Below are 72,089 nucleotides of genomic sequence, written 5' to 3'. Positions count from 1 at the left end.
CCATAGAATCTGCCTTATTACTCTGACATGGAAATTGTCACCATTTTTCTTCTCGAGAACAGCTTGAGTAATCTGCATGTGGCGAAGTGTGTTCGGCACAGAATCATCATTTTCATTTGTTAAGTCAACTGGCAAGTATGTTTCAGCAGCTATTACAAGTGGAAAAACATCTTCTTCAGGTGATGATTTTGAGAGATCATCCAACTCAAAGAAGCCTAAATCAATGCCTGTTCCTGAAGGCTGATGAAATTTCTGGCCAAGACCTTTCTGGAAGGAGATTTTCACAGGCAAATGGGCTTCAGGAAATGCAGGAACGAACCTACAATCCTGCTCTTCCTTGGCAAAGTAGAAAATCGTAATGCTGTTATTAAAAACAAAACAAAAGAAGCTGTATTAGATTTAAGAAAAAAAATCCTTGCAAGGTCTCTTGTGTGTGTGATTAGAAAACTCAGAGAATCAAGCTGGCACACAGCTTCTTGTTAATTGCTGGCGTTTCTAGTGTTCTGAAGGGATCCAGTGCTTTGGTTCTCGTATGAAATAACCCCAATGAGATTCTCATGTTGTAACATTTGGATTTTCTTTTTAAACATGCAGAGTTTGAAGTTGCTACTTTAGAAGTGCAAACTTCTCACCCAATTCCATAATTCAGACTGATGCTATTGAGATTTTAATAGAACAAAATTCACTTCAGAAAATTAACATTGCAGCAGTAATACATCGGTATTGTCCAAGTATAAATGCTTTCCTAGAAAAGATCTGGGAAAATCAAAATAAATGTAGCTGACATTTTCACTTATTAGAATATGTGAATGTCTTCCTAGAATAAACGAGTGCCTGTGCTTACATCCAAGGTCAACTGGATTGAGACAGAACATTATAATTAAGGTCTATGACAAGCTCGAGCCTAAGTGGTAGGATTATGATCTCTAACTCTTCTGTCCTAGGTTCACTATATAGCTAATTGCCATAGAATACATTTAAAATTACCAGAAAAAAAATATCGCTATTGTCTATCATGCATGGAGAATAAACTACTAAAGAGAATCACCATATAGAAATTGCATACATACAGAATGATAAGGTTCTTCCGGTCAGCACAACAATCCAGTCATGCCCACCAGAAAAAGGAAGATACTCCTTTCAAAAGGTAAAAAATGAGAGGGGAGAGAGAAGAACAAAATCCACCTAATATCCAGCTAATTCACTAATCAATGCGTGAATATTTTCGGTCATCCTAAATATTACAACTGATACACAATGCGATTTAATTCATATCGACCTTGTATAATCGTTTGGCATGAGTTAATTCTGATATCATAAAGCCAAGATGGTGAAACTTTTACTATATTAACTCTGCCGGTCTTTCTAAAATGAGAAAAAACTGTGTAGTTCCATACGCTGTATTTAATACAGATCAAGCAAACCTTGATTACAATTGTAGTACATTACGCTGTATTTAATACAACTGTAAACACAGAATGATGCTGAAACCTAAGGGTAAACTAAAACATTTGCTACTGAGCTTATATAATGAAAAATCAAGGCATCATATGGCGCTTTTGAACAGTATTCGAGTCAGTATACAGACCAAGAAAGCCTTGATTACAATTGTAGTGCATTATGATGTATTTAATACAACCATAAACACAAAGAATGATGCTGAAACCAAAGGGTAAATCAAGCAGTTTAGCCAGGCTAAACTATCTTTCCTCGCTAATCACCTCTCAACAAGGACTATTCACCTAAGTTTACTAATTTATATCTCAAAACATACGAAAAAAATGGGCAGCTTTTGTAGCGTATAAGCAACCACAGTCCACGATCTCCAAGTATCTCTAGAGCTATATATTTGCAACGAGAACATCATTAACGGGAAAAAAAACTCAGGCTTTGGTTATGGTCTTGTCAGTCTACGTTTCATCCCTTCAAATTCCCTGTTTGGCTCGTTCTTGCAAATTTCTTTTCTGAAACCCTTCACTACTCTCATTTCCACCGTCAAAACCACTCTGGACAGTCAACAATTAAGAGATAAAATGCACTAGGTCTATGTTGTATATCAAGGCCGCCCAACCCACACTATCACTTGAGATATCATCCTAAGCCCCAATTACCATCAAAATCACACTGTGAAAACTCAGTAAGATTTTGCACAACTCAATGTTTTCAACATAAAAAGGTCACCTGATAATCTAAATTGAGATCATTCCTTATCGGAGATGGCACTCATAATCTTGTTTCAATTCATTCAGTCACTCAAAACACTAGAAAATCTCACCCTCAGATTTTACTATAGGGATTCATTATAGTCAATCACCGAGCTCGAAGCTAATAAAAATTACAAGATAGAATCTTGACTTATTTTCTTAAGCAAACAAATCATCCATGTTAATTTAGCAACAGAAGCAAAACCCTCAATCAAGAATCATGTAACCAACAACCAATGTATCAGAAACCTCTCCTTTAACAAAGCAAAATCAAGAATTCAACAATAAAACCAAGAATCTAACACTAGCAAATCAAACACTAACCTCCCATCAAATAATGCATCGAAAACGAAAGAAACCAAGTGATGATCAGGGTTTGAAACATCAATTTCAACCTTTAAAGTATCTTTATTAACATTGACATCATTTCTAACCCTCTTTGCGTTCTGATGATCCACAAAAGGAGCTGGCTCCGGCAGAATTGGTTGTGCAGTAGCAGCATTAATAGTAGAAGCAAAACCCACGTGAGGACTGATTACAGGAGACCACCCACTAGTTGGCTGATGATGACAGGTATAATAAAAAGGTTGGTGATTTGCATAGTTGCTTGAGTGGTAATGGTGGGAATTGCAGTAGTGGTGAACTGGAGGTGGAATGTGGGTAGGATAAGGGTTGTTGGGTGGAGGATAAGATTGTGAGGGTGGTGGTTGGTGCATGGTGGCGTAGTGACTTTGATGTGGTGGTGGGGGAGGAGGAAGGAGAGAGATGGGTTCCGCGTGATGATGATAACAGCAAGGTGGTGGCGGTGGCGGGGGGTGATAAAAAGTGGTGGTTCTTCTTCTAGTATTGCTCCATGAAAGGCCCATTTTTCGGTGGGTGTTTTATTATTTTTTCGCAAATTGAAGGATGCGAGGAGCGTTGAAAATTGGAAAGCAAAGATTCGAGTGATGTTGAAGAAATGGGTGAAGAGTATAGCAAGAGAAACGAAACACATTTATACTTAAAAATTTTGTTTGATATAATGACCAAAATACTCTTATAAACAAGCTCAACCATCAGAACTTGACCTTCAAGAATCCATGGTTGAAAGGATGCGATGATCCAAGGAGATCCAGACCATGCATGGTCTTTATTTTCTTTTCACAAGTTCTGAACGGTCACAACATTTGTTAAGAATAGAACCCTGAGTTGAGGTCAGATAAATTATAAAAGCATACGTTCTAACACAAACACTGTTTCGGGAAATAGAGTGGAACAGAAAGGACATGTCCTAAGTCCTTCGTGTTGCTTTGAAATAACAAGATTCACTCCAAAATTGTTCCAAATGCGGCAAATCGCATTGAAGACTATTATATCATTCATTCTTCGGTATTTATAGCCTCACTTCAACAAATGCCAATCAACCACTTACATCCAAACCTACATTTTTATTTGTTTTTTTAACTTTTTTGCAAAAGATTTCTACTGTACAAATAAGCAGAATAACAAATAACAGGCACTAAATGGCAAACTAAAATAAAGAGTATTGCCTTTAAATGAGGTAGGAAAAGAATTTACACAAAATAAGAATCTCATTGTTCATGGTTCTCTTCAGACGGGTCTATCTTGATAATGAGAGGCTGGTTCAGATTAACAGAAGTATCTGCCACAATGGGTAATTGAGGTGATGCCAAAATGACATCTAGATCCTCATTTTCAGCCAAAGCTTTATCCAAAGCAGACTTGGCGACTTTAGTAACACAAAACATAAGAACCACTGCAAAGAAAAGAAACAGAAGTGAAAATTGTAACCATAGGCAGAGTTCACACAAGATATCAGGTCAAACAAAAGTTGTCATTAGACTTCAATTTGAGGTAATGTATGATACTAAAGCCACAATGCAACTCTCCAACATTCATAAATCTAAGAGCCACTTTTCAAAAGTTAAAAGAAAATTACTGGTCAGTTTCTAAGTTTCACTTCCTTCTGCAATTTTGTTACTTTTTTTCTCCTTTAGTTTCACATGTCATTTTCTTTATCAGTTCATCATAGCACTGAGTTATATCCCACCCAACTATCACTTAATCGGTGAAAAGACTCTGACATGGACACGACCACACAACACATACATTGAGTTCATTTGGCTCCTTGACATAGGTTGACAATCGCCAGCTACTTTATAATACCATTATTTCCCTATTGTCCTAAAAGCTCAAAGCCTTGAACCACGTGGCTGTAGGATCCAACTTGATAAACAAATCCTAAGTAGTTATATTTGGCACCAAACAATGTTGACATTTTCAGTAAACAAGACTCAACAAAACATGGAAACATTCTCCGAGTTCACTTCTATTTTAACTCATTTCATATATAATGAAAGCCGCCAACTCCTGTGAGTACCATCATCTCCTCATTGTTCTCAAATCTTGAACAAAATGGCAAAAATGATCAGAATTGATAAGTGATCCTGAGTAATTATAATTGGCACTTGACAATTGGTGGTGACTTTTTCACTAAACAGGGCATTAATATTTTGTGACCATTATGATTAAAAAATTATGACCACTCAAAACTCTCCAATTGGGGATTCAAAAAAATAAAAACAGAAAGGCAAAGCAAAATAAAGAAGCATGCTGGCGGATCATTGCAACTTACCAGATACAACAAGGCCCAATACAATAAGAACCTACATCCACAGTAAAAGAGTCACAAATATATCAGACTACAGATGAACTGGGTGGTTAAAAACAGGGAGAGAAATAAACAATGGAGACCTATATATCAGAAAATGACTCAAAACTGAACTCGAGCATGTAAGAAAAGGATAGGGTCCTTACCCAACGAGTAGTTGAAAACTCACTCCACCCATGAGTCACGTCAGAAAGATCCTTGAGTGTCGTTCCAATGTACACTAAAGCAAGGGTTATTGGCTGTAAGAAATACCATGTTAGATACGGTGAAGTGATTCAAACCAGCACTACCTTCTCAATTATGTTCTTCCATGCATATCTCATGAGCTAACATAATTAGAAGGTCATAACTATTTTGGAAAAGAATTGAAAACAAAAGAAAACCTAGAATTTCAAATTTTTTAAACACCAATTTAATTTCTCTCTTTGTTTTCTGGATATACACAGACAAACTAGCCAGCAATTGAAATGTTTGATCCATAAACTTAACATTGCTTAAGCTTAATGAAAGCACTAAGCATAACAACTGATTACACAAATCATCAAGTACCACCCATAATAATAACAAGTTAGCTGTTCTTCTATGGGGTGAGGACTCCCTCCCTTTGGTCAGTAATCCTCGCACTAAAAAATTTTAATCAGTGCACAACATGCCAGTAAAAATCATGTCAGAACATGTTTTAATGTTTATATCACATAAGGGCAATCAAAGTGGAGACCACATCACATCAACAACATGATTAAACAGGCCCATCAAGCAGCACCAATGCTATCCTTCAATTGATCCACATGAAAATAAATCTCTTTTGAATGCATATTTGGCATTTCATAAGGCTTTTGTATCTCGATACAGCATTAAAATTAATTCACCAAGTACAGTTGGATGAGTGAACATACCATCATTCCTATCCAGGAAGCCAGCATGTATTCCCCTATTGGAACAGGAGTGATGGACAGCAGGTAATTCAGCATGTTGAAAGGCAGTAAAGGAACAAGTCGAAGCAGCAGAACAATCTGCACAACAAAATAAGAAACTTCAGAGATTTCAGAGAAGAGTAAGCCATGTTAGAAATAATGGACAAGAGAGGAATAACAAGGAACTTGCAAATATATGTAGCAACAAAACCACTGAAGTTTTGAGGATCAAATATGAAGCACACAAACCTTGAAGCCAGACTTCTGAATAGCAATTGCAACTGAACTAAACTTTGGGTAATCCTTCAACTTGGAGACAACGAAAGATCTACCAATCTGAAGGCACCAGAATAAGACATAAACTAAACACTCACTTGCAGTATCAAACATAGAAACTACAAATCCTCTAGCTAGTTAGAGAAAACCAAAAGGAAATGAAAATACATAAAACAAATGTATGTTTCCTTTTTTTCCCAAGCCTTTAATAGTAAAAAACAAATGCAAGCTCAGGTGAGTGATTAAGCATAAGTAACAAAAGGATGCGCCTTTTCTCCTTCTATGCATATTATGCTGCTGGAACTAGTAAGTATATACCATTGCAAGAGTCTAATAACTTACTGTTCTTCCTAGAAGAAATGCTGCCCCAGCACCAACTGTGGCGCCAATAGAATCGGCAACAAAGCCCACGGGCAACCCGAAAAGATATCCACCACCAAGCTGAAATATGGAGACCAAGTTACAAGAGAAATAGAGCTTACACAGTATAAGTTTTCTTCCACAACTACTTGAAGATATGCAAGTGGAGAGAGATCCAAATCAAAGAATTGGGAGTGCATGGTCTTGATAGCAGAAGTGGGAGAACAAACAAAGGGCGGATAAGCAAAATTGAAGCCAATAAGATGAAAGGATTGATTATTTAAATTATTAAGGAAAGATAACCAAGCAGGAAAAGGCACCAGAAATGGTATAAATCCTTACAGTAAGCACTGAAGCTGGAACAGCCAAGATTGTTAGAGGAATATATGCAATGGCCCTGCAAGTGGCAAAATAAAAGTGAGCTGCAAGATCAATTGATTTCAATGTGCTGTGTGACTGGTGTGTCTGACTAAATTAAAGAAACAACAACAAAAAAGGGTTTGCAAACATAAATACACAAGTGATTGATTACAATCTGAGAAATCATAAGGCAAAAGGTTTCCCAATGAAAAGGAATTGGAACTATTTAAGGCCATACACAGCGTGGAAAGGAAATCAAGAACAAAACAATTTAATATCAAGAAAATTAAAAAATACAAGGAACATGGGTGCACAAAATTGACTTACAGTACGAGGGGACCCCAAGGCCCAAGATCCTGCTCAACCCATAACAAGAAATCCTTCAAAATCTGCAAGGAAAAGCTCTCCGGTAAATAAACAAATGCAAGCATAATCAATCATCATCAGCAAAATTTAACAAAACCAATGAGATGATCACAGGCCAAAGACACTCAATGTGAGACTTGGGAAAAACACACAAAATATCCACTAGAGCAAGACAATGAATCTACTTGTTCAAAACAAAGTCCAGTTCCTGCAATCGAACCTCGCCACATTTCCCCACATCAAAATAAACAGCCAAAATGAGATCATAGCAGAGAGAATAAAGATCATTACAGTTAAATACTAAGTAAGAACTAATCTGAATCAATACCGAACCCTATCCAAAACAACAGAACACATATTTATAAACCTCGGACAAAGCAACCATCTTTTGTCTCTGATCAGCCCGCAAAAAAACCGGTTAGTGTCCCATCAGTTCAAGCATTGAACGAAGAATCAAATTCAGTTCAAAATAGCATATGCCTACATAAAAATGAATCTGGGACACAATCACATTGCACAGAAACACACCCTAATAACCTCAATTTCCAAGAAATTCCACAAACAGACACGAAAGACCACAACTTTCCCTAAAATTAAAACCCCCCACAATTGCATCACCACTAAAAGAAACCAATACGCCATGTATCAAAGAAACTCCACAAATCCAACGCAAAAACAAAGAAACCCACATCAAAAGACGCGCCATCGGACACAGAAAAGAAAAGAGAAAGCTTAAAGAGAGAAAGGGGAGAAGAAAAATCGAAACCTTTTCAACAGGGAGAGTGAAGAAGGCAAAAACAGCAGCGGCAACAAGGAGAAGAAAGATGGTGATCCTGAGAAGAGAAGCCCATGAAAAAGAAGCCATAGAAGAGGAAAGCCTATGACGCCAAGGGCGACAGTCTTCGTCGTCGTCTTGGCAATCCGATATAGCTTGCTTCAAAGACAAGCGGGCTCTCAAGCCTCCAAGATTTGCCAGGTTTCTTGTCGTTTTGGAGAAAATGATAAGAGGATTGGGACTTGGGAAGGTGCATTCTTTGTTTTATTCTAGGATAAGGATTTTATTTTTATATTATTATTAAGTTAAACGACATCATCATTACCATTATATAGATAATAATAATAGTAATAGTATAATGAAAATAATAATAGTATTAACGATCAAACATTAACAAAACTCTAGAATTAAGTATAATTATAAAAGTGCGTGGTTTTTTTTTCATTCAATCACTGTTTATCATCTCACTTGGTATAAAATACAATAATGCGTTTTTTAAAAAAATTATTTTGATCATGAATATTATTTTTATATAATTAAGTCTTTTTATATTTATTTTTAAGATAAAGTTGAATTGAAAGATAAAAAAACTAAAGTGAAAAAATCGAGTAAATTAGGTGGTAGGCTTGCAAATGATTTAAAAAGTTTATTTGCGTCCTTCATGTTTTTAAGCTATTTGTTTAATTGATCCCTATAATTTTTTAAAAATACATTTTGACACCAAACTTTATCTTTTTTATTTTTTAGGTTTTTTTTTTTTTGTATGGATGTGAGAGGGGTTTCCAAAATCTAGTTTAGAGAAAGAAAGTTGATGTTGGAGAAAATTTAGGTCACCAAAATTATATATTGTTGTGTCAAATGATTCCATATAATGAAGGGGATTATGATTAAGTGTTTTTTTACTTTGAAAACACATAAAAAAACAGATTTAAGCTCAGGAAGATTTTTGATTTCGGGTTTTGGATCAGTTTTTTATGTTTTTGAAGGTTATGGATTGGTTTAACAAGGTTCTTAGGGTGCTTTCCAGGTTTTTTAGATCAAAAATAAATTAAAAATGAGTTTTTGCTTAAAAAACAAATAACCCCATTTTCCAACCGCATTAATAGCCAAATTTTGAGATTTTGAGATGGTGCATTGTCTAGTGAGATAGATAACACGTTGTCTATTTTTCTCAAAAAAATTGAGGCGAATGATGTATTGTCTGCTCCATTAAAAAAAATTTAAAAATAAAGGCCCGCTTTAATAGGCCTGGCTTGCACAAGCATTTTCTTGATTGGGGTGTTGGGCCTGGCTTACCAGGCCCAAACATAGTCTGGCCTCATATTTTTTTTTTTTTTTTTATATTAGTGGTTTTTTTATATGTGTTTTCCAAATAATTTTTAAATTTTAATTACTATCCTTTCTCTATGATTTGTTTTTGGATTTTTAGCCTTTCTTGAATAGCGATTATTTTTTAATTATATTTGGTGTGTTTAGTTTTTTTAAATGCTAGTATGATTTATTTGTATTATTGTTTTTGTATATTTTATATAGATTAAATATTTTTATAATATTTTTAATATGTGAAACCTTGCATAATATTTTTTTTTTACTTTTGTTTCGTTCAACCAATTTTATATGCATTTCAATTTCTATTACAAATTGATTTTCATAAACAAATTCATTAGACACAACCAGGTAAATAAGTCGTATTACGATTTGGTATCTTAAATTTTCCAATTATGTTTATATTTATCATTGATTACTTTTCTTTTCATTTATTTACACAATGGTTAGTGGTTTATTTAATTTGATGTGTACATAAATTTTTCAATTTACGTTTATGATTTTTTTTATGTAAAAAACCATGTTGAAAAATTCAATATGTTCAAGTTCTTTTTATCATGTATTGGTGTTTTCAATTTTTATTATCATCCTTATGATTTTTTTTCCTTAACTCTTTTATAAAAAAAAAATTTATATATATATAATTTCACCCTTCAATCCAAGTTGGTAGTATATTGTTTTTATTTTGTCCTCATTGACCAATTTTCTTTATATCTATGTTTTCTCGTTTGCTATCATTGCCTCTTTTTTTTTTTTTTTTTCTAATATGATTCAAATAAAACCTACTTATTTAGTTGGTTGGGACTAAAACATGCTAGCAATGCCAAAATATTTTTCTAAAAAAATAATACAAAATTGTAGCATAATGTATGCATCAACAACTAGTATGTAGAGAAAACATGTAGCGTTGATTATGTATGATTATAAATATAACTATAACTAAATGTACTAAAATACAAGGGTGTTTAGAATAATATCAAACACTGTTCAAGCATTCATAAAACAATGTGGACTAAAACATGCCATTTTATTTTATTTTTGCTTTGGTCCGTTAACTTTGTTTTTTCAATTGTGTCTTTTAGTTGCAAAATTAGCACCCAATTGCATCAATTTTATTGGCTATTGACAAAATTAAAAGAAAAGGGATCAATTTAGAAAAGGCATAAAAAATAGGTGGTGTGTTTAAAGTTGGTATAAAAAATACACTTTAATCCATTAATTTATAAAATTAGACCTTTTTCGGTCCTGTATGTTTTCTAAGTTAATTTTGGTACACAATTTTATTTTTTTTGTTTTTAAGTCCTTGGTTTTCTAAGGAGATATAAATTTTTGCTAGATTCTAGCATAAGGGAGAGAAAATTATCCTTTTTTGCATATTCTGACCATCAAATTAGTTGATGTTAGTGTCCACAAGTTCTATTTGATGAAAGAAGTTGAATGGTAATTGTTTCAAACCTTAATATTACCTAATAAAGTAGATCAAGATCGAGAAAGAAAAATATAATTTGGTTTGATTTCATGTTTTGGGGTTGTTTTTGGAGTTTCTTAGGTTGATAAACGAGTCTCTAGGTGTTTATAAGGTGTTTCTTAGTTAAAATGGGTTGAAAAAAAATGTATTTTTAGGCAAAAACATTGCTGCCCTAATTTTCTAGCCATCACTGTGGTAACCGGATTCTAGGGAGACAGGCGATACGTTGTTTGCTTTAGCAAATGACATGTCACCTAATTTATTATTATTATTATTTCAAAACCCTTTTATTTTATTTTTTTTTAAATAGAGTCCAGGCACTCAACATTGGTCTCTTTTTTTTTTTTTTTTTCTCCATATGCCCAGACATGCTAGAATGATAGATTTATTTTTTTAACGAAACCATCAAGTTAGGCAGCTAATTTGTTGTTTGTCAGCTTAGCTGAACAAGTCACATCAACATTTTTTTTTCATTTATTAAAGATTCTGGTCGTCAATTAATTTATTCTTATACACTAATTGAATTTTTAATCATTGTTTCAAATATTTCATGAAAAAACACCATTTATATATTTTTAATGTAATATTACTTATTGATACAAAGTAATGATTTTTGTGCTATCCCGAAATAAACAAGAGGAATATAAGTTGAGTTGAGGTAGTTTATTCTTTTTGATTAATTCATTAATCATTTATCATTTGTCTAGGAATATGTGACTTTTTTATTGTTTTTATAAATTGTAATAATTCCTTTTTTAACTTCCATTAAGGATATTTATAGCTTTTCATGATTATAAAAACATGTTCAAAACGGCTGGTCATCTAGGCTAATTTTTTTTTTTAAATAGTTAATTTAAAATTGATTTTATCAATTTTTGATAACACATTATTTAATTTTTTTTTTTAAAATAAACAAATTAACTCGTACAGCCATGACTGGGATTTTAATAATAACTATGCTATCAAACCTCACTTGATAGTCAAATATCTAAGAGAGTAAATTTTGTAATTTTCTGAAGATTGTTTTTGTTTTGTGCTGATGATAATACTTACAAGGGAAGGAAAGGGGGAGGGTTTTGATAAAGCAAAGGACTTTTTTGTTTGATTTCTAATCTTTATCTAATCAATCCTTATTCTTTATCTAATTACTGGAATGGCTAACTTATGGCAAATGGACAATGCATGTGGATATTGCATTTATTATTATTATTATTATTATGAGATGTATTTTATATTAATGTAAGCATTTATATCATCACAATAAAACAAAGTAAACCAGAAAAAAAAAATTATTTTATGAAAGTGTTTTAAAGACAGTGAATGGTTCAATACGATAGTTTATTTAAGAGTGTGGTTATCGTTGTTTTTCATGCCGAAATATATTAAAATAATATATTTTTTAAAAAAATTAATTTTGAAATTAGCGCATCAAAACAATTCAAAATATAAAATAATATTAATTTTTAGCAAAAAAAATAATAATTGAAAACACAAATTAACTCCCATTTCCAAACGATGTCTTAAAATTAAACTAACCATGATGATGGTATGATAGTTTAATCATGGCATTTTTATTTCCTTAAGTATTTTTTATTAAAAATTATATTTAATATATTTTTTAAGATAATTTTTATTTTTTATGATATAATCCTTAAAATAAAACTAAGCATGATGATGGTGATGATGATATTTTTTATGCCTTAAAAAACACTAGGCTTCATTAACTAAATTAAAAATACAATCATAAAAATGAATAATTGATACAATCATAAAGCTAAATTTAGAGTACTTGTTTTAATTAAATAAATTTAATAGATATTTTTTTTTTCTAACAAGAGATCTTGAAGCCTATAATATACGTCTCAAGCCACTTATGTGTTTTTCTAAAATCGAATTAAGTTTATTATCATGTAAAGGAGTTTCTTTAGTGCAAAGCTTTCTAGGAGCTTAAACTTTAAATTGTTTGCTTTGCGATTTGCTTTTGCCCTTTATGAGCAAATTATATGTACGGGTTTGTTAAAAAAAGAGGAGTCTGTTTAATAGGGTGGGTGGTGAAGTGTATTTTTTAAAAAATATTATTTAATTAAAAAAATGTTAATATAAATTTTTTTTTTAATTAACATATGTGTACGGCAGCTTTCACGTTCCTTGACTGATCTACGAACTCTGAAATTAATGATTATATACGTTTCCAGCAGCTCTAAGACTTGTGAGACTCGAGCTGATAACCTGTAGGAAGCAAGCCCAGGGCTGACCAATAAATTATATCATTCAGAATTATTAATATAATATTTTAAATTTTTGATATAGCACATTAAAATTATCGAAAAATATTTAAAAAGTATTAATGTAATAATTTTTAGATAAAATATAGTTTAAAAAATATTTTGAAAAATAAAAAAAATATTAGATAAAAAAACAAAAAACAAAAATCATCTTTGTTGCTGAAACAAATAAATTCTATGCACCACTAGAATCTCTAGCAATGTCACCTGCCCTTGAATTGTCCAAGTTCCTTGTCCATGATGATGTCGTTTCCAAGTGACCAACCTAGGAGAGCGACTTTTGTGTGGTTCAAATTGAAAATAAGGTGATGTTTGTCTTTGCAGCGATATTGTATTTTTTTAAAATTTAAAAATATTTTTATTTTTAATTATTTTTTTCATGTTTTAAAATTATTTTGGTATATTAATATCAAAAATAAATTTTTAAAAATAAAAATATTATTTTAACATATTTTTAAATAAAAAATATTTTATTATATATCAGTCAACAATACTATAATCTAACGGTCTAAAATTAGTGTATTGTTGGATACCATATCAGTTGTTGGTCATCATTTTACTTTTGACCCTAATTCAAACCTTGCGTTGTAATTGGTTAGTGTACGTGGATATATAAGATAAATATAGAAAAAGTAGAAACATGTTTGATAAAAACAAAATGACAATAAAATTATAAAATATACATGTTTTTATAATAATTTTTAGATATTTATTTTTTTATCATTTCAAGACAAAATAATAATAATAATAAAATTATGTGTTTTCATGGACATGGGCTAATTTTTATTTTTTTAAAAAATTATTTTTTATACAATAAAATAATTATTTTTATATGTTTTGATGTTTTGATTTTAAAAATAATTTTTTAAAAAATAAAAATAATATATTTTAACATAAAAAACACTTTAAAAAACAACCACAGTTCTATACACATTTTAAAAACAGTAACGAAACACAGTCCTAGCAAATTCTTATCTTACAAAAACGGTATGTAAATAATTCCTCCCGACACGTACAAGAATGATCTCCACAGCATTAATTTCTCTTCACACCCAACTTTTATGATTATAAATCTGCCCGAGTGAAGAAGTTAGTTTAAGTCGGTTTATTTTTTTATTTTAAAAGTAATTTTTAAAATATTTGAACATTTTTTATTTTTTTTATTTTAAATTAATATATTTTTAGTATCTTTAAATTATTTTTATATGCTAATATCAAAAATAATTTTTAAAAAATAATAAAAATATTATTTTAATATATTTCTAATTAAAAATTACTTTACAAAACAATCATTATTATATTTTCTAACAGGCTATCGAAATTTAATTCCTTTCATGTTTAGCGAGGCAAACAAATTAAGGATCCATCTGGGCATGCATTTGGAATAATGTTTCCTAAAATTTATTTTCTTTTTTTTACTTTGAATTTTGTTTTTGTTTTTGGATGCTGATGACCGACCCACCTCCAAATGAACATTACCTCTCTCATGTGTCATTATGTTCTAAATAAACTTTCACTTGTATCTATAAAGGAGAAAAGGCAAAAGAAGGCACCTTTGCCAGATAAGAAGCACTCATCAAATGTATGCCACAGTGGTTGGAAATCCAGTCCTTTGAATTTGAATTCGTTTTTCATTGCCAAAAACATCTTTAACAAGAGAGAAGAAAGATGTTAAACAAAGGACATGCCATTTTTATTTTTTGAGAATGGATTCAGATTCCTAAAGTCTTTTTTTCTCGACAAAGAAGAGACTCAGGGGAAATGGATGCTAATTGAGCTGTAAGGAACATCCTTAATCACTTCATATGTTAGCCTCTAAAAAGTCAAAACCTCAACATGCATCCAGAACTTCATGGTAGCATGCTCAAAACAAATGTACATTCCCTGAATGTATTGAATAAGCATGAACAGAAACATACAAAACTCTTACATTACCTGTCTTTGATAGCTACTTCCATTAACAAAAACATGCAAAAGCACACACTCGCACATTCAAAATACCATTCTGAAAGTGAGAATTCTTTGAAGATTTCACTCGTGAATTTTTGTTGCAGAGAGAGCTGGGAATGAAATATGTGTTCATATCTGTAATGTTTGAGAAATCAATGAAACGATGTTTAACAACCGAAATGAAATGCGTAGCTAAGAATTTGTAATTAAACAAGCATTTGACCTTCATTGCCTAGATACTTTATGCCTATAGAGCAACTGCTATAAAGTGGCATCCAGAGCACAAAACAATTGCTTAATCAAGTAAGAACATTGCGCACAAGTCACTTGCAGAAAAATGCTAAATCAATTGAAATTCACTTAAAAATACATTTCGTTACATGCATATAATGAGATAATATCATTCCAGGCAGTTCAGATGCCTGTACTTCAGATTTCAACAATGCAATTTGATTGAACTTCATAAACGAACGCTGAACTCCCACCATATCTATCTAATAATTAGAATAGAACATGATAATAGATGCTGTAGTTATTGTCTTCCGAAAATTTTATGGCCTCTCATAATATACCCTTGTAAACATTGCATCTACAAATAAATAAAGAATGCTAATCCTAACCAAGAAAGAGCAGTGTGAGCCACCATGATGTCCATGTGCTAGTTCCGCAAAGAGAATAACTCAACCGCCTCCTTCACTTGCTACCTTGAACACAGAGCATTGAGCAGCACATGAGCCAGCATGAGGTCCACAAAATACTGGTGGCCGATTTCACCATCCCTCCACTTCATCTTAGCCGGAGCTCTGCCATAATGTACCCCATCACTGCACCGATTGTCAAAATGCCATGGAAAAGTCATATCAAAGTTATCTATCACACCAGAAACCAACCCAGCTCGCCTGAATTTATCTAATGCAACCCAATTAAATACCTCCATCTTGTTCGGATTAAATGCTAGTGATCTTGCGTACCCACCAGTGGCTATTGTTGTCCGGTAAAAGATCTGTGGAACTGCCAACCCTCTCTGCTTCACCGAGTCCATGACTTCTTTCCAGAATGATGCTGCATACGCTGCTCCCTCTGAATATGCTCTAAGACTATGCCAATGCACGCCATCATGTAAACCTGAATTCATGATTATAGTGTCTGGCACGGTGTCCTCTGAGAAGTACTTCTTCAACAGATTCCTAAATCCTTCATCCATCAAGGAGTTAAATCCTTCATAATTCATTGTCTCATTCCAATGACCATTGAAAATGCTAGTAATTCTAACACTTTGAGATACATCTTTCGGGTTTGAAAAGTTCATATCAAACCGTCTAGGAACTGATGGTATTTGAGGCAAATCCAACACAAAATTGAGCATGTTTCTTATAGTATCAACATGATTTGAATCACCCCAAAAGAAAATCCAGCGATTCTTCAAGCAATTCCAAGCAGAATCAGCTGAGAAAAGCCTAAATGAACAGTGGCTTGAATACACCCAGCCATTACTCTCTAACAACCCTAAAGAACCACCACACCAAGGACTTTGGCATGGAAAATCTGGCGCCAGACAGCGGTACCGGCCGTCATTACTGATTTGGCAACCATCATTTTTAGCCTGCCTAGTCCACCTTCCTAACCAAAGATCTCTATTGAAATCAGATTTTTCACAAGTTTCAATCTTTGGCAACTGAGCACCACCCTTAACAAACTTGATTCGAAACTTACGCAATTGTTTATCAAAAGCGAATCTCCATGGTGAAAATTTAAGACCTTGAAAATGCCTATAGAGCAAAATAAGAGTAAGATTATAATCACCAGCAAAATCAGGATGAACTTGAAGCAAAATAGAGTAAGACCCATTTCCAAAATCCCTTACTAAAGGCGTTGATTTCCATGCCTCCCCTGAAAGATCAGTCTCGAAATAATCGCCACCTGAACAAACAAGATTCTTGGACTCATCCAGAGCTTGAAAACCAAATTCATGACTATCACCCGCCGTCAACTCAATCAAATCTTTACCATCCAGTCCAGGAATCACAATCTCCACCGTACGTGACTCTCTACAAGGCTCCCCTTCAGGAGCTAGCCACCTTGAAAGAAGGTTTTCCGTCAAGTTTGGCTCCAGTTCAGTCGACACCCACTTCACACTACCATCTGATCCATTCCTTCCTGAGGCTAAATTCTCCAAAACTCCATCTGAATATTTCTGAGCAAAAGAAACATTCTCGTCGTTTTCCAGTACTATGTTTGAACTAGGTGGGACCCTGGTATCATTGTCGTTGCTCTCTTGGGCTAATGGGTTATTGGTGGTGCCATTTTTTGTGATTGTAGAGAAATTCTGAAGGGTTTCTTGTTGCTGGGTTAGATTTGTGAGAGGGTGTTGTGTGTGAGGTTTCTTGTCGTTGCTCTCTTGCGCTAATGGGGTATTGGTGGTGCCATTTTTTGTGATTGCAGAGAAATTTCGAAGGGTTTCTTGTTGCTGGGTTATATTTGTGAGAGGGTGTTGCGTGTGAGGTTTCATGGTCGAATATTGCTTCGTCGACCTTCTTGATTCGACGATGCTTCTAATGGTACCCCCATCTATGCTCCCAATAACCACCAAGCCGAGGAAAACAAAGGCAGCTAGTACATGAAAACGCCATTGGAGCACAAAGTTTGAACGGTGAAAAATCCATGATTGGCTATCTCCTTTTTCAGGCATGTCTGCTAAGAAACAACACAACAAAAGTAGAACAAGTGAAGAACTAAAGACTGTTGTCTCGGAGACAATAATTTGACGGAAACAAGATCACGACACTCCAAGAAAGGTATAATATTTTATACTATCCCTCTAAAAAAAACACCCTCGATTTTCTCGACAGAATAAACAGGAGAGGTGTTTTCTTACCTGTTATAAAACCTTTGGGAAGCTGAAATTTTCTTTGTGAAGCGAAAAGTAAGGTAGTGTAGTTTATTATCAGTTGCAAGACAGCAGGGTAATTTGCCCTTTATTACTCGTATATCTTATCTTTCTCCGATTATCAAATCTCAAAAAGAGCTTTCCTTTTCAAGAAATTCTTGTCGTTGTTAACTCGAGTTTGCAGCTTAACGTCAGGTTTTTGTGTCCAAATAAAACTAAAACAAGGGAAACAAAATCCTTTCTTTAAGCAGAAAACATAGAAGGATTAATCTCCCTCGGGTCTTTTATACAGTTTGAGTGTTGAAAAATGTTTCTTATTAGGTTTCCTTGGTGACTTGTATTTACAGCATCCACAGCCGAAGACTATTAACAACCATACAATTAATATCGTATATTTTCAGCAAAAATACGTTGTTTGTGATGTAAATGTGTTTTAAGAAAACAAAAAAATTATTGATTCGATTTATAACACCGACCGACCGACTGAAATTAATAAATTGATTTTATTTTATTAGACAATAAAAAAAATAATGATATTAATTAGATAATTTTTTTTTAAATAAAACCATGATATCCTAGGAATAAAACAACAAAAGCACAAAATTGGATGGGTAAAAAAAAAAAGAATAAAAAAATTGGATCAAGTCAACAAACACATAATAACATAATGAGAAAAATAATAACTACACAAATGGATATAAAATAAAAAAATAGTAATTAAAAGAATGATGATGAAAATCAAAATAAAAAATAAATTAGAGGACAACTAAATTTATTTAATTGAAGGGTTAAATTAAAAATAAAAATAATTCAAACAAAAAGAAAAAAAATAAAAGAATGAGGAGAAATTTTTTTTAAAAAAATATCGCATCATAAACTTGGATTGAAATGTAAGATTAAAAAAAATAAATTTTTTATAAACGGGTTAAGATAAAAAAAGAGATCCAAATAATAAAGAATATAATATATATATGAAAAATTGACATTGAAAGACTAAATAAAAAAAAGAAATAACACTTGTATAAAAGGAAAAATGACAAAAAATAAATTAAAAGAAAAAAGGACATAAATTTTCATTTAGAGGATTAAATTAAAGAGAAAAACAACTCCAACAAAAAAAATTAAAAAAATAAAAATCAAGGACCAAATTGAAAATAGTAACACAAAATAAACTTAGATTGAAGGATGGAATTAATTTTTTTTTAAATGGTCAATAAAAAAAATAAAAATAAAAATAAAGACCAAATTAAAAGTATAATATATTACAAATTGGAATTGAAGGACTAAATTGAAAAAAAAAAACTCTAATAAAAGAGTTAGCGATATAAATAAGAAATCAAAAGAAAAATGACCAAAGCATAAATACCAAAATTAAAGAAGACTGGGCTGGAATTTTTGGGGGGAGGAGAGGAAAAAAAGAAAAAGAAATGTTCACCGGCAACAAACTACCTAATTATCAATGATGTACCACCTGAAAGAGGACGCAAAGAAGCATCTAAACACACTGTGGATGGACAAGCTTAACCATCAGGAGGCGTTGCACATACCGCCCAAAGTGTGGGGGTGCCTCTCATGCTAGCACCAGCAACTTTTTGAAATTTAATATTATATTATTATGGTAAAACACAATAATGCCTTTGATAAAATAAAATAATAATAATAAAAAAACAACTTGAAAAGACAAAAATATCCCTAGACTGAAAGCTTTGATTTTGTTGACTTAAAGGCTATTTTAGTAATCTAAACATAACATAAAACATAAAAAATTGTTAATACCCCTGGACTAAAGGCATATAATTTTTCTATCTCCAATGGAATTTTGGTATTTTCACTGTTCTTATAAAACAAAAGACCCTGAAACTCTCTTAACAAAGACCACTTGTTATTTGAATGAAGGGCAAAATAGTAATTTCATTTCCATAATGAAATGTGTCTTGTGCTACAATAAAATCATTGTTCCCAACCCAACCCCCTTTTCATTTTAGGATATTTATTATATTCTAGTATATGTTATTTCATATTATTATTACATCGTTTAACTAATATCTTCATTTGATGCATCTTATGATATTCAACCAAGTGTCAAGGCATGCATGTTGTATCTCTCAATATTATTCTCTCCCTTTCTTCTTGTTATTGCAATAAAAGTTCTTGCATAATAACAATCTTATCTCATTCTGACTTTGCCTTTTTATATTTTGTCTTTACTTTCTCTTCCTCCAAAGCATATGCTTTTTTTTTTTAATCCCTTTACATTTTGTTTTCATTTCATGTTCTTTATAATCCTTTAAGATCGATCAAACATGAGAACTTATGTTACCCTTGTTTTTATTTTTAAATTGTTTTTTTTTGGTTGTCTATCTACCTATCATAGCTAACTTAAAGTGAATAGAGGCGTTAGACAAAGTAAGGCCTTAGACAATCTTCATTTTGTATTTATGGTCTTTTGTTAAGTGGATCAATCTTCATTTATAAAGCATAATTGATAAATATATCTTACTTATTCTTAGAGCTTTTTATTAAGTGGGGGTCTTGGGCCATTGCTTAAATGGCCTTTAGCTTATGCCAATTCTGCTATCTAACATTCTCTCTATATTGTCGTTGTCACCAAATACAACATCATCTTTTTCTAAGTTGGTTGAACTTTGAGTAAGAAGAGAATAAGATGCAAGAGTTGTATTTCTAATATTTTTTGACTTCTTCTTTGAGTTTTCAATCATCCATCTTGGCTGGCTCTTCAATTTCTCCTAATGATATTGAAATAAGAATGGTTGATCTTAAATTTTTTGATATGCAATCAGGGGTAGGCAAAAAAATTAAAAAACCGATTAAACCGAGAAAATAAAAAAAATGATCGAAAAAATAGGACCATAAAAAAAATCGATTAGAATATTTAGAAAAACTTCTGGTTCGATTTGGTTTTGTAATGCTGAAATCGATAAACCCTAACCAAACCGAATTGGTTTAGATTAAAAGAAAAGGTAATATAAATAAATAAATAAATAAAGATTTTTATTCTAACCCAATAACCCTAATAGTTGCCCCTCCATTTAGAGACATAGACATGCCACACGGGCCACAACTCAATCCTCACAACTTCCCACTACGACACTCACAAGTCCACACCCAATTCTTCGTTCTTCAATCTTCATTGGTTCATTTCATTCCATAATCTTCATCAGTCAGCACCATATCTAGTAAACCAACCACTCCCACCCAAGCTCCTATATGTCACACCTAGCCTTCCGATCTTCATTCTTTAATTTGTATCTCAAGATCTAGAATCCTAGCAACACCCACAAGCCTCAACAACATTCCATCTAATAACCCTCCTTTAGTTATTTGAAGTAAGATTTCTCTCTTTGTTATTTTTTTCTTTGACATATGTTTTTGATTTCTCGATGTTTCTAAATTCTATTAAGTCAATATGTGCTTGTCGTAAAAAATCAACACCTAATTTCCTTTGATTTTACAAACAGTAGAGAGTTGACTATCACATGGTTTGTGATGACTCATCACTCTTGAAATCTAAGTCTTCAGCCTAACCAATCTTCCCCTATTGATAATTCTAACTATGGATGTGAAACTCTGATTGTTGCTATAACAATAGATACTTTTTTTTTTTTAATTCTCAAGTATATGGTACTTAGACGTGAACTTTTTGCATGTGGAAGAATTGATTTTGCTAAGGTGCTAAGGTTCTTTCTTGCCCAACTTTTCCTCATTTGGCTTTGGGATTCTATTCTTGCCTTAATTATTGTTTAGCTTTTTGTTTATTTTGTTTCATCATACACTTTTATGTTGCCTAGTTGTTCATATTTTTGGTGTGGATTTTGTGTTTCTTGCAAGGGCTTGGAGTTGTTTTCATGTTGGATTGGTTGCCTTCAATGTCACAAAAAATAATAACACAAACGTATTTTTACACCATTTCATAGTTTGGTTAACTATTTTATGTCTTCCTTTGATTTATCTCCATAATTACATGGAAAAAAAACATAACTTTATAAAATGATAGAAAGTGGAAAGAAACTAGATGTTAGGCTGAATAAACATAGCTACATGTATCATATTTTAGATTTTAATAAAATTACCCTTTTTAGTTTGTATTTTTCTTTAACTATGCAGTTTGTGCAAGGCAGCTTTGTGGAATAGTCCATGTTGCTCTTCAATTTCTCTTTTAATTGTGGTGTGTTATTTCCAGTCTTGCTGCTCTCTTTTTATTTATTTGTTTGCTTTTGTCTCTTTACATGTTCATCACGCATTATGTTTTTGTTTTTTTTGCTTTAGGTTGCTGTTTAAATCCTTTTTTTCATGCTCTATGTTCTGTTCCACTACCATGTTATGCTTTGGTTCTTTGTTTTTATTGTTTTCAAAAGCTTTTTGCTATTTTTCCAAGTGAGGGTGTTGAGATTCATTGTTGTTTATGTGCTTCAAGTCTAGTTGGTTGTCTATTGTTTCTTCTGGTTTATGCGGTCTTTGTTTCAGTTTGGTTTTTTAGTCTTTTATTTTCTTTCTTGATTGTTTCTAATTGGTGTTTTCCCATGCTTATCTATTTTTAGGTTCTTTTACCTATAGTCGATGGATGTTGCATCATGGCATTGCAATTAATTGTTCTTTTGAGTTTTTCGTTTGGTGAATGCTATGTTTTTCATCACTTTATCCCGCATAATGACCTTTTTTAAAAGTTGTACTACACATTTCAAAATGCATAAATATTAACATGTTTTCATTTGGTAATTACAGATGGAAAACCTTCAAAATCAAAATGCTTCATCCATTAATACTACCCCAACATCAATCAATACCCCAACTTCAAACCCTAACCCAACATCAACTAATGTAGGATCCGTCACGGATAATAAAGGTAAACAACCTTAAGTCCTTACATCAAGGAAAAAAATTTGATGATATAAAAAATTATGCATGTGATACTATTAATAATAGGACAAGTAATATATGGAGTCATTTAAAAGTATGCAAAAGTTTTTATTTTGTGGTTGATAAGAAGCAAAAAAATTTGGTATTAGAACCCAAGAAAGAGAAGGGTGAATCAGGAGATCGAAATGTGGGAACTCTTAAGGCAATTATAATTATGATGAATGTAGATAAACACTAGTACAAATGGTTATAATTGATAAGTTGCCTTTTAATTTTATAAAAGGTAAGGGATTTAGATTATTTTTTAGGATCTTGTAACCTAGATTTGACATTCCTTCTTGTTTCACTGTTATGATAGATTGTTTGAAACTTTATGTTGAAGAGAAGGGAATATTAAGGACAACTTTTAGGGGTTAACGATTATGCTTAACAACATATAAATGGATATCAATCCAAAACATTAACTATATGTCCTTAACAACTTATTGGATTGATAATTAGTGGAATTTTCATAAAAGAATTCTTAATTTTTATCAAGTTTTCAATCATATGAGTGAGACAATTGGTCAAGTTATTGAGAATTGTTTGTTAGAGTGGGGGATTGATAAACTTTTGACTGTTACAGTCATAGATTTAAAACCCAGCCCAGTATGGTAGGTCAACCCGGGACCTGGCTGACCTAGCGGGTTGACCCAATTAATCCGGAAAGATCTGGTTAAAAACTTGGTTGTAACTCGTTGACTATTTATTTTTTTTAACCAAAACAACATCGTTTTGATTTATAAAAAAATTAAGGTTGACTCGGATGACTTGGTTAAAACCCATGACCTGGGTCTTGGGCTGGGTCAACCACCGGGCCGGGTTTAAAAACATTAGTTATAGTAGATAATGCAAGCTCTAATAATGTGACTATTTCATATTTAAATAATATGATGAAAGATTGACCAACTAATATATTGTCAAATGAGAATTTGCATGTTAGATGTTGTGCTCACATTGTAAATCTCATTGTGTGTGATGGCTTGAAAGAGATTAACATTTTGGTTGTTAAGATTTAAATTGCAATTAAGTTTGTGAGATCTTCACCTTCTAGGCAACTTGTATTTAAGAAGTGTGTAGAAGTTGCATATAGAGTGTAAGAAATCATTGTGTTTGGATGTTGCAACTCGATAGAATTCAACTTATCTTATGTTAGAAGTTGCTGAAAAGTTTGAAAAGGTATTTGTGAGGTTAGGTGAAAGTGAACCTAGGTATATGAGTTACTTTTTAGAGGATGATTCAAAGGGGGATAAAAAAAAAAACATAGAGCCACCTAGTTTGGAGGATTAGGAAAATGTTAGAACTTTGTTAAAGTTCTTAAAGATCTTTTACATGGTTACATTGAGATTTTCTAGCTCATTGCACATCATATCAACTTTTTTTTGTTCAATGAATTGATTTATATGCATACAAAATTGTTGCAATTGTGTAAAAGTAGAGATAATCTTTTAAGTGGAATGACAATGAACATGATATTGAAGTTTGAAGGGCATTGGGGTTGTGAAGTAAATAATATATTTTTATTATATGTGACTAATGTTTTGGATCCACATCTCAAGTTAAAATATGTCAAATTTTATTTTGGTGAGTTGTATGATTTTGACAAAGCACAGTTGCTAACAAAAAAAGTGAAAGATAATTTGGTGAGGTTTTATAAGTTTTATTTGAAAGCTGATAAAGTGGTGGATGATAATAGGCATAAATAAGATGTTAATGATACTATTGAATACATGGAGGTAGATGTTAACACTTTAACTCGATTCAAAAGGCATTTACAAGAGGAAGGTGGAAAATATAAATGAGGTTAAGAGGTATTTGGTTGATGATTGTGAGGATCCTAATGATGATAAATTAGATATTTTGGGTTGGTGGAAGAGTAATGCTTCAAAATATAAAATACTTTCAAGGGTTACACAACATGTTCTAGCTATTCCTATATCCACAGTGACTTTTGAATCAGGATTTAGCATAGGCGGTCATATACTTGACCAATTTCAAAGTTCTCTATCTTCAACAACAGTTCAAGGACTTATTTGTTGTCAAAATTGGTTGTATCATGAACCAATTCCAACCGATATTAGAACCTTGATGAATGGTTTTGACACCTACGAAATCCTTGAATCAAGTAATTTTTCTTATAAACTCACACATTTTATTTTATGATTTATTAATTAATGCATTTTCATTCTAACATGTCTAATTTTTTATTTTGTAGAATTTGGTGGAAAGTTACATCTAGCAATAGATGATAATTAGTTTAAAAATTGAGGCATTTATTGAAAACGTATGGTAAAAATACTACATTTTATTTTTATATCTTCTAATTTAATTTATCATGTTATAATTCTAGATTTTGAATTTAAAGTTTTAATGTCAATAGCATTAACCATTAAGGAATCAAAGTGCAATGTTCTTGATGTGCTTTTTGATTAAGATGACGTGCACAATGAAGATTTTTTTTTCTTGGCTTTGTGTGTTTTATGACAATGTTATTTGTTTTTTTAAGCCCTTTAAAGGCAATGCTTTGTAATTTGGATTTTAATTTATTGGTATGTGTTATTTAAACTCTTCTACAACAGGAGTCCTACTCACTCAAACAAAACAAAAGAAAAATATTAGGAAGGCAAAAAATATATTGAACTCAATATTGACACTAACAATTTCATACAAATGAATATTTAATGGAAAAAAAAATTAAATATACTTTGGAATGTTTTAAGAAAATTAGACAATATAAACATCAATTACAAGCCCATTAGAAAAAAAAAAAAGCACAAATAAACAATATAGGTTTTTTTTTTTTTTTGACATAAAGAATCAAACCAAATTGAAACTGGTAAGTTGAAATTGGTTTTGGTTTTTTGTTTTTTTTTTTTTAAAATTTTGGTTTGGTTGTTGTTATAGGTAAAAACAAATTAAACAAAAAATGATCACCCCTATATGCAATCTTCGCTTCATTGACCTAATATTAAAGCACATTGGAATGTGTTACTTAAAACAAATAATATTTAAATGAATTTAAATATATGAATTTTATATAAACAATAAATTATCTTTATAGGTGTAATCATTTTAATTTTTAATTTTTTATTTATGTATAGTGCGTATAGAAATTATTCACCGCTAATTGAATGGTTGACAAATGATGTATTAGAGAACTTGATGTATGCTCAGATACAAACTTCTAGTTTTTGTTGTAGTTATTGTGAATTTTTTTTCCAATACAACTTATTTTTTTTTATTCATTTTCATATATTAGATCGATGCTAGTGTTGATTCATGCCTTTATAAGGAAAATATCTTCTTCATCCTTAAAGTTGCTTAATTGTTTAATTTTTTTAGTTGTAAGTGGATTTTCACTTGGATTTTGAGATGACATAACATATTAATTGAAGTATTGAGTGGGTAGATCATAACTTTCTTGTGAAAACTATGTCTTCTTGTTGAACCCTTAATACATAAGATTAATGAAATAGTTATTGCATTGAGATTCCAGTGATAATTTTTTTAAGTGATTGGGATTAAGAAAGAAATTGAAATTAAGCAAGTATACTTGAAAATGTAGATTTCTAATATAAAAAATTTTTATAAAAGAATTTGAAATTGGGTACAAATTATATCATTTATATTAAATGGTGAAATTAGAACTGGCAAAAAATCTTTAAATGGAACAACTTTGCAATTTATTGCTACATGTTGAGAGATATCATACTGGAGTCCTTAAACTAGATAGTAGAGAGATGAGTTAATTTTCATTGTAAAAGCATGCATGTTAGGCATTTCAAATGTTATGTTTTGACCATCGAACCACTTCGTTCTAGAAAGTTCAACACACAAGAATTTATTGACATAACTTATTATGCTATCTACTTAACTAGAGAGGAAATTAATCAATATAATAGATTGTGAATTGCTACAATAACAAAACCCATGAATCACTAACAATAAAAGAAAAAAAATTTCTTATGTAATGATGACGAGTAAAATCTAAGAGAAAAACATGATTCTTCAATTAGAAATTATGTAAATATTCATAATCATAAGCATAGTTGATAAATTCTTCAAAAGAAACACAGTGGAGATGCCTAATGAATAGTCTATTTCCATAGCAGTCTTGTCCAATGAGAACAAGAAAATGACAATTATTCTTATATTAAAAAACCAGCAGGGACCTGAGGGTTAATGAGTAATGCTTAGCAAATTCTTTCCAACCATTTTGTAAATATATTTTTACCAATAGAGAACTCAAAGAGTGCCTTATTTAATAGATATTTTCATATAATCTCGCAAACTTTTTTAAAATTCCTTTATAAAAGCTTAAGATATTAATTACAGATCTTGAATAAGAAATTACTACACCAAACTAGAATGAATGAAGGAATTAAACCCAATAAAATTCGATTGTCTTATAAAAATTTGATAGACCAAAATACAAATTTCAAAAAACAAGACAAAAACCCATATTAAAAATACTAGAAATATCCATGATTTAGATAAAAAAGAAAGAAAGAAAAATATTCGACCTTTCTTGGCCAGTAGAGCCCAGATCTAAGCCTTGACAATTAAAAGTGGTAAATTCAAAACCAATGGTGAATTTGGATTCCAAATTGAATACATTTTTTTTTTTTTGTAAATCTTGACAAAAGATTGGATCTTCCAACAATAAAATCATCTAAAAAGAAAAATGATCAAGACTCAATTGTAGTAGAATCTCCATCTCTGAATCAAAATCTAAACCCAACTTTTTTTTTTTCTCATGACCAACTCACTACATTTTCCCTCCTCGTCTATTGACGAGTGCTATAGTGCTTACTACATATAGAGCTTTTAACTTTTTATTTTTCTAGAATAAAGAGCTTTTAACTAGTGATAATGATATGGAAAAAACCACAATGGCTAGCTATTATAGCTAAGTCTATTTTAGAATATGTTAGTAGATATTTGAATGGAATTTATAAAATTTATTTGAATATAAATAGAACAAAAAAATTTAATGTACAAATTAATTTAAAATTGCTATTTATTATTGAATTGTGTGAATCATGCCATAACGGATATTTCAGCGAACTATATGTAAATACAGTAAAAGAAAAGAAAAGAAGTTGACACGACCAAAAGATTGATGTCTTCTCCCAAGTGTAAGAGTGTTGAAGTAATAAATAATCCGGCAAGACCGTGGTCGAACCACAGGGAGGTTAATTGTATAAATTATAGACAATAATAATACAACAACAACAACAACAACAACAATAAGAACAACAACAACAATAATAATGAAGAAGAAGAAGAAGAAGAAGAAGTTGATGAGAACTTTAAGATAGAAGATTAATGTAAGGATTAAATACTTACAAAAACAAATGCAAAGGTTAGAGGATCCACTAATGGTTTTCAAACAAGTATAGTATAAACTCTTATTATTCAACTGGAAACCACACACAAAGGAGGTTTCGATAGGATGATTTGTCATTAATAGCTCATTATAAATTATTAACATGATCATATTAATTATCTTATTTAAGTAACACCAAACTTTTAAATATTGTTAGGAATTCATGATACTAACTTATGTTAACAACAAATCTAGTTCCTTTCATAGCACAGGTGTAGGTAATACCATACGATTGGGCTATGAGAGAGCCAAGTATTTGTTGTATCAAGTGTTATACAACACAAATCTAGTTAACCATTTAACAAGCAAGGTATTAAGAATTAGTAAGATAAAAAGATAAGACATGTTAATATTAAACATTAAGGTCCATGTTGAGTTTACACTATACTTATTCTTACACCATTAGTGTAACCTTTTCACCTTGACATAATAAACTTAGCTAAACATAATGAAGAAGAGAAACATAAATAAACAAAATAAGAACATAAATAAGATACAAGTTGACTAAGTAAAGGAAAGGAAATGAAAAGCATAAACAAGATATTAATGAAAGCAAAACTTAAGAATTACAAAAAAAAAATAAAGAGAGAGAGCAAGAGCAAGTTCTTGATTTGAACAACCAAGCCCCCCAAATTCATGGGAAATGCCTCTTTTTATAGGTTAAAATTTAGAACTATTGATTTGATGACTAATTGTTGAGTGGGTGGCCAACTCTTGACTTTGTGAAAATCCTTATCCTTTTGTCTGAATAAAACGTCATTTCTAACATCAGAATTTGAACCACCTGTACTCATGAAAGTTATACTAAATTGTCTTATATTTCTAGGGAAAAAAATTGAGGTCATTTGGACTTCTAGAACTTGAGATATGGGTTGAACACGGAACAGTGTCTGGGCTGCAGGACAGATTCGGACATCTCCATTGTTGCTATAATTTGGACTTGAAAACGACCTTTTTAAATCTTGAACTCCATATGAAGTTGTAAGCCTATGTCTTACCAAATCTGTCAAAAAAATTAAGGTCATTTGGACATCTAAAACTCAATATATGACCCAATTACCGAGCAATGTTCCAGTTTGGACTGCACCAACATCTCTTTTCTAAGTTTGGCCCTCTGTCCTTTAAATTTCAATACTTAAACTCATCAATCAATCCTTTCATTTATGTGATAAGCCTATATTTAAGATGAACATTTACCATAAATTACTAGGTATCTTATATTATTAGGAATGTTATTATAAAACATGCTTTTGTTAAGGAGTTATTAATACTTCAAGTGCAAAATGATGATATAAAATCTTGATAAAAATGCACTTTTAAGTACTAATCACACCCTCTAACCAGCTTATTACTAGTCCCTAGTAATCAAAGCATTAAAATAGAAAAACAATTTGCAAATTCTACAAAGCATGACATTCATCATTCAACTTCCATTAATCTATCTAGATAAACAAACTCTCATTAAATTCATATATCTGCTCAATACCTCTTAAATAAGATATTAATAAACTTTTTTTTGTACTCAAAATATCAACATATAGTTATGGGGCTTTACTTGGAAGAAAAACAAATTTTTGTTCTAATGTTTAAGGTTAACTTACTTAGGTTGAGATTATTATCTTCTTCTTTTTTTTTAATATATACATATAACTTAAAACACAATGCATCTTTAACCTATATAACGAGCTTTCAGCTAATGACTCCCAGAGTAGTTGGTCTTAGGAAATTAGGTGATGAGATACCCCTACAAGTTTAGTAACTCGGGTTGTAGATACTGATATGTAGATAATGCAATGTTTGATTCCTTTAAGCTTTTGTCCTCAATCCATGTAACAAGCGTTGGCCCAATAGCTCCCAAGTCAGTTGACTTTAGGGTATTAAGTGTTAAAACACTCCTTCGAGCTTAATTGCTTAGGTTAGGGAGGCTACAAAACCAAACTTATTTATGTTTTTGTTTTTTTGTTTTTTTTTTTTTTTTTTTTTTGCAAATTATATACTATCACTTTCTCTTAGTTGTACCTTTAACAAAAGAACATAAATAATGTAATAATCCAATGTGCAACCCACAATCATATGTTAAAGTGTGTGTGTGAAAATAAAGATTTAAGAATACTAGTTAAATGAGCATATGAGCAGAATCAACTGATAACAATGCGAGAGTTTGTAAACCTGAATATTTCAAGAAGTATTCTGATAAACCTTGTTAAGAATGTTTACTAAGATGCGTCTCAAGAGTTATTTTAACAAAAGAACTCCTTTTACTCTTCCATCCTAGTAACAACAGTTTTGTAAATAGTTTATGAAATACAAAACACAGTTAGTTTTTTTTTTTTTAAATATATCAACTACTACCCTTCCCCCCAACCAAAATGAGACGTTGTCCTCAATGTTCTAAGGTAGAAAGATAGAGTATAGAAGATATCACCTGAAATAGTGAACACTAACAAACCTGAAACACACTTAAAAAAAAAATAAGAAACAACAAAACACAATAATAAAATCAAAAGACAAAGTTTTTACAAACGCAGGCTCAAATCCAATCTAATCTTTTTACGGCTTTCCTTAGTTGACCAATTTATACGACTCATGGAGGGATCAATTACAGGGATGAAAGATTGTAGTTGGTCAATCAATTGCTCAGCAGTAGCAGCAGAGATTATGATTTGTTGTGTCGAAAATGTTAGAAATTCTTGTTCCACAGCATGATCAAGAAAAGACAACAACTTATCTTAAAAACCATTAACATTTAACAGACCTATGGGTTTATGATGAATGTGCAGTTGGGCCCAAGAGCAAATATGAAAGATCTCTTCCAATGTGCCAAGACCATCTGGTAAGGCAATGAAGGCGTTAGTATGGTTAAACATTACATTCATTCGATCAGACATTGGGGGGACCTGTAGTTCTTTTCTAATTGTTTTTTCAATGATGTCCCCTTGTGCTAAAGCTTTGGGGATAACCCCCAAAACTTGACTACCTCCTTAAAATACAACTATTTACACTCCCCCCATTAACCCAAGGCTGCCTCCCCCATACACTAAATGAATCTTTTGCTTAGCTAGTACCTGAGCAAGATGATTTGCTGATTCTAAAAACTCCTTTTCTTTCTCAAGACTAGATCCACCGAAAACACAAATATTTTTTATGTGATGACTTGAGGAACTTGTCATTTCTACACACTTCTATATTTGATGAATGTATGGGTTGAGTAGAAATGAAGGGAAGGAAGAGAAGAATTTATAGATGAGAAATTAAAAATGCAATCATACCATTTATATGTAGGTCAGTTGTAGTCTCTCTCTCTCTATCTCTATTTATTTATTTTGAAAAAGCATATGTATATACAAGTAATTGTGATTGTGGCTCACATCTTTCCTTGGTTTTACATCGAAGAATGGCTTAAACGCCCTCTATAGGTCGGGGATAGGCTTCCCATCCAATTTTCTTAAAAACTGGTAAATAGGGTCTTTTTTAGTCAGATTCTCAAAATTATGTCGAGCATGTTATTTATGAAAATGGGGTCATAAGTCATGAAATACACGATGCACATCTCCATCAGGATACGTCTCAAAAGTCAATAGAAGATTATCTAATGATTCCTTATGTTTTGAACTAAATCCTGACTTTTGACAATTTTCACAAGCTTTGCAGAACACATGTGTGTCTTTGAACATGGTGGGCCAATAAAATCCACATTGTAAGATTTTTTTTGTCGTCTTTTTTGACGAGAAATGACTACCACATGCCTCAAAATGACAAAATTTAATGACACTACTTACCTCATTGTCGGGAATGTATTTTTAAAATATTTGACTAGGACAATATTTGAATAAGTATGGGTCATCCCAACAAAAGTTTTGCATGTCGCTTAAAAACTTTATTTTGTCTTTGATACTCAAGTGAGTAGGCAAAAATCATGAAGCAAGAAAATTGATATTTTTAGCAAACCAAGGCATTGAACTAAGAGAAAGTAAGGATTCGTTAGGAAAGTAATCATCGATTGGTGTGATGTCAAATGTCAAATATGTTGTTACTCTTGACAAAATATCTGCATCAACATTTTCGGTGCCTTTTTCACCTGTGATTTCTTCCTGAGAATAAATCATTTGCAAATCTTCAGATTCATTAAACTCAATTTTACTCAAAGTAGATTCAAGTTGACCATGAACTAACTCTTTAATAAAATCTACTTCTTGTAAATCATTATCATCTTCAGGTTACTTGCAGATGTTGAAAATATTCATTTCCAATGTCATGTTTTCAAATGATAGCTTCATCAGTCCATTCCTACAATTAATCAATGCATTAAAAGTTGCAAGAAATGGATGTCCTAAAATAACAGGAAATGAATTACATGCTTTAACAGGTTGTGTGTCCAAGATAATAACATCCACAGGATAAATGAATTTATCGACTTGTACTAACACATACTCAACTATTTCTCTAGGCACTTTTACAGATCTATTGGCAAGTAAAAGAGTTATAGAAGTTGGTTTTAACTCACCTAGATTGAGACTTTGAAAAACTGAATATGAAAGTAAATTCACACTAGCTCCAAGATCAAGTAAAGCTCTTTCAGTTTTATGTTCTCCAATAAAGCAAGAAATTGTAGGACAACCACGGTCTTTATATTTCAAAGCATCATTATTCTGAAGAATGGCACTTACTTGTTCAACTAAAAAGGCTTTCTTTTTCACATTCAGTTTTTTCTTCACAGTGCACAGATCTTTCAAAAATTTAGCATACGAAGGAACCTGTTTAATAGCATCCAACAAAGGTATATTGATCCTTACCTGTTTGAAAGTTTCAAAGATTTCAGAGTTGTGATTGACTTTCCTTTGTTTGGTCATGACATGAGGAAATAGAAGTGCTGGCGGGGAATCAGTCTTTTCTTTGCAATGTTCAGATTCAACCCCTTTCTTACCCTCAGAGATTGACTCATCATCATTCTCACAAGGTTCAAGAGTGGATTTTTTAATAACCTTACCATTACGAAGATTAATGACTGATTTGACTTGATCCATATGTTGGCTTCCAGAACTACTTGCATTTGCATTGTATTGCCCCTTTAGATTTTGCTGTGGTTGAGATGGAAACTTACCTTTCTTTTGAAAACTAAGAGTATATGTGAATTTTGCAAGAGTATCTTTAAAATTTATCATGCTTTGAGCAAGTTAAATGTTGATTGTCTCTAGCTTTTTAATGAATGCATGCAATGTTTCCTCAAGATTTCTTCTAGGAGGTGGATCATAAGAAGGTGCATATCTATTAGAATTTTGGAAATTATGGTGTGCTTGAAACAGTGGCTATGAAGTATGTGCATTATTGTTATTACTCTTTCAACTGAAATTTGGATGATTTCTCCAACCAAGGTTATATGTTTGCGAGTATGGGTTACGATTAGGTCTTTGGAAACTATTTAAAGCATGGGCTTGTTCATGGATTCATTCCTTGAAAGAAGGCAAAGTTGGAAAGTCATTCGTTGCATGTTCATTTGATTCACAGATTTGACACACAATGTCTTGAACAGATTTTAATTGACCACTTTTTTTCAATTCTAGTGCCTTGACTTTTCTAGCTAAAGATGCAAACTTGGCTTAGAGGTCATGATCTTCCCTAAGGTTATACATACCTCCACTAGATGTATGAGGTTGGGTTTTACTTAGTGCCTCATAAGTGCTCTTAGTGTCCTAATTTTATGAATTTTCAGCTAGTAAGTCTAGGTACTTCATTGCTTTATTAGGCTTTTTATCTCCAAAAGTTCCATTGCACATCAATTCAACCATTTGCCTATCTTTAGGTGTTAACCCTTCATAAAATTATGAAACCAATCTCCATGTTTTAAAACCATGATGAGGGTAAGTATTAAGCAAGTCTCGATACCTATCCCAACATTGGTAAAATGTTTCATCTGGTTTTTGAGTGAAAATGTTGATTTGTTTTTTGAAAGAGTTGGTTCTGTGAGATGAAAAAAACTTCTTTTAAAATTATTGTTGCATTTCATCCCAAGCACGAATGGATCTTGACCTAAGATTTTGTAGCCATGTTTTAACTTTATCTTTTAATGAAAAAGGAAAAAACTTTAATCTAATGGTATTTATGTTACAATTTAAGTTATTATAGGTGCTACAAACTTCTTCAAATTCTCTTAAATGCAAGTATGGATTTTCTAGATCTAAGCCATGAAAAGAAGGTAAAAGTTGAATAATGTCTGGCTTAAAATTAAAATGAGATGCATCATGAGGAAAAACTATGCATGAGGGTGCACTTGTTCTTGTAGGATTTATGTGGTCTCTAAGTGTTCTAATACGGTTATTCTCATTATGAAGTGATTGATTATCTTCTTCAACTATATTTTCTGAAAATGATAAGGATGCCCTACAAAGTTTACCACTTAATATACGTGACCAAACACTCATGCACATGTAGAAAGAGAATACAAGTAATAAGAAAACAAAAGAAACAAAGTTAGATACAAGAAAAGTGAAAAGCGAAAATAAAATAAATACTATAAGTTGTATAATAATTTACCTCCTCGGCAATGGCGCCAAAAACTTGACACAACCAAAAGATTGATGTCTTCTCCCAAGTGTAAAAGTGTCGAAGTAATAAATAACCCGGTAAGACCAGGGTCAAACCACATGGAGGTTAATTGTATAAATTATAGACAACAATAATACAACAACAACAACAACTACAATAAAAATAATAATAGTAATAGTAATAGCAGTAGTAATAATAATAATAAAGAAGAAGAAGAAGTTGATGAGAACTTTGAGATGGAGTATTAATGTAAGGATTAAACAATAATAAAAACAAATGTCAAGGTTAAAGGATCCACTAATGGTATTTCAAACAAGTATAGTATAAATTCTTATTATTCAATTGGAAACCACACACAAAGAAGGTTCTAATCGGATGATTTGTCATTAATAGCTCATTATAAATTATTAACATGATCATATTAATTATCTTATTTAAGTAACACCAAATTTTTAAATATTTTCAGGGATTCATGATGCTAACTTATGTTAACAACAAATCGAGTTCCTTTCATAGCACATGTGTAGGTAATACCATACGATTGGGCTATGAGAGAGCCAAGTATTTGTTGTATCAAGTGTTATACAACACAAATCTAGATTAACCATTTAACAAGCAATGTATTAAGAATTAGTAATATAAAAAGATAAGACATGTTAATATTAAACATTAAGGTCCATGTTGAGTTTACACTATACTTATTCTTACACCATTAGTGTAACCTTTTCACCTTGACATAATAAACTTAGCTAAACATAATGAAGAAGAGAAACATAAATAAACAAAATAAGAACATAAATAAGATACAAGTTAACTAAGTAAAGGAAAGGAAATGAAAAACATAAACAAGATATTAATGAAAGCAAAACTTAAGAATTACAAAAAAAATATAAAGAGAGAGAGAGAGAAAAAGCAAGTTCTTGATCTAAACAACTAAGATGCCTAAATGCATGGCAAATGCCTCATTTTATAGGCCAAAATTTAGAACTATTGATTTGATGACTAATTGTTGAGTGGGTGACCAACTCTTGACTTGGTGAAAAAAAATTGAGGTCATTTGGACTTCTAGAACTTGAGATATAGGTTGAACATTGAATAGTGTCTGGGTTGCAGGACAGATTCGGGCTTCTATGTTGTTGCTATAATTTGAACTTGAAAATGGCATTTTTAAATCTTGGACTCCACATGAAAAGGCTTATGTTTTACTGAATCTGTCCAAAAAATTGAGGTCATTTGGACATCTAGAACTCGATATATGATCCAATTACCGAACAATGTTCTAGTTTGGACTGCACCAACATCTCTTTTATAAGTTTGATCCTCTCTTTGTCCTTTCATTTTCAATACTTAAACTCATCAATCAATCCTTTCATTTATGTTATAAGCCTGCATTCAAGATGAACATTTACCATAAATTACTAGGTATCTTATATTATTAGGAATGTTATTATAAAATATGCTTTAGTTAAAGAGTTATTAATACTTCAAGTGCAAAATGATGATATAAAACCTTGATAAAAATGCACTTTTAAGTACTAATCAGAAGTTACCACCTAGTTTTGTGGTAATTATAAACCCTAACTAGTGTTTTAGAGATTTTAGGTAAAGAGTTGGTTATGCTAAAAAAAAAGATGAAAATCAACCTAAAACATCTTATCTTAGATAAGTTGCTTCGTGATTGTTTTTAATTATAAAATATGTTTATTATGCTTATATGCTAAAGGTATGCGTAAACTAATAAATGGGTGTTTGCTTATTGAAGGTGAAAATAACTATTATGATTTAGGATATTGATTTGAAATATGACCCACTAACAAGCCAATACTCACTCTTAGAATGCAGGTGTTGAACCTGAAAAGATGATATATTAATTTAGTCTTTGACCCATATCATTTGGTTATGTTATGAAATAGGTTAAAGGCCACCACACAGATTCAATGGATCTTGTTGATGTCATGTTTACCTAGCTCTACTAACTATGATATGAAGGAACATATTGTTATTTTGAAGAAGAATAAATTATTTTTGCAATGATATTATCAATTTCTTTATGGATAATTATGTATTAGAATGATATGAAGAATCTTGATAATAATATGCTCATTAATTGTTTTTTTCAATGAAGTTTAAATTATCTATGTTATAAAAAAAACAATTAAAAAGCTCCTTGTAACATGAGATCAAATATCTTAATATATATGATCATAACTTCTCAACTCAATTTTCTGTTCAAATCAACAGATTTATTATTATTTATTAGAATATATAATTCTTGATTTATTTAAATGAACGCACATATCAACTTTTTAGTTAGCACTTAGAATTTTTGTTAATGACAGAAAAAAATGTTAATAACTCCCAAATCTTTTTGCATTAAAAAATTGATCTACTCCGATATGACAAGGAATCAAACTAGGCATATTCTAAATAAACTTTCACTAGTATCAACAGAGGAGAAAAGGTAAAAAAAAAAAAAAAGCCACTTTTGTTAGATAAGTACTCATCAAATGTATGCTATAGTGGTTGGAAACCCAATCCTTTGAATTTGAATTTATTTTAAATTGCCAAAAACATCTTTAACAAAAGTGAAGAGAAATATAAAACAAAGGACTTGCCATTTTGTTTTTGAATGAATTCAAATCTAAAGTCTCTTTTTCTTCATAACAAAAAGACTTAAGGGAATGGATGCTAATTGAGTTGTAAGGTGTTGGGTTTCCAAAACTCTTAGACGTAGTGAAAGCAATAATTTAAACTATTCTTTGAAAGATCCAAGGATCCCATTATACAATTTAGGATCGTTTAATGTTTATACAAAGATTACCTAAAGATTATATCTTCTTTTCGAGGTTTGATCAACTTATTTAAGGCTAGGTTGTAACAAACCACAAGTCATCCAATTATCTTGTCTATAATAATAATTCATACAAATCACTTACGAGAAATTTACTAAAACCCTTTTTAGGAGAGAGATATTTCTATGTCTATGAGTGCTAATTCTTTCTTTTTCTATTTTATATGTTTTTTGGTACCATATATTTTGTAACATTTGTACCGCTCATATCGTATGTTTTATAACATACTTCTCTCATAAGATATAAGGCATAACATTCTATTTATAGAAAAAACATATTATTTTAGGATAGTTTTAAAAACTTAGTCAATCAAGTCCCTACTTGATTTTTTCAGGTCTAGAATTGTGATATCCTATATCAATTACATTCTAATTCTTAATTTCTAAAACTTATATACAATCAAGTCACAATTGATTAATTATTCTAATTAAGTTTCTGACCAATAAATCTTATATGTATAACCTACTGAGCTCCTTAATGTATTAGCCCATATATAAATCACAATTATAAATAAAATAGTGATATGGATCAACCTGTGAACACTGAGGACTCATTACATGTTCCAAATGGGCTTATTAGAAGGTTCAAAATGAAGTCAATGAATGGACTGGTTGTGTAAGTTTCGGCTACTAATGAACTTAGGGATCCTTTCGAGCATCAAGAAGAGACCTTAATACATTTAATCCATGTGCAAGAGGGGTCCAATCCATTCTTATTTGGGCCATGGAGTTTTGATAATAAGGATGTGTGTTGATTGTCAAGCCATCAACAATATAACGATAAAGTATAGACATCTCATTCATAGGCTAGATGAGTTACATGGATCATGTATTTTCTCTAAAATTTATATGAAAAATAGGTACTGCTGGATTAAGATGAAAGAAGGTGATGAGTGGAAAACTACATTTAAGGCTAACTATGGTTTGTATGAATGGTTAGTCACGCCTTTTGAACTTACAATTGCACCTGGTATGTTTATGTGTTTAATGAATCATGTATTTCATGCATTTATAGGTAAGTTTGTGGTTGTGTATTTTGACGACATTTTAATCTATAGTAAAAACTTAAATGAACATCTTGATTATTTGCGTAATATACTTAGTATATTATGCAGTGAGAAATTGTATTCTAATATTAAAAAGTGTACTTTTTGCATAGATAAAATTATGTGTCTTGGTTATGTTGTAACTGCATATGATATCGAGATGTATGAGGAGAAAGGTAAGGCCATCTAGGATTAGCCTACACCAAAATCAATAAGTGAGATAAGGAGTAGTTATTTTTTTATAAGTGTTTTGTGGAAGATTTCAATATATTAGCTACACCCTTAAATGAAGTTGTTAAAAAATCAATTGGGTTTAAATAAAGGGAGGAACAAGAATAGACTTTTGGTTTTTTGAAAGAAAAATTATGTTCTGTACCTATTTTAGCTTTACTTGGTTTTACAAAAACATTTGAAATTGAATGTGATGCATCTAGAATATGAATTATTGATTATTTTAGTGAAAAGTTAAGTGGAGCAACTTTGAACTATCCCACTTATGACAAAGAACTGTATGCTTTGGTAAGAACACTTAAGACATAACAGTATTACTTGTGGCCAAAGGAGTTTGTAATCCATAGAATCATTAAAACATCTGAAAGGAAAACGTAAGTTGAATAAAAAACATGCAAAATGGGTTGAATTCATTGAGACTTTTCCTTGCATAATAAAGTATAAAAAGGTAAAGAGAACATAGTGGTTGATGCTTTTTCACTCATATATGTTCTTTTAAACATTACAAGTACTAGATTGATAAGCTTTGAATATGTGAAGGCATTGTATGCTAATGATTCTAACTTTTTCAAAATATTTAATGTATGTGGACCTTTATATTTTGGTAAGTTTTATTTGATAGATGGTTACTTGTTCAAAGAGAATTGAATATGTGTTCCTGCTACTTCTTTGCATGAATTGCTTGTCTGTGAAGCATATAAGAGTGGTTTAATAGATCATTTTGGGGTTGCAAAAACTTTGGATGTATTGCATGAACACTTCTATTAGCCAAAGATAAAAAAGGATGTACAATGAATCTATAAACAATAAAATGCTTGTAAAAAGGAAAAATCTAGAGTATAACCGCATGGAATGTATACACAATTACTTGTACCTACTGAACCTTGGACACATATCTCTATGAACTTTGTTTTAGATTTACCCATGTCAAAGAAAGGTAGAGATTATATTTTTGTTGTGATTGATAGGTTTTTTAAGATGACACATTTCATTGCATCATATAAGATTGATAATGCATCTCATACTGCAGACTTGTTTTTTAGGGAGATTGTACAGTTATATGGCATTCCTAGGAGTATAGTTTCAGATCGAGATGGTAAATTCCTTAGCTACTTTTGGAAGATTTTGTGGGGAAAGCTAGGAACTAAACTCTTATTTTCGACAACTTGTCATCCTTAAATAAATGAGAAAACTAAGGTATTGAATAGAAATTTATCCCAACTTTTGAGTGTTGTTATTCAAAAGAATCTAAAAAGTTGGGGAAAATGTTTGCCTTTTGTTGAGTTTACTTATAATAAAACTGTGTATTCGACCACTTATTTTTTTCCTTTTAAAATTGTTTATGAGTTTAATCCACCAATAACTATGGACTTAATTCATTTACCTTTGAAAGAAAGTGTAAGTTCAGATAGTGAAAAGAAGGCAAAGATGGTCAGACAACTTCATGAGAAATTTCAACTGCAAATAGAAAAAAAGATACAAGTTGAACACTTCTAAAGCAAATAAGGAGCGTAAACAAATTGTTTTCCAACCTGATGATTAGGTTTGGGTGCACATGTGTAAGGAATGATTTCCTAACCATAAGAAGTCAAAGTTGTAGCCTTGTGGTAATGGTCCATTCTAAGTTTTAAAGAGAATCAATGACAATGCCTATAAAGTTGATCTTCCAAGTGAGTATGATGTTAGTGCTACTTTTAATGTTACTGATCTTACTTTGTTTAACACAAGTTTTGATTCAATGTTGAATCCTTTTGAGGAGAGAGGGGATGATGTGGATCATGCTGTGAACACCAAGGACCATTACACGTGTCAAATGGGCCCACCACAAAGTCCAAAATAAAGGCATTGAAAGAAGCATTGAATGAACTGATTGTGCATGTTTCGGCCAAAGTTAAACTTGAGAATCCTTTAGAGCATCAAGAGGATGCCTTAGTCCATTTAATCCATATGCGAAAGAGGTTCAATCCACCCTTATTTAGACCATAGAGTTTTGATAACAAGGCTGCCAATTTTGTACTAGTTTTGGCCAACCTTGTTATGTGATGTTTCCATGTGTTTTGTGAAGTCCTAACTGGTATTGGATTTCTTATTATGTGTGAGAACATTGATTATTTCTTTTAAAGATTAGAATTTATTATTTTTATTTTAATATCTTGTTAGGTGAGGACAAAACATAGTAGAGGAAACAAAGGAATCCAAGCTTACTTAAAAAACACATAGCCAACACAGTCTCCTTGTTGTACAAAGAGAATAATTTATCAATTTAATTATGTTTTCTAATATTGAAAGGATATCAAGAGGTGGCAAAGAGGAGCATTAAAGGCAGCATCCTTTTCCTTTCAAAATAAGAACAAATACAACGTTGAGATCAAAATCTTATTCTACCTTGGAAACCAAAGGGGCGACAAGTTCTACTTTAGTTCCTAGGATTATTTGGCAACTTTATAGGCTATAAATAAGTCTTCTATCAAACCTACAATGTCTTTTTTTTTTTCTCTTCTCATGATAAATAAAAACTTGGGACTTATATGCTTTATTTTTATTTTGTTAGCTACAACCCAAGGCTTGTTTGAGCGTAATTAATACTTTGTTTTTAGTTAGGATCCAAAGCTTGTTTGGATCAGGGTTTGGGTGTATTAGTAAAGGTTTTAGGTCAGTTTTTGTATGTAAGTCAATTCAGCTCACAAGAGTACATCTATTCGGGTTAATTGTTTAGAACTATTTAAACATATGTAAGCCTAAATTTCAGCGACCATTGATGAACAATACTTCTGAACTTTTTAGCTTTAACGTGTGAGAGAACTTGCATTCTTTGGTTCTTGAACAAATTGAATTTGACTTATCAAAGATTAACTAGCTTCGTGGGGTCATTCGAATTCATTCAAATAATGCTAGTGCCTTGAGACAAGTTTTCATTATGTCACTCCTATCAAACTTCTTTCGGCTTTCCAGGATCAGATCTCAATCGTTATAGGTTGCATAACCATATGATCACGAGGTTTGCATCAAATAGGATTAAATAAACTAACTAATTTAACTTATTATTAATTTAATAAATAAACTTATATATATATTTAAATATCAAGTACAATGTTTAGTAATGTGTTATGATCCCTCAAATACCAGGAAAGTCATAAGTGGTTTGACTTAACCTTTCAGTGACTAATTTCTCATTGTAATTATTATCTCTTCATCAAGAATGTTTTGATTTAGACATTATAGAATAGAGTATGTCGGCTCTATCAAATTATTTTTGTTTTCAATATCATGGTCATTGATCATTTGGATAAGATTTGAGACTCTTTTCAAAACTCATTTCAACTTGTGTAAGGACTTTACAATTAATACTATTTGAGAAATATTAGGAACATTATATCTAATTCACTTAATGTGATAAATCCTCTCTTGATAACTTAAATTATATAGTTCATGTTATCTCCAATATATACATGTTTGTTACCCTTGATTATAACAATGTGTAGTCATGATCATAGCATAATATTCCCTATATAAGATAACTTAGTCATTTTGAGTCTAAGGATTACATACACAATTATCAAATGAGCCTCTTTATAGACACATATGATCTCTCCATATAGAATCTTCATGCAGGCCAATTCAATGTATATGTCATGTGACAAGCACTTACAAACTAGTTTCAAGTATCATTCATATAATGCTTATGAGAATAATTGTTGCCTTTCGTTAAGGAAATAACATAATATGTATTGGTCTCAACATCTCTAATTAATATATAGTCTTAATAGAGCATCAACAAGGAACATTTAAGAATAATGTTTTGATGCAATAAGAATCTTATAATTACAATAACTTTATCATTTAAAAAAATATTTTTTTCATAAGAATATTATCTTTATTCTAAATTAATTAATCAATCAAATATTAATCAAACACAAATAAATATTAAAGACAAATAAACTCTTTATCCCTTTATTAATAATAAATATGTTTTAACTTGAACAATGTCAATAACACATGTAAAATTGACTACAAGATATATACACTCCATACAAAACATACTTAATCATTTAAAATGTTAACCTATTAAAGTTAAAACCTCAACATGGATCAGAACTTTATGGTAACATGTTAGTAACCAATGCACATTCTCTTAATATAATGAATAAGCATGAACAAAAACATACAAAATTCTTACATTACATCTTTGATAGCTACTTTTATTAACAAAAACATACAAAAGAGTTGGGAATGAAATATGTATTCACATTTGTAATGTTTGAGAAATCAATGTAAGAATTTAATTCACTTAAAAAATAATTCACTGTATGCATATTAAAATTTTAAAAGAACTAAATCTCCTCTTGAAGTTGTTGTAACCCAAGAGAGAAGTTATTGTAACCCAAAAGAGAAATCATTGTGGATTATAGCAATAATATATGATGATTTCTTCTTATTTTTTTTTTATTCTTTTGTGTTTTATGTTTTTGTCCTTTAATTATTTTTTTATGTGGTCCTTTGACATTGCAATAATTTGGATTTGGGCTTTGTGAGCTATTTTGTATGCTTGCGTATAATGATCGCAAGGAGTCAAAAAAATATTTTGTTTCTCAATTAATGTTCAATTTAGAAAAATAGAATTCAATTGTATTAGTTTCGAGCAATTAGAGCTTTGAGGACCTAATTTGAGGCTTCGACAAGCATTTAGTCCTTTTAATTTCCTCCTATCAGGGACCAAGTTGCATGGGTGTGTGGGGGGGGGGTTTATATTTAATTCTTCCAGTTGTTCAACTTTTTTTTTTAATTTAATTCTTTTAAATTTGTTTTTTTTTTAAATTGACTTAATGATTTTTTTTTTGTTGAGATATAGAGATCTTGCAATATCGAGGAAAAGTTTTGGTGCTCGGTTTACCAAAATAAAACTAAATTTTGTTGATTTAGAGCAATTAGGTCTCCAGGAACCAAATTTGGTACTAAAAAAAATATGGGGGACTAAAGTTAACAAACAAGTTAAGAATGGTTAGCACATGCAAGTGAAGGATGTTACAATGCTCTAGCAGCATCATACATTAACCAAAAACCCTCTTTTGTAGTGGTTATGGAAGCCTCGTTGCATGATCTTCCACCTGAGGTGGCGCGTGGCCTTTGAATTGTGGAGGTTTGTCATCAACAACCCTTTCATTCTAATTTCCCTCCTCTCTCTCTCTCTCTCTCCCCCCTCCCTCCTCAGAATTCACGCTTCTCCATTTAAAATTCAAAGTTCTCCTCTCATTTTATAGTCATTTTAATTTTGGTCCTTATTTTTTTTATTACTAATTTTTGTTATAGGGCCTTTTGTAAAAAAAAAAAAAATCAATTTCATCCTTTAATCTAAAATTTTAAGTTGTCCTCTCATTTGGTTTTTTTTTTTTTTTAAATTTGATCATCGTTCTTTTAGTTACTATTTTTTTTCCTTTAATAAAATTGATTTTTTTTTCAATTTCATCATTTAATGCAAATTTGAAAGTTGTCCTCTTAATTTTTTTTTAAATGCAAATTTGGTCTTCATTATTTTTATTATTATTTTCTGTTTTGGATCCTTTTGTAAAATTAACTTTTTTTTTTCCCTTCAATATTAGGTTGGTTGGGAACTTAATTTCGTTGTTTTTTTTTATTGGGTGATCCTGGTCTCAAGGCTCAAGTTATGAGTTTGAAAAGCTAACCCAGATTGACATCATTCTTTTTTTAGGGTTTATTTTTTCTTATGTTGTTTTTCTTTTCAATTTCATCCTTTGATATTGGTTTTTTTTGTTCTTTTCAAATTGGACTTTATGGTATTCCTTGGTTTTCTTTATATGGAGTTATCCTGGTTTCATTATGTTGCGATGTCACAGTCGCAAAAATTAATTACTCTCACTTCAAACACAACACATAAGATAGCATAAAGCAAGCAAGGGGTCGATCCCACAAGGAAGGTTCAAGTCAGGTTTTTATGCTAGATGATATGCAATTTAGGAGGGGTTTAAACATTATCTAAGATGAAGCAAAAGAAAACAAAAAACTATCAAACGAAATTTACTAAAATCAGAAAATTATTAAGAGAACAAACCTTGGTCACAAGAACATATCCACCTACAGAAATCAGAACTGATCATGAAAATGAAACATTAATTTATATTTTGAATATTTATCTCCTCTTAACATTGGTTAGTTAAAAAATCCGTCGTATAACTAGCATTCATCATCAAACAACCACAGTGTCCGCACTAGTAATTTAATTCAATGGCAGCCTTAAAAACTAGATAAGTTGATTAATCAAGAAAACATAAATGTTTGTAGTCTATGTTTGATTTGATTGAATGTTCTCTTTAAGATTAATAACTTAGATCCGCCACAATTATTAAACTTAGATGCTTCACAAGTTTATATACCACAACTCCGATTTTAATATCAAACTTAGTAATAGATTGTGTACAATAATAATTTAGAGTCCGTTCTATCAATTAAAATAAACAATCATAGGAAAAATAAGCATAGGAGAACGAACATATTCATCATATAAACTGAAAAGAAAATATAAAGTAAATCTCACAGTTCTTGAAATACGAAGGTTTCCGTGTCCTTGTAACCAAGAAAACAAGTTTAGCTTTGCATGTTTGTTGAACAACTAATAAAAAAGATGGAGAAATGCATGATTTCGGGTTTCTTAAAGGAGGGGGGGCGTTTTTATCCTCTTGGCTGGCTACCCCCCTTCTCTTCTCTCATTCTTTTTATATCATAGAAAACTGTAGTCATTATTTTACAAAATAGTCCTCCCTTAAGTTTAAGTACTCCAATAACTATTTTCCTAAAAAAAAAAAAAGAAATAGCCTTGCATGAAATCTTCAACCTTTGACTTAAAGGAGCTAAATTGCTGAAATAAAAACTTGAATATCGGTTTAGATGCTGCAGAACATAATTTGAACTCGTTTCTTCACGAAACCTGTTTATTGGTAAAATTCAGTTGTCATCTTTGAAAAATCATATCTCCCTTATATGACAATATTTTTTTGGCTGAAATATGGAGTGTTGATAGGCCTCTGAGTCATGAATCCAACAAAATTGAGTTTGCATCAATTGGACTTCTGTAGCTTCAGATATTCAAGTCGGAATGGCCGAAGGTTAACTCTAATAGATTGCGAGATTTGACTTCGAAGGTTGCGATTTCCATGTTCTTCCTTATTTTATTTTCTTGCCTTAGATGTCTAAAAAGGTATGGATATTAGCTTTTCAATGCCACTGGAATCATTTTATTTCGATCTCTAGAGCTCACGCTCTGCACAAAACATCGACTGAAGGTCAAATCTATTAATTACCTTAAATTTATTCTTTTTTGCATCTTTCATCCAAAAATGCCTTCAAAACATAAAACAAAGAATATCAAGGCATTTTATATATAAAACATAGGCAAAACACTAGTTAAATGTAGATAAAACTATAAAATAATATAGCTCCATTACATTACCTAAGTTGCGAGTTTGATGGGTTGACTCGAGTTTTTTTTTAGGGTTTGTTTTTTTTTTTTCATTTTCCTGATTAAGAATTGGTTTGGTTTTAGAATTGAACTACATTTTTTTTTACCTTGTATTGGGTTATTCCATCTATATGATCTAGATTGCGGGATTTGTTGAGTTTACCTAAGTTTGTTGGTGCTTTTTTTTATTTTTTTGGTATGTGTTAATTGATTTGTTTTAGGATATCGAGTTTGCTAGAAATTGAATTTTGTATATATTTTTGTTATAGGAACTGATTTGTACCTCAGATTTCAACAAGGCAATGTGATTGAACTTCATAAACGAACACTGAATTCCTACCAAATCTATGTAATAATTACAATAGAATAAGATAATAGATAATGTCGTTATTGTCTTCCGAAAATTTTATGACCTCTCATAATATACCTCTGTAAACATTGCATCTACAAACAAATAAAGAATGCCAATCCTAACCAAGAAAGAGCAGTGTGAGCCAGCATAATGTCCATGTGCTAGTTCCGCAAAGCTTGCAACAGCCAAAAGAATAAATCAACCGCCTCCTTCACTTGCTACCTTGAACACAAAGCATTGAGCAGCACATGAGCCAGCATGAGGTCCACAAAATACTGGTGGCCGATTTCACCATCCCTCCACTTCATCTTAGCCGGAGCTCTGCCATAATGAACCCCATCACTGCACCGATTGTCAAAATGCCATGGAAAAGTCATATCAAAGTTATCTATCACACCAGAAACCAACCCAGCTCGCCTGAATTTATCTAATGCAACCCAATTAAATACCTCCATCTTGTTCGGATTAAATGCTAGTGATCTTGCATACCCACCAGTGGCTATTGTTGTCCGGTAAAAGATCTGTGGAACTGCTAACCCTCTCTGCTTCACCGAGTCCATGACTTCTTTCCAGAATGATGCTGCATACCCTGCTCCCTCTGAATATGCTCTAAGACTATGCCAATGCACTCCATCATGTAAACCTGAATTCATGATTATAGTGTCTGGCACTGTGTCCTCTGAGAAGTACTTCTTCAACAGATTCCTAAATCCTTCATCCATCAAGGAGTTAAATCCTTCATAATTCATTGTCTCATTCCAATGACCATTGAAAATGCTAGTAATTCTAACACTTTGAGATGCATCTTTCGGGTTTGAAAAGTTCATATCAAACCGTCTAGGAACTGATGGTATTTGAGGCAAATCCAACACAAAATTTAGCATGTTTCTTATAGTATCAACATGATTTGAATCACCCCAAAAGAAAATCCAGCGATTCTTCAAGCAATGCCAAGCAGAATCAGCTGAGAAAAGCCTAAATGAACAGTGGCTTGAATACACCCAACCATTACTCTCTAACAACCCTAAAGAACCACCACACCAAGGACTTTGGCATGGAAAATCTGGCGCCAGACAGCGGTACCGGCCGTCATTACTGATTTGGCAACCATCATTTTTAGCCTGCCTAGTCCACCTTCCTAACCAAAGATCTCTATTGAAATCAGATTTTTCACAAGTTTCAATCTTTGGCAACTGAGCACCACCCTTAACAAACTTGATTCGAAACTTACGCAATTGTTTATCAAAAGCGAATCTCCATGGTGAAAATTTAAGACCTTGAAAATGCCTATAGAGCAAAATAAGAGTAAGATTATAATCACCAGCAAAATCAGGATGAACTTGAAGCAAAATAGAGTAAGACCCATTTCCAAAATCCCTTACTAAAGGCCTTGATTTCCATGCCTCCCCTGAAAGATCAGTCTCGAAATAATCGCCACCTGAACAAACAAGATTCTTGGACTCATCCAGAGCTTGAAAACCAAATTCATGACTATCACCAGCCGTCAACTCAATCAAATCTTTACCATCCAGTCCAGGAATCACAATCTCCACCGTACGTGACTCTCTACAAGGCTCCCCTTCAGGAGCTAGCCACCTTGAAAGAAGGTTTTCCGTCAAGTTTGGCTCCAGTTCAGTCGACACCCACTTCACACTACCATCTGATCCATTCCTTCGTGAGGCTAAATTCTCCAAAACTCCATCTGAATAATTCTGAGCAAAAGAAACATTCTCGTCGTTGCTGAGTACTATGTTAGAACTAGGTGGGACCCTGGTATCAATGTCGTTGTTCTCTTGGGCTAATGGGTTATTGGAGGTGCCATTTTTTGTGACCGTAGAGAAATTCTGAAGGGTTTCTTGTTGCTGGGTTAGATTTGTGAGAGGGTGTTGTGTGTGAGGTTTCTTGTCGCTGCTCTCTTGGGCTAATGGGGTATTGGTGGTGCCATTTTTTGTGATTGCAGAGAAATTTCGAAGGGTTTCTTGTTGCTGGGTTCGATTTGTGAGAGGGTGTTGTGTGTGAGGTTTCTTGTCGCTGCTCTCTTGGGCTAATGGGGTATTGGTGGTGCCATCTTTTGTGATTGCAGAGAAATTTCGAAGGGTTTCTTGTTGCTGGGTTAGATTTGTGAGAGGGTGTTGCGTGTGAGGTTTCATGGTCGAATATTGCTTCGTGGACCTTCTTGATTCGACCATGCTTCTAATGGTGCCCCCATCTATGCTCCCAATAACCACCATACCAAGGAAAACAATAGCTGCTAGTACATGAAGACGCCATTGGAGCACAAAGTTTGAACGGTGAAAAATCCATGACTGGCTCTCTCCTTTTTCAGGCATATCTGCTAAGAAACAACACAACGAAAGTAGACCAGTAAATATTCTTGGAGAATAATTTGACGACAGCGAGATTATGGCACTCCAAAAAAGTTATAATCTTTTTTAGTATATCCCTCTTGAAACAAAAACCCTCGATTTTCTCGACAAAATAAACAGGAGAAGGGTTTTCTTACTGTTACAAACCCTTTGGGAAGCTAAAATTTTCTCTCTGGAACAAAAAGTAAGGTAATGTAGTTTATTAGTAGTTGCACGACAGTGGTGTACCCATTTAATACTTGTGGTGTATATCTATCGTTCTCCGGTTTTCAAATATCAAGAAGAGCTTTTCTATTCAAGAAAGAAGAAGGAAACACACAAAACAGTTTTCTTCTTGTTGTTAACTCGACTTTGCAGCTTCATGTCGGGTCTATATCGAAATACGTTGTTATAATTATTTTTTTAAAATATTTTTTATATTAAATGTATTAAAATAAAATTTTTTAATTTTTTAAAAATTATTTTTAAAATTAATACATCAAAAAATCTAAAATATATTAAAATACAATTTGCTTTTACAAGAAAACATATAACGATTAATCTCTCTTGGTTCGTTAATACAGTTTTGAGTGTCGAAATATATTTCTTACTAGAGGTTTCCTTGTTGACTTGTATTATGATAGAACATGTTTGTAGATACTTGAATGAAACTTATTAAATTTATTCGAATATAAATATTTATTTATGATGAAAAAATTAATTTTGTTTAATGTACAAATTAATTCAAAACTTTTATTTATTATTAAATTAAAAAATATATTTTAATTACATCACATGACATCTCGTGAATTATATATAAAAATAAATAAATCACCTTCTAATTTTATAATAATAATGATTTGGTTTTATTCTTAAATAGTTTAAAAGATCACCACTCACATAAGTAGCATTCGATGAGTTCATGTTTACCCCCACCCAATTTTGCGAACTATAATGACAAGGAACACATTGCAAAACGCAAATATTAAAAAAAATCAATCACAAATAATCCAATCTATCCAGAAGATCAATCATACACAGACAAATATACATTGAAAAAATCAATAGCATGTGGGTAAAATACGCGTCTACACAATCAATTGTCAATAAACATACTATAAATTATTCAAACACAAATAAATCAATGTGTTAAGGTTTGAAATCAACCTTAAGAGTTGTTAGAGATGGTCGGATGCTGAAGACTAGGTATTTTCTTTCTTTTCATTTCTTTATTTTTTTCGATCAGTTCTCTTTTTCCAGTTTTTTTTCCTATATTTTTCTATTGTTTTTTTTTTTTTGGGTGCATTATGTAGGGAGCTCTTTATCTCTTTTGTATGGGGTTTTTATATATGTGGCCTCCTCTCATAATAGGAAAATCAAATACTGCAAATTTTTATTTTAGTTCCTAATTGATTTAGAAACTTTTTTTTCTCTTTTTTTTTTTTTACAATTTTCCAATATCAACTTGATTTCTTCTTATTATTTTTTTCTTATTGATATGGTCTTTTATTATATTTTTTTAGTCATCTCGGTCCCTTTACTTTCTTGCCTCTCGTTTAATTCTCTAAACTTTAATATTTTGTATTTTGTTATATTTTTTATTATTATCTTTCTATCTTGTCAAATAACATAAGATAAAATAAATGAAAATGCTAAAAATTACAAAATGATGAAAATTAATTGAATTTCATTGAGAATTTATATTTTTTAAAAATATATTTTAAAAATAAATAAAAGAGTCAATGGTAAAAAAAATAATTTATGATAGTTATTATATGTTTACAATACTTATAGTACAAAGATATTAAAAAAAATCATTTTTCTTTGACACTATATAATAAGTTTGAAGAACAAAATAGCATAGGGAAATCTAAATAGGTTTCAATTTTTAGTTGAATAGTCTCAACATGATATTTAGGAATATATCAAAATTGTTTGGTAATTAATCTCAAAACAAAATTTAAACGGTTTTAAATTGTTATGTGATATATCTTGATATACAATTTAAAATACATTAAAATTATTAAACGACTAGCTTCAACATGAAATTTAAATGTTTTAAAATTACTAGGTGATCAACCTTAACATGAAATTTAAAATAGATCAAAATTGTTAAGTAATCAAATTGACATGAAATTTAAAATGGATTCAAATTATTAGGTGATCAACCTCAATATAAAATTTAAAATTAAATTAAAATTGTTAAGTGACCAACCGTAATAAAAATATTTTAAATTGATGCTCAAAAGGAAAATATAATTGGATTAATGAGTTTCATTTTAAAATAAAAATATCATTAGATTAATGAGTTTTTGCTTTAAAATAAAAATGCTAAGATTAATCTTTACTTATCATCTAACATGTTTTTGTTAAATTTCTTGATTTTTTGAGTTTAATTCTCAAGAGTATTTTAAATTTCATAATTAATTGGATTGGTGTGAGGCATATTTTTAAAATCGTTCAAGGAACAGGTTTAATTTAATTTAATTTATTATTCATTATTTTACACTTGCTCGCATATTGCCTTAAAGTAAAGTAAAGAAAATATGCATAAATACTAAAAAAAAAACCTCAAGAGCTTCATAAAATGACTGAATAGATATAGAGTTATTTTAATATTTTTTATTGACCATAATGCCCTTGATGTGTTGCGGGGATCTCCGTGAATAGAACAGCTACCGACAAGGGCGTCTTTGATCGGGTCGTATGGGAGGGGGGTGGGGATCGTCGGCGGGGGCATTAATGTCATTTAGGATGGTGGTATTAAATTGCTAGGCATAGTGGGGGATAGCTGGTGTCACGTGAGTTAGCTTTTGAGAACGGGTCCACTCATGGCATCCCATGAGAAATGAAAATTACCTTTTTCTCTTTTTTATTCTCATAATTTTTCTTTTTAGGGAATCAGAAAAAAAAAAAAAGGAGAGTTTTAAAAATACGGGTGACAAAAGAACCTATAAAAGGAGTATTATTTTTTAGAAATAATTTCTTTTTTTAATGTATTGGCAATTATTAGGAAGACAATCTTCGAATCACCATTATTATTTTTATTTAATTTGTATAAATATATCAGATCAATACATAAAAAAAATGTGTTATTTATATAAAAAATAGAATTCCAAACATCAAAACTAAATAAATCTCCTTCTATTGACTTGGATCAATTTATTTAAACTTAATCTGGTTTGTCAAATTAACTTGGTGACTTGTCGTCTCAGCTCATGATTCTAGTTGGGTTTTAAATTAAACTGAATAAAAATTAACCAGATGATCAAAATCTAGTTTAATTTTTTTAAAAAAATATTATTTTAATTTTTTATAAACAAATTTTAAACCAATACTATTTTAAATTAATCTAAATGAATTTAAGTTAATTTTTTTAATTTATAACTCGGAGTATTGGTGCATGTCATGTGGCAAGCAGAATTTAATGACTTTGCTTAAAGCATATTTGACATGATAATACTAAGTACATTCTTAATCAAATTTTAAGTAGCATACAGTTTGTTTTTAGTATTTTAATGGCTATTATTTTTTAAAATATATTAATTTAAAAACGAATAATACAAAGATAAATTGCACCAAGCTTACGTTTGCAAACACCCCCAACAAAATTAAATCTACTTAAAAAAAAATAAAAAAACATCATTTAAAAATTGTTTAACAGTATAATTATAGTTGTTTTTCAAATAATATTTCGTGTTAAAATATATATAAATAGTTTTTTTATTTTTTTAAAATTATTTTTAACATCAGCATATTAATATAATTTAAAAATATTAAAAATATATTAATTTAAAATAAATAATTTTTTTTTAATTTTTTTAAAAACATTTTAATACATTCCTTATTCCCCATAAACGGTGCTATGGTAATGTATGCCAGTTATTCCACCGCCAGGGGCGCCTGACAAACGGTGCCAAGACAGCCCACAATGCCAATAATTTGTGGTGTCTCCATTTATTATTTTGCTTTAATGCTGACAGGGATGCTATAACTGTGGGACGTACACGTTTCAATAGAGACAAACGAGAGGGCCTATCAGTGTCAGCTCCATGTGCTGTGCACCACTACTGCAGTCGCTCTCAATTATATTATGAATTTTATCAATTAAGTCACAACCTAACGCAATATAAAAAAAAAAACAAACACAAAATTACAAAGATTTCAAAAGAAAAAAAAAAGACGATATAAGAAAATAATAAAAATAGAAATCCCAAAAAAATTAGGAAAAACAAGATAATTATTTTTGGTTTTTGTAAATTCAAGTCCAACTGCGTATATTTTTGCACTAAATGGTGTGGATTTCAGGGAGATCTGGCCTTAATGGAGTTTTAGCATTTTTTTGTTAAATACACTAAAATAATGTCAATTCGAAGGACAAAAACATTGGCATAAAGACCTGATTGAGAGAGTTCTAAAACATTTGGCATCAGATTGATGTATTTTACAGGTTTAAGATTGAATTAAAGATGAATATATAGGTTTAGAACTAAATTAGGTTTTTTTCTTCTTGAAAGAAGAGGGAATCTAACATCAGCTGAGCTGCTTTTTGGCTTTTCCGAAATCTTTTTCATGCTGCATTTTGCATAAAAGAACAACATTGCTGGGAAGAAAGAGAAGAAGAAGAAGAAGAAATAGCGCGTTAGGACCTTTAACTTTGATGACAAAGGAGCTTTCGGCGTTTCCCAAAAAAATATATATTTTTTTTATTTTAAAACTATATTTTTATATATTTTAAAATTGTTTTGAATGTATTAATCTTAAAAATAATTTTAAAAAAAATAAAAAAATATTTTAATATATTTCAGCATGAAAAATATTTTTAAAAAACAATTACAATCACATTCTTAAATAAAAAATATTTTATTCTTGTACAAATAAAATATATTTTTATAATAAAAACCTTAATATTTTTTTATCAAAATAAAAAAACTCCAATATCAAATGGGATGATAAGAGACTGATCACATCAGACTTCACAGGTCAACAAGGCGATGATATGTCACATGTCTTTAAGTAGTTGCAGGTCATGTTAGAACAAAAACAAACATATGGCTACAGTTTTTCGAGCAACTAATACCATAACATTGAAAGCAAACCAATCCATCACGAAAATTACAACACCGCATAACACTATTGGAGGCAGATAAAAGTCTATTTCTTTTTATATTTTAAAAATGTTTTTTTTTAGAATTATTTTTTTATTTTTTATTTTTTTTAAATATATTAAGCAAACTTTAAAGCCAAGAGAGGATCTGTGCTGGTATTGGATCATCTCTCTCCCTGTCATTGGTGATGTAACTTTTGCACCGCGTTCAAAAGAGATTTTTCAAGGCGTTAATTAATACCAAAACCATAAAAAAATAAAAAAAAAAACAATTTTTTTTTTTGACAGAACAACCTCACTTGAAAAAGATTTGATAAAATATTATATTTTTATTTTATTGTATTTTTAAAACATAATATTTACTAAATATTATTATTTTTAAGCATGATAAGATAATTATCACATTTTATAATAATGATATTAAAACATATCATGCTTTTTAAAACATGACAACTTTACATGTAAGCTCATTGTGAATCTCCTAACTCAACCAGCTAACTAGTTGATTAAGTTATATAAAACCATAATTTCATGAACATTTTCTTTCAAATATATTTTATACATCAAAACATATATTTATATCTAAGTTGTAGACTAAAAAAATAGACTTCAATTAAAATCTCAAAAAATTTGTTTACACATTAGCTGTCCTTGTTTTTCAATGTTAATAATATAGTTACTTTGTCCTTGTTTTTTAGTGTTAACTAGAAACATGACCTGCGCTATGCTACGGGTCAATTTTTTTATATAAAAAAATATTCAAAAAAGTTAAAATTTAAGAGTGTTAGGTTTTTTCTATAAAGTTATATTTAAGAGTATTAGGTCTATCTGTTACTCTTGATATAAAAGTTATATTTATAATATTAATAATAATATTAAACTTGCACGACCTAAATTTAAATGAGTTTGGTCGCAAAATCAAACTCAGAGCCTTTGATATGAGTGTGATAATTAAAAAAGAAAAAAATTTTAATATTACATAATAAAATAAAAAAAATGATTAATTGAAAAAAAAAACAATAATACAAAGCATTATTCCGATGAATAGTGCTTTGCAAGGAGGGCCACAATAAAATCCCCTCATGAGATCACAATAATTTAATGACCAGTAAACAAAACAAATCATAAAGTTTAATTCTTAATCAAATTGATATTAAAAAATAAAATTGATAGAAAAAAACTACTTAAGAAAAAGAAAAAAAATTAATCAACTGGTTTAACCCATTAAACCTGGGATTCATGTCATAAAATTGGAAGAAAAAAAATTGTTGTCTTTTAGTTATAGTTAATTACAATATTTAAAGATAAAATTGAAAGAAAAAACTAATAAAAAAAAAGAAAAAAAATATGAATCAACTGGGTTAGTGCACCAAATCAGGTTAACCCGTCAAACCTGAGATTTGTGTCATAAGAGTATGAAAACTAAATAGAAAAAAATTAATATTAATAAATTAAAATGAACAAAAAAAAGATTAATTAAAAAGAAAAAAAAGGAAAAAAACCTACAAGAAGAAAAAAACTAATGAAGAAAAAGAAAAAGAAAATCTGAATTAACTGGGTTAACCCGTCAAACCAGGTTAATCTATTAAACCTGAGATTCATGTCATGAAAGTTTGATAACTAAATATATATATATATATATATATATATATATATATATATAAAACTTAATATTAACAAACTAAATTTTAAAAAAAAAAGCAAAAAGAAAAAAAAATATACTAAACAAAAAAAATATTAATTTTTTTTAAAAAAAGCCTACATGAAGAAAAAAACTAATGAAGAAAAAGAAAAAAAATCTGAATTATCTGGGTTAACCTTTCAAACCAGGTTAACCCGTCAAATCTGGGATTCATGTCATGAAAGTTTGATAACTAAATAGGAAAAAAACAATTTACGGGTTAACCCAAAATAGCCGGGTTAACCCGTCACAATAACTAAATAGAAAAAATTTAACATTAACAAACTAAATTAAATGAAAAAATTAATTAAAAAGAAAAACCAGAAAAAAATTCGGGTTAACGCGTCAAACCCAGAACTCATGTAATGAAAGTTTGATAACTAAATAGAAAAAAATTTAACATTAACAAAAAAAATATTCATTAAAAAAAACAAAGAAAACAAAAGAGCTTAAAAAAACAAAGAAAAAAGAAAAACAACAGCTTAAAAAAACAAAGCAAAAAAAAAAAAAAACAGCTAAGCGTTTCATTATGGATTGCACTTGAAAAAATTAATTAAAAAGAAAAATCAGAAAAAATCCGAGTTAATGCGTCAAACTCGGAACCCATATAATGAAAGTTTAATAACTAAATAGAAAAAAAAATTAACATTAACAAAAAATAAAAAAAAATTCATTAAAAAAAAACCAAAAAAACAAAGAAAAAAGAAAAAAAATAGCTTAAAAAAACAAAGCAAAAAAAAAAAGACAGCTACACGTTTCACTGTGGACTGCACTCGAAAAAATTAATTAAAAAAGAATTAGAAAAAAAATCCGGGTTAATCCATCAAATGTATCATGAAAATTTGATAACTAAATAGAAAAAAAATTTAATATTAACAAAAAAAATTAAAAAAATTCATTAAAAATAAAGAAAAGAAACAGCTTTCAAAAGCAAAAAAAAAAGAAAAAAGAAAAAGACAACTCAACCTTTCATTGTGGATTGTTACAATGAAAGGCTGAGCAGTTTTAGTATATTTCTAATAATATAGTCAGACTTGTGATAATAAATGATTTCGAGTAATTAATTATGGATTTGCCATAATTATATGAGGATCCATTTCTAAGAGACTTAACAAATGCATTTATTGACTAGTAGAAAGAGTTTAGACTAAAAAAAAAAAAGTTTGATCATGCATAATAATAACTTAAAAAAAACAATAACTTTTGATATGATCATTTGATTACACACAAATCCTTACAAGAGTTTTTAAATATTGTTTTTTTTAGAATGGCTATGAAATCATTACTTTAACCATCAAATTTTTAGATTTTAAAAATCTTACTCTAAGATTCTAATTTTAATAATTTTATAATTTTCTTTACAAACCGATAAGCTAGATAGTCCTGAGTTTAATCGATGTTGCAGTTTATAAACACCACATTTAATTAAATGTCAAAAATTTAAAATAACAACATTCAAAAATATACTATTCCACCAAAACTTTCTGCTGTTATGTTAACTTGTCATTTTTAAAAAAAAAATTTGTATGCTGTCTAATTTGTCTTGCCAAACACTCCGTAAATGCTTTTACCGACAAGAAACATAGCCATGACGGGGAAAGAGGTGCAGCACCTAGCGCTTAGTGAATATTGAAAGAAGGTCGACGATGGTCTAATTGTGTCAAGGAAAAGGTGTAGTATTTATTGCCAACCTAAAACCTGCATAGGATATTTCCAACTTTTCTGAAAGAAACCTCATTGTCTACATAACCAAACTCTTGAACCTTAGCATGATAGAGATGCAGTGCTTTGGCCTTAACTAAAAGAAAACAAAATCCATTTTTAGGCACCCAATTAAAGTGACAAAAGAGTATAAGAGATCAGTTGTCCAGAACGATGATCCGGTAAAGCTGAAAGAAAAAAACCAAACTAAAGCTGGCATTAAGTTCACATGCTGGTTACTAATTGACTTAAGAACAACAAAACCAATCCATCATTTAAATTACAGTACCCGAAAATTGCTAAAAGCCATAAATGGTGAGAAGACATTAATTTTTTTTAATGGCCTGGGAAAAACAGCATTGTCTTCTCTTGATTGGTTTTATCAAGAAGCACCCAGCTACTATTAATCCAAAAGAGAGAGAAAAGGGGGCAAACTAAAGCTGAGCATAAATAGAAACTGGAAATGAATGAGAACAGAGAGAAATATGAAAAGCATAAAGAATACAAGGTAAAAGATAAAAGAAAGAAGGAAAAAAGAACGGGGAGAAAACACCAGATCAGTTCCAAGGATCATCCCAGCCTTTGGGTCCATCTCTTTTAACAAAATCAACAATTGCCTGGACAGCTTCTTGGACTCTGTTCGAGAGGGAGTGGTTACCATGTTCAATTTCAACTTTCTCCGCACCACCCATCACTCTGCACAATCTGAAATGTGTACATAAACAAGCATTCAAGTCACAAGTCTCTTTCTGTCAAAAGCACTTGTATGCACGCAGATATACAGCAAAACATGCCCAAAGTCACTACAATACGTTATGTTTTACTTTGGTTTTTAAATGTCCATGAAAAAAAAAAGACCAATTATTGTTGGCTCTATGGTGGATTCAGTGAAAATTCCAAACAAGTGAACAAGATATACTGGAAGTAGTCATGGAAAAACCATCCAAGATAAAAGTTTCTGTTTTCACCTTTCTACCAGAGCTTTCTTATCAACATACTCAGGGACATACTCATCAGCCATTGAAAAGATAACCTGCACAAGAGATGTGGCTAAGTTTTAGGTAATGACAAAGCAACAATATGATAGCATGCTTCTTGAATTGGTAGTGTAGTGCTGAAGCAGACACAGCACTATGTTCATCAGTTGAAATTGGTACCACTGGGCATAAAATATTGATTGCAAAATCTTAATGATTTCGTACGGCCCTTCATACTGCATTCTCTTTTAAATACCCTTGCATTCTCTCTTAGATTCCCCAATGGCAAAACTGGTGAAATCATGATACAAAAATAAACGAGTCGGTTCCTTGGTCTAAGCTGCAAACACTTTTCAATGATGCCCCCTTGCAAAGACATGCATTACAAGCATATACAATGAAAAAAAAGAACAGAGTAGGAATATCCCTACCTGGCAAGGTGTGTTGCTCATGTGACCAAGTCTCATTCTCAGTTGGTCATCACTAAGATCAGAACTGAACAAGTCATCATCCCCCATGTAGGCACAAAGCGAGTGATACCTGCAAAATGCTTTATTTGGTGACAAAATATAATCCAGTTCTGTGTGGAGAAAAGGTCAATAAAGGTATATAAAACATAAATGTTAAGGCGTTTTTTTTCTCTTTGGAACGTGAAGAATTTTTTATATGCAGGAAATTGAGCAGTTTCACTCAATGGACTTCCACGGCATCTAAAGATTTTGAGCACTCAGGACAAGCAAAATGGCAAAACCAAGAGAGCACATGTGATCTCTGAATTCTAGGGAATATTCAATTATATTTTTTAACACTAGCATGGTTGTAATATATTGCTTGCATACCTATAGGCAGTTATTGGGGCAGAGGGATCAGCTTCCTTGGGCATTAATTCTGAGCTCCGACCTTCAGCTATCATGGTTGAAGCCAGGTCTATCATGGAAGCTGTTTCAGGAAGAGTTGCTCTATACTCCCGATCACTAACTGGAGCCTAAACATTCCAATTGGAATTATAAACAAAAGCTGCAAGTGGGTCCACAAAGCTAGGCAGTTGCAAAAAATAAAATGCTACCACAGAGATTATAAAAAGTCCATGTCCAGCCAATGGTAAAATACACATTCTTTGGTATCAAGATCATGTTGATATTTATTTAAACATAAAAGCTATTTGAGCATCGAAGAATGAGGCACAGTACTAGTAACGAAACCAGTTTAGCAACTTAAACCTAATGGAAAGAACAAAAGGTACAGATCTGACACTCAACTAGGACACAGGACTAAAACTCAAATTGTTTATCTGCCAAATGAAAATCATTCAACATAGAGACTTATCTATGCATCAGTGCAACAACTTATGAATCACTTTCAGGAACTTGGATATTGAAGTGCAATAGGTTTTCATTGAAGTAGAAACGATAACTTAAACTAAATAGGGCCATAGACTACCTGTAAAATGGCAGCACGCACTGCTCGGGAGCACGCAGCATTTGTTCGCATGTAATGCACAATATCCTAGATTCATGTTAAAACAAAAAAGAAGCTAATCACATATACAAATAAAGAAGCGACATGACCCGTTCAAGTTAATTGTGAAAAATCAATCAGAATTCACCTGACATCCAGTACTGTGCCCAAGTAGCACCACACCCTCAGAATCTTCTTTGTTGATCAAATAACTTACCAGCTGATCAAGTTCTGAGGCATCCTTCAAGAAAAAAATGAAAGAATATCTTAAAGTTTAAGCAGCAAGATATTAAATTCTAAAACAATGAAAAGACATAATTGTGTATGCGTGTCAGAAAAATATTAATCACTAGGGTACGTATGCCAGATTTAGATTAATCAGTGCTTGATTTCATAACATGAGTTAGAGCTTGGTCCAAGAACAATTCAACAGTCAAAGTTGGAGCTTTAACTAAAACGAAACAAAACAATCCAATCTACCTAGGAACTCCTATGTATAAAACGGAATCAGATTCACCCCATATCAACATGCACTTGAAAAGAGAGAATGTACTTGTTTCAAGCTGGAGGTGCCGTATCCGGTATACGAGGATGACATAAGAAGCTGAACAAGTGACCATTTCTCCTTATCCAAAGCAATGGCAAGAGGCTCCAAGTATCTGAAGATCAAATAAAAAAAAATAACAATAAATACTAACATAATTTTCTGCCTTCTGTTCATAGCAACAAAGAAATAAATCTCTATCACTTTGATTAAATGAATGCATTAATAATCTAAAAATCAACAAATTATATCTTAAATAATACATACTCAGTGGCTAGAAAACCATCAGTCAATCCACCAATAAAAATGACCTGTTGTTTATAATCACCGGTTTTAAACGCAACCTGCAGAGAAATCAATCGAAAAATCAAATCCAAATGCACAAATTTAAATTTCTTGTAGATTATTATAAACTAAATGCGATGAAAATCGATAAAATAACCGAGCTAATTACGTGTTTCAATTGTACAAATCTAAACGAGACGCATCGGCTTTTTAATCAAATTTGATTTAAGAGAAAATTGAAAAAAATTAATCAAATCTGACCTGAATAGCTTTGGGTCCGTACTTGAAAAGCACACCACGGAACTGATTCTTGGCTTTGATAGGTCCAGCATTGTATTCACTGGAGTTATTCGTCATTTTCACGCTGCCGGATCTATTTGTTCGGCCACGAACAATACCGGAAAACCAGGAAGTTGCCGTCGAAGAAGGTGAGGAAACAGCCGTAGAAGAAGAAGATGCTGATGATGTTGAGAAACTCATATCAATCATTCTTTCGCTGCCATTTACTGTTTAATTCCGTTTCGAACAACGATCTATTTCTTTGGTTTTCTGTTTTGAAACAAGAAAACAATAAACTTTTTTGTTTGGGCTGTTTGGTTTTTTTTCTTTTGAATTTTTTTTTTCCACCAACTCACATTTCCCCAAGATTTTTACCATGAAATTACTATTTTATTATTAAATATTATACTATACTTTAAAATACATAGAAAAATCATTGGTTGGTAATATCCATATAGAATATTTATGCTATAGATTACATTGTAGATATTCAAAGCATTATAGAGGACATTATTTGCTTTATTTTTTATTCCGAAAACAGCTGATGAGTGTAAACCACTAGACCTATGAATATTGGGTATGGCTCGATAGTCATACCCAATACATTTAAAATATTCTTTATGTTTTTATATATATTTTTTTATATTTGAAAAATAAATTATTATTGATCTACTCTGGAGTGCGGGCTAATATACTAAATTTAAGTTTTATAGCATGTAAGGATAATATAACATTTTTCATTTAGATATTTATTATTACAGGATTGAACGGGGTAACGGAGTCATTTAATTTTTGTAATATTTAAAATACTCTTAAAAGTTTAATTTTCTTAACTATAAGGGCATGAATGTATTTGATTTTTTATTCTTCTTGGCACATAGTAATTACTAAAGTGTCTTTTAAGTCAAACAATCTATAACTAAGATTGAGAGGTTTTTTAATCTTTTATTATGTTTTTCCCGTTAATATTGTGTGGCATCAGGGATATTTTGGTATTTGTATAAATTAAAATAAAAAGAAGAGAAAAGTTATTAGCGTGTAGGGTGCTTCTTAGTGGCCAAACACCATATTTCAGGATAGCGTTCGATGTGTCTTGTCGTCCCTTTCACGATGGTGAAGCTCTGATGATGTTTTTTCTTTTCCCCCTCTTTCTGTCTCTTCAACATTGAGAAATGTGTTGCCCTTGCAAAAAAATAAGAATAGTGGGTTATTTGTTAGTTTTATCACATTTGATTCTCATTCTTTTAATTATATTAATTTTTTTTTTCAATCTCATCATTTGACATTTGATTTTACATCAAATTGTCCTTTTTATTTTATAATGTTTCAGGTTTGACTCTCAATGTTTTAATTTCTAATTTAGATTCTTGGCTCTTTTATTAAATTTTAATTTCTTTTCAATTTCACTATTGGATCTATAATCTTAATTAATTTTTTTTTTTTTATAATTGGTTCTCATTCTCTTGATTTGTATTCTTGTTTTCGATTCTTTTGTGAATTTGGTTTTTCTTTTTAATTTTGCAATTCAATTCAAAATTTTATGATATTTAAGATTTTGCTCTTAATGTTTTGATTTCTAATTTTGATTCTAAACTCTTTTATCAAATTGTAATTTGTTTTCAATTTTATCCTTAGATCCATAATCTTCATTTTTTACTTTTTCTTTAATTTAGTCCTCTTTCTCTTGATTTTATTTTTTATTTTGGATTTGTTAGTTAATTTGATATTTCTTTTTTTAATTTTGCCCTTCAATTCAAAATTTTAGGTTGTCCTAGTCGCATGTGTGTGACATCGCAACGATTGTCCTCCTAGATCAGGGTTGGTTATGGTGGATGTAAGTGAAAAAGACAATGAATTCTTGTTTTTTACTAGTTAAAAAAAAGGAAAAGAAAGTCATTATCTAATATTATGGTCACTAAAAAACCTAATGGTCTGCAAGAGTCTGGTAAAAGGACTAGTTGTGCAAGGAAAAGACGCATCATCCCTAATGCACCTTACATGTGGTAAGTTGTTTTGTGGTTTGTTCTAAGTCGTGTTTCTATTCGTTAGTTTATCTAAAGTTCGAGAAAATCCCTTCTCAGTAAGGAGATCTCTATCTCATCAGGTTAAAACCTAACCAATCTAAAGGCCTAAAAAACATTTGTCTAAGGTTTAAGAAAAATCGTTCTCAGTAAAGATATTCTAATCTTATCAAATTAAAACCTAATTATTCTGAAGGTTAAGAAAAAAAAAGTTTTTATTTGAGATTTTAGCCAAATTCTAATGAATAATTGCAAATTTGTTGTGATACCAATTAAATGATTTTTTGTATTCTTTAAAGTATGATGAAGATGCAATTTTTATAAAATATGCACAAAAACCTTAGAATTTGGCCATAAGCACACAAAATAAAATATATCTTTTATATTTTTAAAATGAGGAATATTTAGAAATTTTTGGAATTTCGACGGAAAGCATGTATTTTTAATATTGGATCTGTATCTTACAATATAAGTCTACAACCCAACATTAAACAAAATTGTTGGAAAAACATGCGAGGGATCCAAAAATAAATTTAAAATAGTCCCTGAATTTTGTAGGATTTTTCTAAGATTTTTAAGGGGCTATTTAGCTAGATATTGAAATAAAACCAAGTTTAAAACTAAAAGAAATGCATAAGGTGTAATTACTAGAAAGGTAAAAGGGTGTTGTTGCTAAACACACCCTTAGCCTAGGGGCTGGGTTGCTTGGACCTGAGGCCCAAGCTTAGCCCAGTTGATTAAGTTGACTAAGGTATGATCATTTTTTTTTATATGGATGGCCTAGACTGAGCCCAACTATAAAAGCTGAGCTGAGGGTCCAGCCTGTATAACTTGGTCACTAGCCCAACCTAGTGACCAAGTTATGCAAAACTTGCAGAACATGAATTAATTCACGTGTTGCATTGCATAATCTTGGTCTGTTGGTAGTTTCACAACGGAGGTTCTTGGAAGTGGTGAACTATGGTGTGTTGTCCAGAGAAGATAAGGTTATTGGTTGTTGGATAATGTTCTAATAGGGTAGAAGGAGTGCATAACCTGATGCCCATAATATTTTTATCTATATTGGTTGGTAAATAAAAAGAAAATGTTAGTGGGATTGCTAAGGAAGGAAGAAATGAAATAGTAGGGCTGGTTGCAATGGTAGGCTAAGGTTTATTTATCTTTTATTTGAGGCTCTTTCACAATAAAAATGAAGGGAGAATGGCTTGATATTGGGCTGAGGTTTGGTTTTATATAGGTTTTTTAGTTAAAGGGATGAGAAGCTTTGTATAGGAACAATGGTGGTTTCTTTTTTTCTCTCCTTTTTGAAAAGAAAAACTGGTGCATGGGGTTGGTTTTTGGTGCTCTCCCTTTTCTTGCTATTTTAAGGTTGGTATTTATAAGGGGTGAGGGACATATTGGACCATCCTACTCATGTCTAAACAAATGCAAAAAAAAAAAAAAAGTTGGCTTGGTAGTGTATTTTGGGTCACTTTGCAACGGGTTCAAGGTTGCCAAAAGACTTTTTTTTTGTTTTTATTAGGGGTACAATAGCAGGCCACAAGAGGGGTGCGTTTAGTGTCATGATGTGGGGGATGTGGAGGAGAGAGTGGGACATAAAAACTAGTAAAAAGAGAGGGAAAAAACCATCTCTTCTATCTGCAAAACCAGTGTAGAGGAAGAAAATGGTGCACAATAACATAAAAATGATTGTGTTTCCTTCTTCTTCTTTTTTTCCTTTTTATTTATTAATTACCAAAACAACATCAATTTATACAAAACATGTCATTTTATTTAAATGAAACGACACTTTTTTGGCACTTTAGATTCAAATTAGGTTTTAAAAGTCCTCTCTCAGTTCCAGTCCTCATGCTTGATTTATTCAATCAAAGTTCTTAATGAAACTTTGATTTTAAGAGTCAATTCAATTTCACCCTACCAAGTTTTAAAAATATCCTATGATTTCAGCGCCTTTTTCATCTTAGTCTTTGGTTTTGGATTAATATGAATTTATCCTTAATTGACCATTCAACTTTTATTTTTCTTTAATTTCACCCCTATTTTCTACGGAATTTGGACCTCGAATTCACGCACCTTTTGCATAAAGATCCTTGGTCTTGAATTTCTTCAAATTGACCCTTGTTGACCACCAACTTTGATTTTTATGCGATTGTGTCCCTAATTTCAACCCATTAATTCTTAAACTTAATTTTTATGCAAATTTATCTGATAATCATTTAATTTGACCTTTTTGTTTGCATTGTCTTTCAAACTTGGGTGTGACTGGGTTCCCGAATTTGTCCAAAACTCTAGCTTAGTTCCTCCATACATTTGAAACCTTTCTCAACCTACTCTAGCCATATTGTGAATTTTTTCTTCTTCATCTTCATTTTTAATTTTTTGTTACTTTTCATTTTAAAAGAAAAATGATAATTTTAGGCAAAACCCAAAATTGGGTTATGACAACTGCCCCTTCTTTATAATGCTTACGACAAAAAGTCTTGTAAGAGACTTTAGATAGTAAGCTTGTAAAGAAAAAAAAGATGAGAGGTTGTGGATTGACCAGATTAATAAATGGTTAATCTTTCCAAAAGTGTTAGAAGAGCTCGAAAGCGCACTCAAAATAAAAAGATAGGGTTAGAAAGTGCACTATCAAATGGATGGGGGCTAGAAAGCACATTTAAAAGGAAATAGATAGGGCTAAAGAGCACACTATCTAGAAGGTGAGGGTTAGAAAGTGCAACTCGAAAGAAATATAGATAAAGCTAGAAAACACGTGTACTATTCGGTATATAAGGGCTAGAAAGCATACTTAAAATGAAAGAGATAGGTTTAAAAAGTGCACTATCTAGTAGGCGAGGGATAGAAAGCATAACTTGAAAGAAATATGGATAAGACTAGAAAACACTCTTTCCGGTATATAAGGGCTATAAAGTGCATTATCTGGTAGGCAAGGGATAGACAACACAACTTGAAAGAAATATGTATAAGGCTAGAAAGTGTACTATTTGATATACGATAGCTAGAAAGCATACTTGAAAGGAAATAGATAGGGATTGAAAGTGCATTATTTGATAGGCGAGGGCTAAAAAGTGCAACTAAAAAGAAACATAAATAAGGCTAAAAAGTGCACTATCCAATATACGCAAGCTAGAAAATGCACTCAAAAGAAATATGGATAATGATAGAAAATACATTATCAAGTAGGCAAGGGCTAGAAAGTGCAATTTGAAAAGACAAAGATAGAACTTGAAAACGCACTATCTGAATGACGAGGGCCTGAAAGTGCAACTTGAAAAGAGCATAGATAAGGATTGAAAGCGCGCTATCTGAATGATGATGTCTAGATCCTTTTTGTTGGAGAAGCTTGAGGTCATCAAAGACTCTTTTCATGGACCCCTTGCAAATGTCAAAATGCAATGTGTTGTGGTCATGCATGTGGTTTACCTGAGAAATATAAGTCCCCTTTTTTTATGGACTCTGTTATTTGAATCTTTAATCCTCGCAACAAGCTTTCATGGCTCTTTTACTTTTCCTTACTTGATTTATAGACTCAACCTCTGGGAAGGAGATGTTCATTCAATGAGTTTGGATGATGTCGACCTACCTTATTATTTGAACACCTTTATTCAAAAATTATAACCTCTTCCATAGTGGCTTTCCTTAAAAGTTATTTAGAGAATTTAAGCATCTTTGCTTCTCATTCTCTGTTTTCCTGGAAGAAGAATTGTGGAGCTAGCCTTATAATATTTCTTGAGTTGCCCCCAGCTTGATCATGTGTAAACCACCTGTTATAATTTTTCTAGGTTATTAAAATATGAGAAATTTAACCAAAAGTAAAATGATTTAAATTAAATTAAAGAAACCTAAATCAAGATAAAAATGATAAAATTAGTGAAATGAAAAGCGAATATAATACTTAATTGTTAGAAAGAAAAATTTATGGGGACAAAATAAATACATAAGACCAAGAGCGGTCAATATTCAAATAATAAAAGGTTATGGGTCTATGTACCAATGATAAAAAAAAGGGTGGGGGTAAAGGTGCAATTAACAACAAGATAGCAATATAAATATCATTCTATTTTCTCTCTTGCAGTGACTTGCAAGAGTAAGTGAGGGTTTAGGGTTCTTTGATATTTTTATTCTCATTCCTTGATGAAATCTACACCAAAATGTTATCCTAGAGTGGTTAAAAAGAGTCAATAAGTGATAAAAGAGAGATATTTTAGTGGTGTAGAGAGCTTAGAGATAGGCTAGAGAGAAGACATATTGATGATAGAAACTCTGATAGCTATAACCCCACCTTCCACTATTGGATCAGAATAATATTTGGATATGTTATTTTCCTCCATGTCTTGTACATTTTCACCGAAAGGATCTTCTAAATAAACTCTATTTGAGCGATATCGCGGGAGGATAATTTCTGGGAAAATACACTTCTGAACAATCTCAGTCGACAACCGTTGTCTCCTTTATCCACCGTTGGATCGGGATATAATTTGGATATGTTGTTCATCTTGATGCTATCTCGATTTGGAACGGTGGAGATCAGAAACAAACACTCTAAACAAAAGTTATGTTTCTTGCACAATAGGTATGCAAGTTTTAGGCCAATTCAATTAAATCCAAGTTTCTGGAAATTTCACCTTTGGATGAAGTTAATGTTTGGATATGCTATACTTATAATAATGTGTTACAACTGGACCATTTAGATTGTCTATAATAGTGTGTGTTTGGGATGTATGGTTATTTGAAACTATTGCCAAAATTGGTTTTATGTGAACTTAAATAGCCTTAAAAATAAAAGGAAATAGAGCATTAAAGAGACTTAATTTTTGGGAGACTTTTGGGTTGTTGTGTCAGATCTAAAAGTCTATGTTTAAGGGTGGGGCTAAATACCTCTTAGAAAAAAATAGGGGCCAGAATGACAACCTTAAGTGTAGAGTTGTTAATGATCAAAAGTGTCTTCAAGAAACTAAAATAAGGCTATTGTGATAGCCCTACTAATGGGTGTTAAAGGGCTGATTTGGACAGCCCCAAGAACAAAAACTAATGGGAAATTAGAATCCCATATAAAGTGATTAAGGTGAGGTAAGTTTGGGTTAAGAAATTAGCTTGGAAAAATCTACACAGTTCGGGTTAACAGGTGGCTATGTGAATGTGAAATAATGATCTAATTTAGATGTGGAAATCTTGCATGAAATCGTATAATGATGTTTGTTAGTTGATAGGAAAACATTGAAAAAGGAAATGCATGATATTAAATAGTGGTCTCGTATGGAGTAGGAGAGGCATCGACTGTGGGACCTCAAGCTAACAGAAACAAGACCATTAAGAGGAATAGGTAGGTGTTTACCACCTCATCTCTTTATATTTTGAAGAGTTTAATACATTCTAAAATTTTATTTGTTGATGTTGTATGTTGATTTACAATAGTAAATGATGAGAAATTTGAGAGTGGAAATAAGATTAAATATGACGACTGGTGTCATGAGTGTTGCCGGGAAAAAAAAATTGTATAAGGTTACTATGCTTGTAATCCTATTTTCTAAGGACACTCAGATTGATATAAAAGCCGGCCACATGAGTGGGGGAAAGGAAAGTTAGCCGGCCATATGAAGAGCAAAGAGGAAATGGGGAAATTATGGTTTTCCTTATTGAATTTATTATAATATGTTGTTTTTGATGTGAATGTGTGTGTGAATTGAATGAAATTAACATGAAAGGAATGAGAGAACTTTTGGTTCCTTAAAGCCATGTTTTTGACCAATTATGCATCAAAGGAGAAAGATGTTTAATGTGAGATATTTAGCTTGATTTTAATTGTGTCGAAATAAGGAAAAATGCATGTTGAAATGGCAAGGATTGTGTTGAGAAGAATATTGTTCGAAAAGTTAGTAAAATCGATAAAAATGTTCTATTTTGACATTAAAAAGGAAGATTGAAATAAATAGAATAAATAGGTTGAAATATATTTTGACACTTTTATATGGTATGTGATATGGCTAGGGGTTGAGATAAAAAAGGGAAAGTTGAATTATGGATGTTCTGTGTAAATGGAAAGGTTGATGAATTTGGACAGATTCATCTTCTGACTTTTGGAGAGAATTCAAAGAGGAGGATAAGGGAATTTGGATCAGATTCCTTTATAAGAATTGTATTTTTGGTTGTTGACCAACTAACAAAATTGGTCTTACCCAATTTGGAGCTATAAAACTCCAGTTAGGGGTCACCAACAAGACTAGGTCATGACATACCCTATAGGGCAGTAGATTAGATTTGTTGATGAATATTTTCAAGTGTCTTGGAGGCAGAACTAGGTTCTCTTCCCTTTAAAGGACTTGTAGCCCTGGGTCTTATATTTCTTACAAGACTAACCTCGTTTAAAATAGAGTCTTATAACTTTGGATATAGTAAAAAATATGAGGAGAGGTCGGAATGCGACCTTTGCTAGTAGACTCAAAAAGTCACTAACGTTACTATTTAGACGCCTTAATGGTGAAAATTGGGTCCTTTCCCTTCGAGGAACATGTGATGTTACATCTTAGCTTCCAAAAGAAATGAACCATGTTTGAAATAGAAATTTATAATGGTAACTATGGTCGAACAAAGAATGACGATATTAATAGGTGAAATTGGTACCGGCTAGCATACATTTATTATATGTTAGGATCCTAGGTAAGGAGATTATGATGCATCGATGCCTATGGGGCATGGACTAACATATATTTAGTGTATGATAGGATCCCGAGTATGGGGATCACCATGTATCGGCTAACATACATTTAATATCTGTTAGGATTTCGAGTAAGGGGATTACTATGCATCCACTAGCATACATTTAGTGCATGTTAGGGTCTCGGGTAAGGAGATCGTTATGCATCAACGCTGATTAATACTTAAAAGTGCATATTTATTAAGGTTTTATATCATTATTTTGCACTTAAAGTATCAATAACTCCTTAACTAAAGCATGTTTTATAGTAACAAGTCTAATACTATAAAATGCCTTAATATAAGGTAAATGTTCATCTTAAATGCAGGCCTATCACATAAATCAAAGGATTGATTGATGAGTTCAGGTATGGAAATTGAAAGGACAAAGAGAGGGCCAAACTTAGAAAAGATATGTTGGTGCAGTCCAAACTAGAACACTGTTTGGTAATTGGGTCATATCTCCAGTTTTAGAAGTCAAAATGACCTCAAATGTTTACACAGATTCAGTAAGACATAGGCCTACAACTTTCATGTTTTCATCAAGATCTAAGAAGGCCGTTTTCAAGTCCAAATTATAGCAACAACAGAGAAGTCTGAATCTGTCCTACAGCCCGAACACTGTTCAGTGTTTGACCCATATATGGAGTTCTAGAAGTCCAAATGGCCTCAAATTTTTACACAGATCTGTTAAGACAATTTCCTGCACTTTCATGTTTTCAAGTGGACCCAGTTCTGATGCTAACATTTTCGTTTTATTCATACAAGAAGATAAAGATTTTCACAAAGTCAAGAGTTGGCCACCCACTCAACAATTAGTCATCAAATCAATAATTCCAAATTTTGGCCTATAAAAGGAGGCATTTTCCATGTATTTGGGAGCTTGGTTGTTCAGATCAAGTTCATGCTCTTTATTTCTCTCTTTATATTTTCACAAAGTCAAGAGTTGGCCACCCACTCAACAATTCATCATCAAATCAATAATTCTGAATTTTGGCCTATAAAAGGAGGCATTTGCCATGTATTTGGAAGCTTGGTTGTTCAGATCAAGTTCATGCTCTTTATTTTTCTCTTTATATTTTCACAAAGTCAAGAGTTGGCCACCCACTCAACAATTAGTCATCAAATCAATAATTCTGAATTTTGGCCTATAAAAGGAGGCATTTGCCATGTATTTGGGAGCTTGGTTGTTCAGATCAAGTTCATGCTCTTTATTTCTCTCTTTTATATTTTTTTTTGTAATTTGTTTTTTTGTATAACCTTAGGGAAGATCATGACCTTCAAGCCAAGTTTGCATTTTTAGCTAGAAAAGTCGAGGCACTAGAATTGAAAAAGAGTGGTCAATTAAAATCTGTTCAAGACATTGTGTGTCAAATTTGTGAAACAAATGAACATGCAACCAATGACCTGTCCAACTTTGCCCTTTCTTTCAAGGATTGCCTCCATGAACAAGCCCATGCTTTTAAACAGTTTCCAAAGGCCTAATCATAACCCATACTTGCAAACATACAATCCTGGTTGGATAAATCACCCAAATTTCAGTTGGAAGAGTGATAACAATAATGCACAAACTTCACAGCCATCGTTTCAAGCACATCATAATTTCCAAAATTCTCATGGATATGCACCTTCTTATGCTCCACCTCCTAGAAGAAATCTTGAGGAAAAATTGCATGCATTCATTGAAAAGCAAGAGGCAATCAACACTCAACTTGCTCAAGGCATGACAAATTTTAAAGATACTCTTGCAAAGTTAACATCTGCTCTCAGTTTTCGAGAGAAAGGTAAGTTTCCATCTCAACCACAATAAAATTCAAAGGGGCAATACAATGCAAATGCAAGTAGTTCTGGAACCCAACACATGGATCAAGTCAAATCAGTCATCACTCTTCGCAGTGGTAAGGTTATTGAAAAACCCACTCTTGAACCTTGTGAGAAAGATGATGAGTTAATCTTTAAGGGTAAAGAAGGGGTTGAATCTGAACATTGTGAAGAAAAGACCGATTCTCCAGCCAGCACTTCCATTTTCATCCAAGCCTATGACCAAACAAAGGAAAGTCAATCACAAACAAGTTCTGAAATCCCTTAAAATTTTCAAAAAACAAGTAAGGATCAATATACACTTTGTTGGATGCTATTAAACATGTACCTTCCTATGCTAAATTTTTTGAAAGATCTATGCACTGTGAAGAGAAAACTGAATGTGAAAAAGAAAGCCTTTTTAGCCGAACAAGTAAGTGCCATTCTTAGGCGAATAATAATGCTTTGAAATATAAAGACCCTGGTTGTCCTACAATTTCTTGCTTTATTGGAGAACATAAAATTGAAAAGCCTTACTTGATCTTGGAGCTAG

General features: G+C 31.3%; 5 protein-coding genes and 1 pseudogene across 10 annotated transcripts in view; all 6 read right to left on the bottom strand.

Annotated features, from left to right (window-relative positions):
- LOC118061136 (probable E3 ubiquitin-protein ligase LUL4) overlaps positions 1-3,477 on the bottom strand; it is a 4,415-nt gene extending 938 nt beyond the window's left edge. The window contains exons 1-2 of the mRNA XM_035074532.2: positions 2,529-3,477; positions 1-361 (exon numbers count right to left, since the gene is read on the bottom strand). The exon at positions 1-361 is cut by the window's left edge and continues 147 nt beyond it. Coding sequence (XP_034930423.1) covers positions 1-361; positions 2,529-3,070 — 903 coding nt within the window. The 5' untranslated portion in view covers positions 3,071-3,477. The remainder of the gene's footprint in view (positions 362-2,528) is intronic.
- Positions 3,478-3,611: 134 nt separating this feature from the next.
- On the bottom strand, positions 3,612-8,185 carry LOC118061137 (uncharacterized). The gene is made up of 9 exons (XM_035074533.2): positions 7,918-8,185; positions 7,113-7,174; positions 6,768-6,822; positions 6,408-6,506; positions 6,039-6,125; positions 5,772-5,888; positions 5,022-5,114; positions 4,840-4,870; positions 3,612-3,960 (listed from the first exon to the last, which is right to left on the bottom strand). The coding sequence occupies exons 1-9, from the start codon at positions 8,014-8,016 to the stop codon at positions 3,776-3,778; spliced, it is 828 nt and encodes a 275-aa protein (XP_034930424.1). The 5' UTR covers positions 8,017-8,185; the 3' UTR covers positions 3,612-3,775.
- Positions 8,186-15,287: 7,102 nt separating this feature from the next.
- LOC118061139 (uncharacterized) lies at positions 15,288-18,142 on the bottom strand. 2 transcript variants are annotated; one of them, XM_035074540.2, is made up of 2 exons: positions 17,831-18,142; positions 15,288-17,649 (listed from the first exon to the last, which is right to left on the bottom strand). In XM_035074540.2, exon 2 carries the CDS (start codon positions 17,642-17,644, stop codon positions 15,656-15,658), a length of 1,989 nt encoding a protein of 662 aa, XP_034930431.1. In that variant the 5' UTR covers positions 17,645-17,649; positions 17,831-18,142; the 3' UTR covers positions 15,288-15,655. The 2 variants fall into 2 exon arrangements, with proteins under 2 accessions (XP_034930431.1, XP_034930430.1); XM_035074539.2 differs by having other exon boundaries at positions 15,288-17,646.
- Positions 18,143-30,588: 12,446 nt separating this feature from the next.
- On the bottom strand, positions 30,589-33,589 carry LOC140955874 (uncharacterized; annotated as a pseudogene).
- A 12,990-nt stretch (positions 33,590-46,579) lies between these two features.
- On the bottom strand, positions 46,580-49,363 carry LOC118061138 (uncharacterized). Of its 5 annotated transcripts, none has more exons than XM_035074537.2 (2): positions 49,146-49,363; positions 46,580-48,977 (listed from the first exon to the last, which is right to left on the bottom strand). In XM_035074537.2, the coding sequence occupies exon 2, from the start codon at positions 48,970-48,972 to the stop codon at positions 46,861-46,863; it is 2,112 nt and encodes a 703-aa protein (XP_034930428.1). In that variant the 5' UTR covers positions 48,973-48,977; positions 49,146-49,363; the 3' UTR covers positions 46,580-46,860. The 5 variants fall into 5 exon arrangements, with proteins under 5 accessions (XP_034930428.1, XP_034930427.1, XP_034930429.1 ...); XM_035074536.2 differs by having other exon boundaries at positions 46,580-48,974; XM_035074538.2 differs by having other exon boundaries at positions 46,580-48,974; positions 49,156-49,363.
- An 8,296-nt stretch (positions 49,364-57,659) lies between these two features.
- LOC118061140 (UPF0613 protein PB24D3.06c) lies at positions 57,660-61,384 on the bottom strand. Its single transcript, XM_035074541.2, has 9 exons — positions 61,002-61,384; positions 60,723-60,799; positions 60,465-60,570; positions 60,060-60,152; positions 59,894-59,959; positions 59,293-59,438; positions 58,885-58,993; positions 58,445-58,509; positions 57,660-58,181 (listed from the first exon to the last, which is right to left on the bottom strand). Exons 1-9 carry the CDS (start codon positions 61,227-61,229, stop codon positions 58,034-58,036), a joined length of 1,038 nt encoding a protein of 345 aa, XP_034930432.1. The 5' UTR covers positions 61,230-61,384; the 3' UTR covers positions 57,660-58,033.
- Between the last annotated feature and the right edge of the window lie 10,705 nt (positions 61,385-72,089).

Source organism: Populus alba, chromosome 8 (genome assembly GCF_005239225.2).
Source record: "Populus alba chromosome 8, ASM523922v2, whole genome shotgun sequence".
NCBI lineage: Eukaryota > Viridiplantae > Streptophyta > Magnoliopsida > Malpighiales > Salicaceae > Populus > Populus alba.
The sequence above is the reverse complement of the archived record's forward strand: the minus strand, read 5'-3'. Positions and strand labels throughout refer to the sequence as shown.

Bases quoted from the DNA above. Each gene is read 5' to 3' on its own strand.
- LOC118061137 (XM_035074533.2), bottom strand. From the start codon at position 8,016: ATGGCTTCTTTTTCATGGGCTTCTCTTCTCAGGATCACCATCTTTCTT. The intron at 5,889-6,038 runs GTTTGTGTGCTT...TTTGTTGTGCAG, and splicing joins TTCAGAAGTCTGGCTTCAAG to ATTGTTCTGCTGCTTCGACT. The intron at 4,871-5,021 runs GTAAGGACCCTA...CTGTGGATGTAG, and splicing joins AGTTTTCAACTACTCGTTGG to GTTCTTATTGTATTGGGCCT.
- LOC118061139 (XM_035074540.2), bottom strand. From the start codon at position 17,644: ATGCCTGAAAAAGGAGATAGCCAATCATGGATTTTTCACCGTTCAAAC.
- LOC118061140 (XM_035074541.2), bottom strand. From the start codon at position 61,229: ATGATTGATATGAGTTTCTCAACATCATCAGCATCTTCTTCTTCTACG. The intron at 60,571-60,722 runs GTATGTATTATT...TTTGATCTTCAG, and splicing joins GATGGTTTTCTAGCCACTGA to ATACTTGGAGCCTCTTGCCA. The intron at 60,153-60,464 runs GTACATTCTCTC...TTTTTCTTGAAG, and splicing joins GCACCTCCAGCTTGAAACAA to GATGCCTCAGAACTTGATCA.